Source organism: Felis catus, chromosome B1, assembly GCF_018350175.1.
Source record: "Felis catus isolate Fca126 chromosome B1, F.catus_Fca126_mat1.0, whole genome shotgun sequence".
NCBI lineage: Eukaryota > Metazoa > Chordata > Mammalia > Carnivora > Felidae > Felis > Felis catus.
In genome coordinates this window covers 36,559,758-36,631,846 of record NC_058371.1, presented here as the reverse complement: position 1 = coordinate 36,631,846, position 72,089 = coordinate 36,559,758, and the positions used below count along the sequence as shown (strand labels likewise).

The 72,089-nt window shown below is 42.6% G+C and overlaps 1 long non-coding RNA gene across 2 annotated transcripts; it reads left to right on the top strand.

Moving 5' to 3' along the window:
- Positions 1-48,309: 48,309 nt before the first annotated feature.
- On the top strand, positions 48,310-71,232 carry LOC109498817. Of its 2 annotated transcripts, none has more exons than XR_006596484.1 (6): positions 48,310-48,660; positions 48,736-48,950; positions 60,681-60,901; positions 64,799-64,975; positions 68,896-68,997; positions 69,878-71,232. It is a non-coding gene; the product is annotated as an uncharacterized LOC109498817 (long non-coding RNA). The 2 variants fall into 2 exon arrangements; XR_002741679.2 differs by having other exon boundaries at positions 69,457-71,232.
- The last annotated feature ends 857 nt before the right edge of the window (positions 71,233-72,089 follow it).

Below are 72,089 nucleotides of genomic sequence, written 5' to 3'. Positions count from 1 at the left end.
AGCTTAAACATTTTTAAATGAACTTAATATAACAAGATGGCCCTGGGTGACATGGATTCTAAGAGGTTTTTTTTTTCAAACCTTAAAACACACACACAAAAAAACTTTCCTGGACTTGGAGTAGAGGCACCTGGACAAGCCTGAAAAACCTGGGCTTTGGGAAATGTACTGTTGTAGAATTTGATGATGGATGGCTTTGGAGTTCAGAGCCTACAGGTGGAAATGGCCGCTTATGAAAAGAGAGAAAAAGTAATCCCCAAACTAGGGAGGATTTAAGCTGCCAGCCTTAGACAGCTGTGAGGAAAAGAACTTCATCTCCTCTCCAGGCTGGGATGGGAGGGCATGGTTTTGGGCCAGTCCCAAAACCCTGACAATCTCCAAAGTCTGCTCCTGGCCACAAGGAGGCAAGAAGTGAGCCCAGGGAGGTTCCCCAGTAGGAAAAAGAGGTTACCTCTGGGCCTGTGCATAGTTATAATTATTCTGTGGATGTTTCTTCCTTCTATTATCCCCAAACTTTTAGTAAAGACATATAAAGTTTAAAACCTTGTCTTGGATATCTGAGATAGTTTTCCTAGGGCTGCTAAAACAAACTGCCAGAGATTTGGTGGCAGAAAACCACAGGAATTTATTCTTTCATGGTTCAGGGGCCAGAACTCAGAAATCAAGCTGTTGGTGGGACTGTGCTTCTTCCAAATATTCCAGGAGAATTCTTTCTTACCTCTTCCAGCTTGGCTCCAGGTGTTCCTGGGATTCTGTGTGCATCCTGCCACTCTTTCTGCATCTTCACAGGCCTCCTCCTCTGTGTCTGGGTCTTCTCTTCTATTGCTTATAAGAACACTTGTCACTGGATATATGGCCCACCTGGGTAATGGCAGGATTATCTCTTCTTAAGATCCTTAACTTAATTACATTTGCAAAGATCGTTTTCCTAAATAAGGTCACATTCACAGGTTCCAGTTTATTTATTTTGGAGAGATGACATTCAACTGGCTAGAGTTGTGGCATGGAGAATTAAGACCCGGGACTGCACCACCGCTGGGGCAGAGTAGACAAGTGGAGAGCAGTACCTTCACTCCTGCAGCCAGAGTTATGGGACAGCTGCCCCAACAAGGAACAGCTGGGCACAGCGAAAGCCTCATGGGGCATTAAAGGTAAAAGGATCAGCAGAGGCAACATCGAACCATGGCAAAGAACCACATCTCAGTACCCAGGGGACTGGCGATTTCTCAGAAATACGTGCCTATCAATACCTGCCCAAAAAACCATTTTGAGGTTCTGGTAGTGATGTTCATTCCTTCCAAGATAGTCAAACACTAGAAAGGCTAGATCCACCACCCCCTCCCTTTCCCCTGTCATACACACACATAAATCACTGGTACTCTGGTCTAGCCTCTTCCCATACTCACTGCATGACAAAATAATCAGTATCTCTAGTGGAGAAAGACATACATGCCAAAACAAGAAGACATTTGAGGGACACCACCATTTCACAGGTAAGGGTTCTAGCACCAATGCTAATGTGTGTGTGTATGTGTTTATTTCCCACACCAACAAGCAATTCTCTGAACACCAGCAGGGTATATTATAATTCACTCAATTTTGACACCATCTACCTAGAGGTAGCATCAGATTCCACAGACTAAGGGCTCAGTCCTAAAAGACTGCTGTCCTACTTCAGATGTCAGTCACAAGTTCATGTTTGTCACCTGTGCTTCTAACCCAATGGCTACAAATCAGAGGTTCGCACAACACCTCCTTGGGTTGAATTAATTGGCTAGAGTGGCTCAAAGTACTCAGTGAAACATTTTACTATTAGATTACCAGTTTATTTTAAAAGGATGTAACTCAGAAACATCCAGATGGAAGAGATACATAGGGCAAGGTATGTGGGAAGGGACACATTGCTTCCTAACCCTCTCCAGAAACACCACTCTCTCAAAAACTCCATGTGTTCACCAACCCAGAAGCTCTCCCAACACTGTTCTTTTGGGTTTTTATGGAAGCTTCATTATATAAGCATACATGTTTAAATAATTAGCCATTGATAAGTGAACTCAATTTCCAGCCCCATTCCCCTCCCAAGAGGTCAAGTGTAGGATTGAAAGTTCTAACCTTCTAATAGCATTGTTGGCTTCACTCGCAACCAGCCCCCATCCTAGGTGCTTTCCAAAAATCATCTCATTTATGTAACACCAGACACATTTATTGCTCTCAACCCTTGGAAAATTCCAGGGGTTTAAGAGCTCTGTGATAGAAATAGGGACAGAGACCAAATATATATATTATATATTTTATTATAAATCACAATATCACAGCAAAACATATCGTGGAATATTGTGTGCATCAAAAGTAAAATAATGAGAAGAATCAAGCAACAAAAATTAATCTAAAAAACATTAAAAAGAGGTTGCAAAGAATAATTTTCAAAAAATTAATAATATTGCTCTCATACAAATTATAGTGAACACATACTTTAACTCAGATTTATTTAGCTCAGTAAAACCAGAAGAATGATAAAATTGGTTCAAATGAGAATTTCAGAGATTGGCTATATATAGTCTGGGAAAGAAAGGTTGCTAGAATGTGAATGCTAAATCAGACACAAAATTGGGCTGACAGAGAAAAGGGGGGAAAACTATAACCTTTCAGGTTATCCTTTTCTATTGGACATAACTAGCTTGTATTTATCAATCATCTCAAGTTAACCAGCAGCTCACACAGTGTGAGCCTTAGCAGTTATAAATGGTAAGTGAAAAAGCACAGTCCCCTAGAGAGTTAGATAGTCCCTGAATGGGATTAGACTGTGCACTAGTGCAATGCCAAACTATGTCTTAATTCCAAGTTTTGTACAATGTTATAAAAAGATAAGGGAAATAGCCTTATGAAATAGAAATTTTAAAATGCAAAAATAGAAGAATGGAGGCATTCAGCATAAAATATGTAAATGTTGTTAAATAAACTCAAAGATTGCATAGCAGAAGGAATTCAGCTAAGAAAGGAATTTGAGACTTGGAAGACCAGATTGAGGAACTCTCTCAAAGAATTACTAACAGAAAATATTAAAGAAAAGCTAAGAGAAATGGAGGATAGAAGTTAAAGTGCTGATATTTATATTAGAAAGAAATCCCCAAAAAAGGGATAAGCATAAAAAAACAGAATATTTTAATAGTGGGGATATATTTTCTGGAATTAAAAAAGAATGAATGTCTCAGATATAAAAGACCATAAACTGCCAAAGAGAGGACATAAAGAAAAACCACATCCAAACACACCACAGAGAAATATAAGTTATATATTTTTAAGGGAGAGAAAATTATAAAAACTTAAAAAGAGAAAGAGCAGGACATTCAAAGAAATAAATATCTGACTGATATCATATTTAAAAAAAAAAACACTGAATGCAAGAAGACAATGGAGTAGTGATGTCAAAGTATTACGTAAAAGAACATAAAATTTAGAATGTTATATTCAGCCAAACTGTATTTCAAAAATGAGGGCATGACCAATAGTATTCTAGATATACAGAGTCTCAGAAAATTGCCATAGAAGACCCACAATGAAAGCAGTTTGAAGTACCTAAATAAATGAGAGATAATCCAAGAGATATTGTAAGAGATTCATGAAGTAAGGTGAGCAAAATTTTATAAGCAGGGAATACTGGACAAGTTAAAATAGTATGTGAAAACATTATAAATTCGCCCAAATATATAAGTACAAATATATTTTAGACTATATATTATACAAAAATTACCATGCTGAATTTTTAAAATTCTGACTTATGTTTTATAAAAAAGAAAAAAAACTAAATCCTAAAGAAAAAGGTTGAAAATAAAAGGATGGAGAAAAAGGTATCACAACTCTAACCAAAGAGAGATGATATAGATGTTTTAATGTGATTTAAGCTAGACTACCAGAAAAAAAATATTAGAGATAAAGAGAGCCACTTCATAGTTTCAATTCACCAATAAATAATCTTAAATAAATAATAACCTTAAAATAAAATAACCTTAAAATCCATAAAGAAAAGTGATAGAACTTCTGAAAAAAATTCATAAACACCATTATAGTAGATTTCAAACACTTTTTTTACATTATTGACAGGTCAAGTTAAGAAAAACTATCAAGGGTAAAGATAACAAGCAGTACAATTAATCAACTTGACTTAATGCACGTATATAGATTTCTGTATCCAACAATGATTTAAAGATACATTTTCAAGCTTCTATGAAATACTCACAATGTTTTAACATGTATTAAACCCAACAAGTAAACTCTGAACAAATTTCAAACTGTATAGCATACAGACCATGATTTGAAACAAGAGCTGATTTAAGTTAAATATTAAGAAAAAAATAAAGATAAATTCCCATAATTTGAAAATAAAAAAATGCAGTTTGTTTAGTTTATAAACAGGGAATCATAATATAACTTTTAAATATTCAGAACTGAATGATAATGAAAAAACCTGATAATGGATTATTAGTTCATATCACCTAATACCATGATAGTGATAATGAAAACCTGTAAAGTACAGCCAAAGTAATTCTTCAAGGTAAATTTATTGCTGTAAACAACTATATTGGAAAATGTGGAAGCTTCAAATTACTGAGTTAATTTACTTTCATCTTAATAAACAAAAGACTAAACTAAAAAGTAATAAATGGAAGAAAAGAAATAAAAATATGGCAAGAAATTAACAAAATAGGAAATAAAGATATAATAGAGCATATCAACAAAGTTAAAAGTTGATTTGTTGAAAAAATAAAAACAGAAAACTTGAGGAACCCCTGAACACCAACAAAGAGAGAAAACATAAAATGAAAAAAGGGACAAACTACAAATAAATAAATAAATAAATACACTTCAAACAGAAAGATTAAATGATAAAATAATACTACCAACAATTATTTGCTAATAATTTTCAAAAATCAGTTTAGATAAAGTGGATAAATTCCTAGAAAAATAACTTAATAGAAAAACTCAAGAAACAAAAATATCAGATAGTCCTGTAACTGTTAAAGAAATTGAAGTTGTGTTTTAAGATCTTCCCACAAATAAAATATCTGACAGATTTACAGATGATATTTTTCCAAATAAGCCAAAATAGGCTTATTTTTGAGGCCCCAATACTAAGCCACAGCTCTTATACTAAAATCACACTAAGATGTTCCAGGAAAGGAAAAAATCATGATACCCCATTTTGAATATGTATGCAAATATACTTAAAACATTAACAAATCTAATCTAAGAACATTAAAAAATTAATACACCTTGACCAAATTAGTTTTATCCCAGGTATGCAAGGATGATTCAATACTTTGAAAATCAAGAAATTTAATTCACTACATTAAGAAATGAATAGGAAAAGCCATATAATTCTTCAATAAATGTAGGAAAAGAATTTGATAAAACTCAACAACATTCTTAATTCTCATAGTTACTAATAAACAGGACCTTCCTTAGCTCATAAAGAGTTTTTATTGTAAAATCTAAGAAATATAGGGGCGCCAGGGTGGCTCAGTCGGTTAGGCATCCAACTTTGGCTCAGGTCATGATTTCATGGTTCATGGAATCAAGCCCTTCATTGGGCTCTGTGCTAATAGGTCAGAGCCTTGAGCCTGCTTCAGATCCTGTATCTCCCTCTCTCTGCCCCTCCCCTGTCTCTCTCTGTCTCTCAAAAGTGAGTAAATGTTAATTTTTTTAAATAAATAAACAAAAATAATAAAAATAAAATCTAGGAAAAATATGATCATGTGTCATTTTTATAATTATAATACACTACCACTTATATCTTAGATTGCACTGGAAATCTACAAAGATAAAATAAACTACAAAGTAAAATAAACCAAGAAAAAGAAATCAGATTTAAAAGGATTTGTAAATAAGAGCCTAAAAGAATCTCCAGATAAATTACTAGAGAAGGAGAATTTAGCAAATTCACTGGAGATAATATCTCTGTCTATAATGCATTAGGAAACAAAAGGAAAATATAAAAAGAAGACATCATTTACAATAGTATCAGAGGATATTTAAGAATGTATCTAACAAAAGACATGCAAGACTCTTCAAGGAAAACTTTTAAACTTTATTAAGAGATATTTTAAAGAATTAAATAAATGAAGAGATTGATTGATTTGAATATGCTTAAAAAAGAGCTCTTATTTTTCACAATGTTCTTTAAGGAAAGTGAAAAGAGTTAAAATTGAGAGAAGATATTTGTAATGCTTAGCTGCAACAAATAATTAGCATATAAAAGATTCTTTTAAATCAATAGGGAAAGCTCAAACAATCTATTAGAAAAATAGATTTCTGCAAATAGAAGAAATCTTCTTCACAGAAGAAATACATGGCCAAGAACTATAAAAGATGCTTTTGATCATAGAAATAAAAACTAAGACCACATTTATAGTTATTTAACTAGCAAAAATACTTAAAGTCTGATAAAATCAAGTATAGGAAAAATACATAGATCCACAGGATCATATACCTGCTGGGACTGATGCAATAAATTGATGTAACCACTCTAGATAACAGTTTGGTCATATTTCCTAAAGTTGGCCAATTACACATTCTATGAACTAGCAACTCCACTAGTAACTGTATATTCAAAAGAAGTTTCTGAACATGTACAAAAGGAGATACATATAAGAATGTTTCTATTATTACTGCTTGTCATAGCAAAACAAACTTGAAACTACCCAAATGCTCATCAATGGGAGAATGGATGAGCCAAGAGTGGAATGATCACATGATAGATTATAAGAAATAGAAATGAATAAAGTATATTAACTTGCAATGGTATGCATAAATCTTAGCAATTCAATGTTAAGTGGAAAAGTAGCCCAATTTTTATAGAGTCTAAAATAACTAAAATCAAAATAGGTTTTTAAAGACTACACATGGGTTAAATAAAAACAATTTAAAAAACAAAGAAGAAAATGATTAATACAGGACTCAGGATGTATTTGCCTCCGATGGGAGGAGCCAGAGATGTATGAGATAGGGAACCATATGGTTGGATAGAGGTTATCGCCCATGGCCCAGCTTTCATTAGTATTGGTGGTTTTGTGAGTGCTCATTATACTCTTAAAAATAATTAAATAAAATTTCATGTTCCAGTGATGAGAGTTAGAGATGTACTAAAGATATGATTAATCCAGTTCTGTGCACCTAAACACCACAGAGAGATTAAAAATAGGAAAATGGGGCATGGGTATGTAATTTGGTAGAGATATTGTCAGATGGGAGGTCATTTGTGCAGAGTAAGAAAAAAGATGAAAAAGAAAAAGTAAAACAAAATTAAAGAAATGTGAACAAGAAAGTAAAGAAATAAATAATAGATGTGAGGTGGGTTGTCCATTGTCTTTTGAGTGACAAGATGTTTTGTTCAATCCATGACACTGATGAGCCATTCTTACCTTTCATGGGAAAGCCCATTAACATGGAAATTCTCTGTTCTAATACAAGTAAGTATTGCAAAGTTGAACTCTGTTTCTAGGACAGCTTCTACTAGAAGGCAGTTGCTAAATGTTTCTAGAGGGAACCAGCTGTGGGAAAACTATTAATTAGCCCCAGTCATTATATGCAGATTAAATTGGCTAACTTGATATAGAAAGCCAATAGAGGAGTTAGGTGATGTGCTCTTGATATCATAAGAAAAGCATACAATATTTTTATTGTTCCCAGTGGACTAGGAACGTTTTTAACCAAGAGAAAGCTCAAAGTAGCATTTGACTAGAGAAATGAGACAGGATATTCCTCGGTTTCAGGGAGAAACAGTAAGACTACTCCTGAAGAAAGAGGCAAGTTGTCAGCTGAGAAATGTTTGAAAGACTTTGAAGTCCCAGTCTCATAAAGCCAGGCTCCAGAAACTGGTAGAACATTAACAACCACAATAAAATTTGAAGCTAGTTGAAATCATAACATAGGTAGTTATTTAGAAGAATTACAGTAAACAGTCAGAAATTATGTTTAAATATACCACACAATTTTTATTAAAAAGAATTCTAAACCATATCAAACTTTTCCACCACTAAAAACTAAAAGGAGCAACTTTGAACCCCTAGGTGTCCAAGGGTACAGGAGTGGCCCATGACGAGTAAGTTTCTCTTTGAAGCCCCATTTTTAATCTTAAAAATTTATATAAATATATGTGTGTGTGTGTGTGCATCCAGATTTGTTTCCACAGAAAAATATTTTAAATGCCTTACAATTAAGCAAAAAGAAATGTTCCCAGTGTGCCAGGCTTATACTAAGGTCTTGTACTCCCTCACTCATTAACACATACTCCATTTTGAGAAGAATTACTATAATTATCCTTTTTTGGTTCAAGTTTTGTCCTAAATTTGATTTTTATAGTAAAATATGTATTTCTGATGTGTGCTTGGAACTTCAAAACATAATTTTCAGAAGGTTCAGAAATTTAGAAACTGACTTTCCTGTTTATTTTGTGTGCCCAATAATTTCCTCATACCTACCTGTGGCAGAAACGTTCCCCTTCTCTCTGAAGACATAGTTAGACTATCTTTCCCAGCTCTCCAGACAGGTGGGTGTGGCCACACAGCTGAGTTCTGGCCAAAGGAATTGTCCTGTGGAAAGCAGTGATACCTCTCCCCATCTGGCAAACACACACACACACACACACACACACACAAAAGGACAAAAAAAAAAAAACCCCAGTGACCTCTCTTCTCTTCCTTTTTTCCACACCCAGGCCACCTGGGAAGCCACATGTGGAGACTGAACAATCCTCGTCAGCCCATGTCCCTGAGCACAGAGACAGCCTTCAGACCCTGGGTTCTGCAAACTGGGCTTTTCCGTTGCAAGAAATAAAGGTATATTATATTAAGCCATGGAGATACGAGTTTATCTATTACAGAACATTAAGCATACATGAACTAATACATACCTCCTGAAAATGTGGTAAGGAGTGAGATAATTCATATTAAGTAATTAACACCTAGGGTCTCATGGAATGTGAGCTCCTGTCAATTTGAGGCTACAGGGCCCTGGGACTGTGCTGCCATTGCCTATCAATCTATTTCTTAAATTGCAGGGTAAAGTTAACCACAAATAACAAAGTCATGAAATCAAGCTGTCACAAATTGGCCTCCACATTCCTAAGGCATTTGAAGTGTGTGTATCGACAGGAAAAAACAGGAGGAAATAAAGAGCAGAAGGTAACCCAAGTCAGAAAATTATATTCAAATGTATTTGCAAACCTAGTCTGGGCCCAAAAAGGTAGTGAGAAAGAGAGGGGCTTTTGCTGAGATCTATTATATGTCAGTTGGAGAAATAAGCAATTCATGCTGGTTGTCTCATTTCTTGTCCAGAATAATCCTAAAGGTACATATTATTTTCTTCATTTACAATTAAGAATTGATGCTCCGAAAAACAAGATCTCACAGTTTATAGGCAGCAGACCTGAATTCAAACATGAATTGGTCTGGTTCAATGTCATTCCTCTTTCAACATAAGCATTTAACCTTTCAACACCTGTGATTCTATGCTGAAGGTGAGCCAGGCCCTCTGCTTGTGGGACAGGGAGCCTGTGATGAAATAAGTCATTAAGGGAAGTGTTATGTACAATGCAAACATGGAGGCCATTTAAAATGTGCTCCCTGAAATGAAAGCTGGGCTCAAACAGAGCCCACTTTCAAGGGGGCCTCATTTAAATGGCCAGCTGCTAGGGAAGAAAGGCTTTAAAGGAAGCACCTTTCTGCTGGGCTTGCAAAACTTCAGGTTCATGAATTCAAGAGCAGATTAAAGAGGAGAAAACAGGGTTTTAGACTGCAGCCTCAGGAGCTTCCTGGATGTCTCAGGCCAGGAGGTTGGCTTTTCCAATTGTGCAATTAAGCGATGCTATCCAGCCTCACTCCCGGTTTTCAATTAATCTGCAATAATGAATTTAACAACTAAAATGCATTTGCTAATTGAGGTGCTTGCTGGCCAGGTCACCTCCCCTTCCCTGTCTGACAGCAAACTCCCCCCACTGTGCCAAGGAAACATGGGGCAGGAGGAGCCTTGCCCCCACCACCCCCACTGCTATCCCTGGCTAAAAGGAATGCCCAGTGGACAGGAAAAGGAGCTGCCTGGGAGGGGACGCCTCAAAATACTGTCACAGACAGAAATTGCTACTTGGGGCACATCCTTTGATTTTTACTTCCAAGTGAAAACTCATGATGCATTCCAGCCAAATTATCTGCCTGGCCCTTGGCAGCTGTTATGTAACAGTAAGGGCATTAAACTTGGGCTAGGAAGCACTTAATAAAGAGTGCAGATTGTTGTTTAGAAGCAGGTTGACTTTGGAAAGTTAGTACGTCTCACTCAGTTTGCTCATCTGGAAAATGAAACTAATAGAACTGACCCTGGGGTCACAGTGAGAAGTAAATGAATGTGATAGGAACTCATCACAATGTCTTACTCTCCACTGAAGGGCATGGGGAGATGGCACCATGGGGAGAGCTTGAGTGGCCAATGTACAAAGTACACCAAAGGGGATGGTGAGAAAGGAGCCCACTGGCAAGAAGGGGTCAGGAAGCGAAGGAGATGGAAGACATGCCTGGCTGTGGAGCTGAGATACTCATTGAAGGAGAGGAATGAACAGGGTTGGAGAATAGATGTAAGAAAGTGTAGAAGGAAGTAGGCAGACAGAAGTAACATGGGGGTTTGCCCCATCCTATTCCCAGCTTCTCTGCCATCTGCAGATTCACACAGTGCCGGGACTGCAGGTGCTGCACATAGAGATGGGCCACAGAACTCACCAAAACTCATTTAGAGCCTCAAGAGTTTTCTCCTTTTCTCTTATTTTTTGGCAAAAGGACCTAACAGGTTCCACCTCCTGGCCAACCTCCCTTTGTCTCATGTGTGCAATGAAATGCAATCAGCTAGCTTTAGGAAGTAGCTGGGAGCTCTGGAGACCTGCAGCCCAGGCCATTCACCTTATCACAGCACTGTCCTTGGTACTAAGATTTATGGAAGAAAGAAAAAGGATTTGAAAGCATGTCCCCAAGGGAGCACAGGGGCCTGGAACACCTGGAAAGTATAGGGAGCATCAGATCACTGAGCCTCGGACTCCCAGATTTCCCCAACTCAGAACTGTGGGCTACAGAAGGGAAGGTTCTGGGGATTTGATTCTAAGAAGGATGAGGCAACAGTACAACACTGCAATTCAGTCAGGGGCTAGGCATCAGTGAGGGAGTCCCAGGTTTGGATGCCACTTTGGAGAATGGTGGTAGGTCAGGTCAGGAAAGTGCACAGTGACCATGGGATGGTGTTGCCTTGGCTGCCAGAGACACCATGCTGGGTTAAGGACCATTTTCCAGAGACAGCACATTTCAGCTGCCTCCTCCCTGCTGCTGGAAGAGGTTATAAGTTACATAGACTATCCTACTGAAGTCGGATTGCACTCTGTGGGCATCTAACTCAGGCTGTACATTATCCGCTTCTGGATTTACCATGCTTGAAATGGGGAATCAATTTCTTCAAAAATCATCTCCCTTAAGAAACATAGTTCAGATACCAGGAGCATCAGAGGAAGAGATATCATGGCAGGGAGGGGAGGGAGCTGACTCTTGAAGGCTTCGTGTCTCAAACCTACACATAGGTATCCAAGAATACTGGCCTCTCTTCATTCATTCAACAAATATGTATCGAGTGCCTCCTTCATGACAGTTTCTCTGCCATATATGCTATGAAATAAAGAGACAAATTTCCTGCGCTCAGAGATCCAGGAAACAAATTATTAAGCCAGGAGTTACACAAGACTGTGAGTGGCCTGCCCAAGTATATGAATGCCAGAAAGTGACCGCATGTCATAAGAGGTATGATGAGAGGCAGTCCTACAAGTTCTGTAGCACAAACTCTCATTTCTCAAATATGGAAAGCAAATCGCCGAAAGAGGAATGTAGTTAGTATAATTTCATGCTGATGTGAAATTATGAGGATGCTTCCAGGTATTATCACCTGGCTGGCCTCAATCCCTGATAGCTAAAAGAGATGGAAAATTTGAGTCCGAGTCATATCCTTTCCACGAAACCATTACGAATGACCTCAGCCTTAACCAATTCCTCCCTTCACTACATTCAAAGCCCTTGTTTGTCTGGGCTACTCAGATCTGATAAACCATATTCTGGGCAGAGTGTACTGCCTAGATGCGTCTCTTACATATGAACTGTTTGGCTCCCTACATCCTGCTAACCTTAGGAACTATAGTTACTCAAGCCCCAAATGTAGTCTCACTTTCTTATGTAGAAGAGAAAATTAATATTATCCTCAGAGATGCACACTGCAAGGACTACTCGATCATTGTCCCAGAAATCTTTGAGGTAATCTTGCTGCTGGAACCCCTCTCAAACCCTGGACCTCTACTCCTCAGAGACTAGGCTCCAGCTTTTCTCAGACCTCATTTCCCATAAACCAGGGACTTGGCTCTACTGATCCCCTTGGACTATGCCTGGCCTAGAACTGAGGGCTAGATTTCCCTTTCCCAAACTCCCACGTCTTAGAATACAGCTAGCTATTGTCTGCTGCTTGCCCCAACCTGAGCTGGCCATCACAGTCTATATATACACCTGTACCAAGGGTCAGCCCTCTGAGCCTTGTCAGCATAGATGCCCCACTTCAGTCCCCACTTGCATTTCTGGCTAAGTAACTCAGGTATCACTTGCCCTCTCTCCTCATCCTCTCATCTATCCATTTCAGATCACTTTCACATTTGTAATTCTCTCTAGTCACAGACCCATGGCTAACACTAGCCCTCCTTGGAGTCTCAGTTCTAGATGCTTAGCAACATGCCCCTCCAGGTCAAAGCTACATGGTGGTCTTTGTGTTCTCCAAGAGCCCCACATGTAGTTGATTCTCAGTGGGTCTTTGAGTGGTAGATAGGTCCTTCCCATGTGATTACTGAGACAAGGACACAGTGAATGACATCACTGTTGTGATGACAACGCAGGGGCCAGACCACTCTTATCTCCTGTGCCAGCTCAGCCTGGACCATCCTCAACTCCAATCTGGGCCAAGGCTCATGCTGTCAACCCTTAGCTGCTCTCATCTTGAGTGCTTGGGAATCACGGGGATACTGCCAATGCTCCAGAAGAATAAAAACTAAGTAACAATGTTCAGGTTTAGCATTTTTCACCCATGTTTACACCACACCCCACTCTCCCCTCCTATTTTTCTTATCTCTTCCCCTTCCACCCCACCACTTGCAAGGAAGAAAATAATAATGCAAAGGAAGGCTAATTCTAAGTTTGCACAGCCCCAGTATGCATCTGGGTCCACCTTCAGTCCTGTTATTTTCTCCTGTGTCTGGCTTTGACAAGACTGATGACATTTACATTTTCCAAAAGCTTCAATAAGAGCCACTTTAGCTGCAATCACCTCCACCTAATTTCCCCAGTCAATTTTTTTTGGCTTAAATCACACAACAGAACTAAGACCTGAGCTGTTCTGACAACTTGTCACTGAATAGGGCTCAGCCCAAATGGGCTGTCTTGAAAACCAAGGACAAAAGGGAAAAAATGGACTAAGTGGCCTGAAAATGAAGTGGAATGGCTGGAGGAAGAGAGGAGATTGGCATGACTCAATTTGGTGAAGTTCTAGAATAGGTGGTTCAGTCCTGTTTGGGGGCCAGAGCAAACATAAAATGTTCTTATTTCTCTAGACAGGAGGTAACAGCATCCAGGGCTGGAAGGGCCAGTTGCCCCACTGCCCATGGGAGCCCTTATCCCAGATAGGAAAGCTTTCTAGCTTATGGGATAGAGCCCTCAGGGGAAGGTATGACTCTCATTCTTTCACCTGATTCTGGATCGAAGGGTTAATGAAATGTTGAACCCAAAGCTGCCCAATGACTCAGAGCTGGAAGAAGGACATTAGATGAAACATTGCATCCATTTTTTAAATAAATATATTTATTGAATAATTATATACTACATAAAAGTATTCAAAATATAAGGGCTCATCTCAATGAATTTTCACAAGGTAAACTCATACAACCACGACCCAAACCAAGGTTAAAAAATAAAAGCAAAAACATCCAGTAAGCTCTGCTCAGTTCCCTCTCAGTCACTAATTCTCCAAAAGGTATCATCATCTGGATTTCTAAAACCACGGATTAGTTCTGCTTCTTTTTGTACTTTATATAAATGGAATAATATATTAAATGTGTACTTTTCTGCATGCAATCCATGTGTTTAGATACAGCAATAAGCCATTCATTTTCATTGCAGTGTAGCATTCCGTTGTCTACCCCAGTTTGCTTCCCCAGCACACTTGATAGATACCTGTGTTATTTCCAGTTTGAGGCTCTTGTAAGTAATGCTACTCTGAGGGTTTTGATGCCTCGGTGCACATAGGTATTGATTTCTATTTGGGTCTATACGTGGGGGAAGAACTGACAGTTCATGGGGTGCGTGTGCAGGTGGCTTCAGTAGATGCTGCCAAGCAATTTTCTAAAGTGTTTGTACCACTTTACCCTCAAGAGGAGTATGACAGTTTCAGTCGTTCCACATTCTCTCCAGCACTTGGCGTTTCATTGTAGCCCCTCTGGTGACTGTATATGGTTTTACTTTGCATTTCTCTGATTACTAAATGTGTGCACCTTTTCATGTGCTACTGACTAGATACCTTGTTAAGTCTTCTGCCTATTTTTTCTACTGGGTTCTCTGTCTTTTTCTCTTTGATTTGTAGGGATTCTTTACACATTCTGGAGACAAGTTCCTCATTGGTTATATGCATCCATATAGGAAGTGTGACATATCACTTACCAGTCTCAACTCCCTACTCTTTTCCTCATCCATTTCCCAACTTCACTTGATGCCTGATGTCACTCACCTCAATCTTTCCACCCTCAGCCTAGGCTCCCACAAACATTTCTCACTCTATCTCACTTCCGTGTGGCCCAGATGCAAGTCCCCGAGAATCCCCTCCCAGAGGGGGAGCTATCTTCAGAGGTGCATACCCACCCAGCTCTTGTGATCTGGTTTTGGGTTCCACACCAGCCTTAACACAGCCCCAAGGCTCACCCATGACTGTGAGCTCAGAAGGGACCAGGGTTTAGGTGTGGAGCTGAGCTCTGTAAAGGATATGGCAGAGTGCTCTCATCTTCTCTGAAGCATGATAATAGCACGGGGGACCAGTATCAGTATCAGTGGGTGAGCTTTTTCAAAATCCAAACAGTAAGCCTGATAAGAGACCCACCTGTATAGAACATTTGTTTTTATAAGTGAAAGGATGCTGGTCTAGCTGGAAGTCAGGAAGCCAGGATCTTACCTCATCACTGCCTAGGGTGACCAGTTTATTTTGGTTTGCCCAGGATGGTCCCCATTTTAGCTCTGAAAGTCCTGAAATCTAGGAAACCCCTCAGTGAGAGGGAAATTTTTCACACTTCTAAATAGCTGTGTGTCTTGGGGAAAACTACTTTCCTACTCTGAGCTACAAAACCTTCATTTATAAATTGAGTTGGGAGTAAGATAGTAGATCTTTACTTTACCTTCCATATCTGACTTGTTGTTTTTGTTGTTGTCCTAGGATCTTCAAATAATGTACAGTCAAGAGACAGATGCAAAAATTCCATGATGAAGGTGAATGCATGCCCATCTCTGTGTTAACGTTTCCCAAATAATAATGGCTACCAACTACTGTGTACCATAGTGTGCTAGGCATTGTGCTATATGCTCTATGTTCAGAATTCTCTTTAACCCTTGTGACATTCCCAGGATATAAGCATTGATGTCACCATTTCACTTATGTATGTGGAAACAGAGACTCAGAGAGTTTGAGCACTAGGCCCAATCTAATACAGCTAATCAACAAAAAGTAGTAGTATTTAACCCCCAATCTGCGTCTTTCCAACGTCCCTGGGCTTAACCTTAGCATGTCACACCAACTCATATCTAATTGCTCTGGGCTTTCAAGTCATCACTTATAAAATGATGCTCTTTCACTTCCTGCCTTGCACCTGTCCCAGGACAAGGTGATTTCATATGTACCATCTTATCTGATAACTACCTGACAGGGTTGTCATGCAATCAAGTAAGAGCCTTGAAAAATTAAAAACATTCTCTAAACAAAGGGATTGTTATTAATAATACCTGGAGAAAGCCAGAGTATATTCACACAGTTTGGACAACTAGGATGTGGCAGGTCTGAAAAAATGCTTCCTCTCTGAAATAAGCTTTCTAAATTTGATGTTCCATGTGCCTAAAGAGACCAGATATTCATCTAGAAGAAGAAAAGAACATATGAGAACCAAAGAGAAAGCAAGAGTCAGGGAACCCAACAACAAATTTCTAAGAGTTTACTCCTATCAGTATAAGAATTGACTGGAAATGTAAAGATCTGGACATTTATACTGTGTTTCCCAGGGTGTTATAACATCTCAAATGGTATGAAAATCTATGTGAGACCATGTCTAAATATGGAGAGTAGAGTCTAGTCATTGAAAAGCTAGACAAGATTTGGTCCAGACAGCAAGAAAAAGAAAACAACAAATATCAAAAACATAAAAATCAGGGTAATAATACAACGAGAAGAGGTGGGTGAAAACCCAGCACAGGGGGCTACAGATGGTCTGGGACAGGCCCATGCTTGAACTGTGGACACTAAAAGGACTCCAAAGACCTCCTCTTGAGGTCCTGATCAAAAACATAGACCTTTGTCCACAGAAAAATGTACAAATGTAAAATCATATACACGGAATGTTCCATATGACACAGGGTGTCCAGAGACCCAAAGCCTATCCCCGGAACCTCTAGCCATCACTGAACCTTCACTTTTAGAAGGAGGAAACTTAAGACCCATAAAGGTATGGTGATTTCTCCAAGATCAGCAAGATGGTAGACGGCAGACTCAAGAGGGCCTCTCAGGTTTCCTGTCTCTAGATCAGAGCTATTCCTAAGGAAGGGAACTGGAAGAAATCTCCATCTTCAAGGTCAGAGTCTGCATCTCTTATACCACTGTACACACTATATACCTGTCCTCAGTCTTACTGTCCATAGTGGAAGGTCTGCTAATGTCCCTGATGTTCCCACCAACCTGGGTGTGCATTTCTGGATGATTCTTCACCATGAAGACACATTAGGATTCAGGGAAGCCAATCTTCCTCCCCTGAAGCTAACAGAGGTTCGCAAGCCCATGGATGAAGATAAAAGTTAGGAACAAATGGCAAATCAAATTCCAGAAATGGCACTGCTCATAATTTAAAACCCACGTTTCCATCATTTGTCCTGGCTCCAAGCCTGGATGCCTTCCATACTCTCAGAACCTGTGGCAGGGGTGGGGGAAAGCTGGCCCCTTACCCAGAGGGTGTCTGCGAGTTCCTCCCCTTCAACCTCTGCCAGCATGGTGGGATGCATGCGAACTGCTGTGCCAGCACTCCCGGGGGGGGCATCTGTAGGGGGAATGCCAGCCGGCGCCATCATGAGAGTTCACACCCACAGCAGGCCCCGGTGGGGGTGAGCTCCATCTTCATTCTCGGTCCTCTGCCTGGCTTAGCAGGAGCTTCCAACTGCCCCTCAACAGCTGCTTGATGCCCACATGGCGATGAGCACAGATATGGCCAAGGCCTTGGGTGGCAATTACTTTTACTATTACTGTTAACCTTGATCATAATCCTTGGAAAGTTTCACACATTTTCCCGAATTCCTGCATAACCCCTGCAGTGGCTTCTTTCTCTTGACTGCCTAGCTCTCAGTTCCCCTCCTCCTTTCACTTCCTCTCTCTTCTCATCCCTTCACACGGGCTGTTCAATTAATTTACTCCCAGAAAACAAAATCCACTGTCGGGAGCTTTTGCTTTCGAAGGCTGGTTCCCTGCAGTCTTACAACTACTCCTAACAGCAGTGCATCAAGAGAAAGTCATTACAAAGGAGAGGCAATGCTCAGCACTCCCTCGTGGCTGTGTGCTTGTGTTCTCGCCTGGTGCTACAGAGCAGTTATAGGCAGAAACAGAGAGGCCAAGGAGAGAAGGAAGGATAGGCTCTGCCCTGGGGAATGGTGTGTGCCTGGGGAAACAGAAGCTCCAAGGTTGGGATTCCAGATTCCAGAGAATATAGCTGCGGCCCCTGGGAAAACATGCATATTCAAGTTGGACTCATCTCTCTTAATCCAAGCTTGCATCTTCATTTGCTTGTTGTTAAAACACAGCCAGACCTCACTGTGTTGCGCTTCACAGAAATTGTGTGTTTTACAAATTAAAGGTTTGTGGCAGCAACCCTGCATCAAGCAAATCTATCGGCACCATTTTTCCAGCATCATTTGCTCACTTTGCGTCTCTGTCACATTTTGGTAATTCTCACAGTATCTCAACCTTTTTCATTATTATTATATTTGCTTTGCTGCAATCTCATGATCAAACCTGAACGGATGAGGAGTTGCTCCTTCCAGATGAGCAAAGACCGTGGTTTCTTGAGATGGAAGCTACTCCTGGTGGAGATGCTGTGAAAATACTTGAAATGACAACAAAGGGGTCAGAACATGACATAAACTTAGTCTATAGAGCAGCTGCAAGGTTTGAGAGGCTTGACTCCAATTTTGAAAGAAGTTCTGCTGTAAGTAAAATGCTATCAAACAGCATCACGGGCTGCAGAGAAATCGGAAGACTCAATCAACATGGCAAACTCCACTGTCATCTTATTTTCAGAAACTGCCACAGCCACCTTGACCTTCAGCAACCACTGCCCTGATCAGTCAGCTGCCACCAGCATTGGGATAAGACCCTCCACCAGCAAAAAGATTACAACTCACTGGATGCACAGATGATTGTTACCAATACATTTTAAAATAAATAGATAGATAGATGATAGATAGATAGATAGCTTAGATAAATAAAGTTTTTAGCAATACAGGTTTTTTTTTAATAAAGGTATGTACATTTTAAAATACATAATGCAATTACATGCTTAAGAAACTACAGTGTAGTGTAAACATCACTTTTACACACACTGGGAAATCAAAGAATTCATTTGACTTTCTTCATTGTGATATTCACATTACTGTGATGGTCTGGATCCAAACCTGGAGTATCTATCTGCTAGGTGTGCCTGTAGATACTTGATTGGTTGCTTGGTTGGCTGGCTGGCTGGCTGGCTAGTTGGTTTGTGGGTGTGTGGGTTGGTTGGTCTCAGGCCAAGACTTACCTGTGAACCTATACAGTCACAGAGGGGCCACCACATCCCTTGCATCTATGGCCTCAACATTTCATTCTCTGCTTTCTGCTCAAAATTTGGCACAACGAAAAGAAAACACTTCAAAACATCACAGCTTCCCCACTAAATCAAGGACTTATTGTGACATCTGGTGGTTTTCCACAGTCCTGCCCCAGAAGCGGTAGCTTATATGACAGCTCTTTGGGGATGGCCCTAGTCCTCCTCCAGTTCACCGGGCCCTGCATCACATGCCTCATTGTCTCCATTTCCTCTGCACCATCTTGCAGCAGATGAGCTCTTATGTCTTCTTTTTCCTTTTTAAATATTATTATTATCTTTTACTCAACAAACATTTATGTAAGGCTTACTGTATACCAGACAATATCTGAAGCAATGTAAGAATTAATTGATTTAATTCTCATGCCAATGCTTATTTTACAGATAGGGAAACTGAGGCAAGAGTAGTTTAAGTAACTTGCATGAGATCACATAGCTACAGGTCGCAGGGCCAGGATTCTAACTCGAGCAAACCTGTTTCTCATGTCCATGCCCTCGGCCATGATGCTGTGATGCTTCTCTCCTGTTGTACACAGAGCCCTCCCCATCCCTGGGCTCAGTGGTCCCCCACTAGCTTTCCTGCCTCCCATTTACACCACACTTGCTGCTGTCATGCTCTGTCCTGAGATCGATTTCATCCTGCCGATTTTGCCTAGACTTCCTGGCTCTGAAATGAACAGCATAAACCATCAGCTTGTACACATCCCAGGCTTATCTTGTCATTGCTCTCCAGCTATTCCCCCTAGGGCAAACTACAACAGTGGTACCTGGATGTGCTCAAAGGCAAGGCCTTTAGTCCCACCGATGTGTTGCTGCCCCTGCCTAGAGTCTAGCCTTCAGTCAAGCCACCAGCAGAGTCTGCCCCTTCGAGCCTAACTAAACCCAATATGCACACACTTCTGCTTGTGTTCTCATAATGTTCTACAGCCCAGACTCCAGCTCTCCCCTCCCCAGCCCTCCCACCCATCTCTGCTTCCAGCAGCTCCTCAGATTTGGCAGCTATAGGCAGACAATATGAGTGACCTTGGGCTCTCTCCTTACACATGAGGCTTAGGGGACTTAGCTAGACCCCTTCACATCTGGGGCCTTGTTACTCAGGTGCCAGGGCTTAAATGGCCCCTCTGCTTCCCTAGACTCAGCTTGGGCGAGGCCTCTTCAATTTAAGCCTAATTAAAAAACACTCCATCTTCTAGCTTTCACTAGGAATAAGCTACTATCTGTTTCTCTTCCAAAATCTGCATCTCATTTGTTACTAGTACTTTTTCCCTTTGGGTCCCTTCAGTCTTCCAGAGCCTATTAAAACAGCCACGTCTGCCTTATTTATACAAGGTTAGGTTACAATGTATGCAATTCCTCTTCTTTCATGTCTTGGGTAATTTATTCTTCATCTTCTTCAGCATGTCACATGCCTTTTGTCCTTCTCCGGCATTCCTTTGTTTTCCCAGGCTGGGGTTTGATTTTGACATGGATACTGCTACCAGTCAGCTTCTGGTACTCAGGTTTGGTGGGCGGGCAAGAAAGGGGCCCTGTGTTTCTGACTTGGAAACTGGATGCATTATTGAATTTGGTCCTCCACAGAGGAAAAAAATGCAAGCCGTGGCACCAGCTAGCAAGGGATGGGGAATGGGGGGCTGGGGACGGGGGCTGAGTCTGAGACAGGGTTAGCAGCCACGCACTGCTTTTCCCATCCCCCTCCACAATGCCCATTTTAGGGACTAGCAGAGTAAATGAAGGAAGGGGAGGGAAGGGAAGGAAAAGAAAGGGAGGAAAAAATAAAAGTAAACTTTACAGGGTGTTGAAAATAAGCCTCTAGCACTTCCTTAGCTGTGCAGGGAATCAGCTAAGAAAAGTAGAGCCTGAGTTGAAGAGAGAGAGTGGCAATCCTGTCCTCAAATTATAAACCTTAGCAATCATAATCATAATCATAGCATAGTACATAGCATCTATATATATTTTTTCACAGTTACCAACCCCTTTTTTACTAGTACTTAAACAGTCACTAGTTAACTCTAATCTGATCCTCCCAAGTCTAAACAGCCAATATGGCCTAGGGTTCTTTGGGGCTCAGATGCCCCCTCCTCATTCCTTGCCATCACAAAGGCCCAACAGAGAAGCATACCCATGTTCTGTTCTGTGCTCTCAGGGTGGCCCAGATAGGCCCCAAGACAGGCCTGGTCAGGACTTCAGTACACTGGAAGGTCAAGTCAGCCTTGGCCTTGGCAGCATGTTTCAGGAGCAAGAAGAAGCCCCCATTCAACCCCCAAACTCCAACTCACTCAGGATCCCTTCAAATGGCCCTTGTGGGAGAAAACCCTTGTAATCCACTCCTAAAGTTCAGGGTTATAAAGTAAGCTCTTCCAAATGTGTCAAGATGCTACCTTGGAGTCATGTTAAATGACAGAATTGAGCCCACTTTTTTTGATCCCTGATAACGAAAAGAGAGAAGAGCATTAAACTCACAGTGTCTGCTGAGAATGAGGGCTCTAGAGCTAGACTGCCTAGGTTTGAATCCTTACACCACTTCTTAGCTCTGTGAATTCAAGCAAATTACTTAACCCCTTTGGGCCTCAGTTTCCTCATCTATAAAATGGGATTGATAACCCCTTACTCACTGGGTTTGTTGTAAGGATTAAATGGAACAATACGTGTAAGTACCTCTAACAGAACTTGGCACATTGCAAGTAAAAATCAGTGTTGTTTTAATCTAATTTTCATTATTATTACAGGAAAGATATGTTTTCACACATATAAGGGAATTTGGAAAAAAAATCTGCAACAATAAGAACAATACACTTTACCCATTTCAAAATCACAGTGAGACATTTTATCGGCTAGTTACTGCCTCATAACAAACCACTCCCAAACACATTGCAATAACCTTTTTTTTTCCTCAGACATCTATGAACTGGCTGAGATACACTGGGCATCTCTACTTTAGGGTGTGGATCTGGCTGAACTTGCTATGGTGTAGACTCAAGTCTGCTCTACTCCTGTATGTTCTAGGACTCTGACTGAGCCAGTGCAGCACATAAGGGAAGCACTTGCTGTGGTGAGAATAAGCCATCAGAAACATACTGTTCGAAGGGGTAGACTCAGAACTGGCACCCTGGCACTTCTACCCATATTCCTCTGGCCAAAGCAAATGATAAAATTAGCCAAAGGTCAAGAGGTGGTAAATCCACCACACAACTAGTGGGAATGGGATGGTGTCTGAGTTACGTGACAAAGAATGTGGATATAGAGAGGCGTGGAGAAGCAGGCCCAAAAATGCAGTTCACTGCAAACGGACCTACTTGTGTCCGTTCTCTGTATGTTCCTCCCAATATTTGTTCTTTATGTATTTATCTCATAGTTTTCCATCCTTCCCAGGCACACCAGCCACTTATAAACACAGCTGATCTGAAAGCTATCTAGGATGGAGGCTAGAAATTTGGACATCGTCAAGGGTCAGAGCTATACTCTGGCACTTGACAGAAGCCCAGACCCTGAAGGGCCTTGCAGCTCTACAGAGCTGGGAAAACTCCCACCCCAAGAAGGCCATGGCTTGGATGGGCCAGGACCGGGGCTGGGAGCATGTGCCTACTGCACCTTGTGCTTGGACAGGAGCCCTCCCAGAGCTGGCCTCTCCCCAAAAGCATTTGACCCCCAACTAAGGGCTCAGCCTCGTTTTGAGGACAAAGTACAGTTAATAGCTTTGAAAATGCACAGCTGGAATAAAAATTGTTACCAAAGTGGGTTCTTCAAATTTTAGATAAAAGCAATTGCCTGTGAAAGCTTTAGTCAATCGAGCCGAGCTGAAGACAGCGAGACGACTTAATGCAGCTATGATAGAAAGTCGGGAACAAGTGTAGGGGAAGGTCAAGGGGACTGCCTGTGTCCGGGAGCAAACACTATCCATCTATGTTTACCACCAGAAGACAAGAGAGGGCTGGAGGGAAGGAGATAATGGTTCACCTCCTTAAGTTTGATCCCATAGCACATCTGCCTAATGGTAAGCTCTGGGCATGCCATGGCAGAGATGTCCCCCTGCCCATCTTCTGATGCCACACTGCCCCACTCAACACCTGTCATGCTCCTCAGTATCAACAAAACAGAAGCCAGCCTGGTATCCAGCACAGTGGCTTCATTCATTCTAACCTTTATTTAGGGGCTTCAAGAATAAGGCAGGTTATTTTCCTTGGGGAAGCTCTGCGTCTTTTCTAGAAGACAGACAGGGAAATCAACACTTCAACCCAAGCTGGTAAGTGTTGTGATAAAGTCTTATTCCTGGTGCTATGGGAAACTGGAGGAGAAGCATTGGCCAGAGCAAGATGGGCAGACCAGGCAGGAAACACTAGAGCTGCCTGGGTGAGGGAGAGGCTGCTGACCAGTCCAGAAAAGAGAACAAAGCCAGCAAACTTGAGACATTTGAGAATTGTAGGTAAATCTCCACTGGTGGGATAAAAGCTGGATAGGATGTGAATAGAAATGACCCCGGAGGGACAAGCAGTGCCCAGTCCATAAAAACTCAACCTCTACCCTTACAAAAGAATCAAATGGGAGTCTTGTCCAAATCTAGGGTAGAGAGATTTCTATATTAGGGGAAAATAGGATTCAAATAGGATTGTTGCCCCAGCCTCCTCTGTCCCCTCTCTGGTTCCCACAGAAGTATCCCATATTTCCAATCACTTTTTGATTTCCCAACTGACAGGTTCCCCACACCTTCCTGGAAGAACGAGAATTTCAGCTAGGTGAGTGACAGTCCAGGGGTGGGGCCTCTGTCCACTTCCAGAAGCCATGTCCCCAGGACATTCTCTGCCTTGTGCCTTGAACAGAAGTCAGTTTGAACAAGTCCACAGGTCCCATGAGACCATGAGCTCCTTGCCAGCCTCCACCAAATGCAATACCTGGCTCATGGTGGGAGTCAGATGAATAAAAAGGAATAAGTCGCTAATGAAAGGACAAATCAGTAAAGGAAAACTTTCTCCAGGAATGTGAGACAATAGCAATGGAAATTTTACCCCAAATGTCATTGAATGAAAAACTACATTCTTGCAGATAAGGGTATAAAAACACTTCATTACAGAGATAGATCCTGAGTGGGTCAGGGCATGGAGGCCCATGGGAAACAGGCCCTTGAAGGATAGACTATCAAGAACAGGATTGTGTATTTACATTTTGTATCCCTGGGGTGGATGGACACATACATATTTAATGAGTGGTTATTTTACCTCAAGCATGATGCTAAGTATTTTGCATATACAAACATTCCTGTAGGAGATATGACATTTTTACCATTTTGCCCATGAGGAAACCAAGGCACAGAGAAGTTAGGAAATTAAAGAGGAAAACAGATGGAGGAAGAAGAGGGGCCCAGCACCAATTCAGCTGATGACTCCAGCATTTGCAATCCTAGTCTCGTAGCTACACTGCAATGCTGCACACACACACACACACACACACACACGCACACATATGCATGCAAACACAAAACTGAGAAATGGCATGACTTGTCCAAAATATAAGTCAACCCTAGGAGGGTAAATCAGACATAGGCAGAGGTACAAACAGAGGCATAGGTATATATGGAGATAAAAGGATAAAAATGGACATATTGATCATCTTCTGCAGATAGGTGTTAGAAGCCCAGGACCTGAGAAACTAATCATGCTCTATGAAGGTCACCCCTCACTGTGAAGTTCACAAAAGGAATCTCTAGGCAGAGAACAAGGTCAGCCAAGTTCTATGTTATAACTGTGAGGACTGAGCTTCCTTTATCTCTCTCTCCTGTATTTTGTCTCTCTAAGGCTGAAAAATATCTAGGAAGAGTAAGCCATCCAGGGAGAAGCAAGAACCAGAGAAGGCTCACTCGCCTGGAGGGTCTGCTCTACAGACCTTGAGCTCAGGCCTGGATGTTAGGCCTCTCCAACAGACCAGACTGCATTATGCAATGGTCTTCTTGACATCCTGTGATATAATAATTTTTCTGAATGCCAAAAATGTATTTCTTATATATATTTGGTCTTTATCCATATTTCCTGAAAATACTTCAGAGCCATAAAGGTGAAATGGGTGTCTTGTTATTACTGAAGGTGGCTTTTCAGCCCCATGTAGGGGTGGGGACTGGTTGCCAGGAGGACCAATCGTGTGATTAGAGGCTTGGAACTTTCAGCCCCACCTGGAGTTTAGGGTAAAGGAGCTGAAGGTTGAATCAATCACCACTGGCCAATGATCTAATCAATCATGGCCCCGTAATGAAGCCTCCATGAAAACCCAAAAGGACAGGGTTCCAGGTTGATGAACACACAAATATGTAGGGGAGTGGCCCACCTGGAGAAGGTACAGAAGCTCCTCACCCCTTCCCCATACCTATCCCTGTTCTCTTCATCTGGCTGTTGATTCATATCCTTTATCATTTCTTTTAATGAACTGGTAAATGCGTTTCCCTGAGTTCTGTGAACTGCTCTGGTAAATTAATCGAACCAAAAGATGAGGTCTTTGGAACCTCCAATCTGTAGCCAGCTGGTCAGAAGCATAGGTAACTGCCTGGGGCTTATGCCTGGCATCTCAGGTGGGGAGGAGGGGAGTACTGTGGAATTGAACCCTTAACCTGTAGCATCTGATGCTATCTCCAGGTAGATAGCAGTGTCAGAGTTGAGTTGAATTATCAGACACCCTTCTGGTGTCCAAAAATTTCTTGGTGTGGTGGGAGGGAGTGGTCTCCTCCTCCATGTTGAAATTGGGTCTGGGAACCTTAAAAGACATCCCCACCTGAGCAGTTGAGAGGCAGCTGACATTAAATAAGCCAAACTTGCATGTAAGACCTACTCTGCAAACTGGATCTTCTTCTTGTACCCCCTCTTTCAGGGAATGGCACCCCCACCCTGCAAATTTTACAAACCAAAACAGGAGAATCATTCTTGACATCCACATTTCCCCCATACCCCAGAACCTACTTGTCAGCAAGTTAGGTCAATGTCAGCAAGTTAGTGTCAAACAGTACTTTGCCCCATCTCCTAAGCTGTCACCTAAGCTGTGATTCTATCTCACCACCTTTGGAGGTCTCCCAAATCAGCACTGTGTGTCACCTTAGAATTCAAAATGTCCTGAGGGAACCAAGGGTATATGACTCTGCAGAAAGGGCAATGCCTTGTTCTCACCCTCCTGACATGCTGTGGACTTGGTGTGCTCAGTTCACCATGGTATTTTCTTAGTTGATACTAGAATCTTCTTGACCCTTTTTAACAGGATGGAAAGTGACCCTTTTTACCACCTGCCTAAGTGCATAGGATCATTTAACTTAGTAATGACTCATTTTTGTTGTTGTTACAAAAAGGTTTGTTCTTCCAATTTGCTGATCTTCTGTGATGGCATATGGCTATTAATAATATGCTTCCTGGCAGATAGTTTTAAAATATAAACACACTGAAGTAAACCTCATTCAAAGTTTAATGTTTTAGGAATGAGTGAGACAAATTATTTTCAAATAAATTTGTGCTATGGAGAGAGTGTCTTGAAATGGTATTTGAAAATGTTAATAATATTACATGATTTTATTGCCAAAAACATGTAGTTTATTTCTAAAAATTTTCATCTAGACACACTTTAAAAACCTGAAAATGAAGGGTGTCTGGGTGGTTCAGTCCATTGAGCATCTGACTCTTGATTTCAGCTCAGGTCATGATCTCAGGGTTGTGGGATTGAGCCCCACGTCTGGCTCTGCACTGAGAGCTAAGCATAGAGTCTCTTAAGATTCTTTATTTCCCTCTCCCTCTCTCCCTCTCTCTGTCTTTCTCTCCCTCTTTGCACTTCCCCACTTGCATTTTTTCTCTAAAATAAAAATTAATAAAAATAATAAAAAATTGAAAATGGACTATTCTAGCCTATCTAATCTTTAAAATTAAGTATTTGGTTTTTAAATCCACTTGTTAAATTACAAAAATGCAACACTTTTTTATTTATTTTAAAAAACAATTGACTTGACATCAAGAAAATTGAAATTTATTAGCCAAATCCCAACAAAAACCTTCATATATTTTGTGGATGGGACTAAAATAATGAATATCATATTTTAATAAAGCAGCCAGTGATGTCTTTTGCATTTGGATCCACATATTGTTACAAAATGAAAATTCCAGTAACAAACAGACAATAAAGTGAATATTGAAAGAAACTGTACTTAAAAATGGAATTTCTGTATTGCAAAATGATATACTAAGCATATAAACACTATGAAGCATATTCAATCATATGTTTGAACCATTTATAAATAAAAATATTTTAAGTATTATTTAATCTTTATAGAAATATTAGTTTCTATTATATATGCATATATTTATAAGCACATGATGTTTAGTTTACATTTTAGAAATGAATGAACAGATACCTATTTGGGGAGCATCTGCTCAATTTCTTCTTCTTGCTGGAGTGCAAAATCTAACAATGCAGAGATCATTGACCTGAGGCACCACGTAGCCCCTCCTTAATGTTCCCCCACACCCACCCTTACACCATTCCAATACACTGCCTGCCCCATAGCCTGACTGATCTGTTCAGACTCGGCTCTTATTAATGCCCTTAGGAAAGAGACCCACATCTAATGCCTTGTCCTCACTGACTATGGTCACTTCCCTCCAGTTCCCTTAAGGCAAGGCCTTTGCCCACACTGTTCCCTGGGCCTCTCCTTCCTCCCTAATGAAAGAGCACTGGAAAGGCTCCTTGATCCACTGCTGTTACCACCTCCAGCTGCCACAGGGTGCTGCTGTTGTAGACTAATGCAACACAAGGCCAAAGGTGCATGTTCACAGTGCAACCAAGATCCAGGCTCCACCACAATGGAGGGGAGAGTCTCCAGGCCAAGACCACAGCCTTGCTCTCACTCTCAACAGTGCTTCTGTGAACACAGGCATGTTTTAAACACTCCAAGAATAGTGACATACAGGCTTTACCCATCAACGTGGATCCATCAATGCCCAGCACAGTGCCTGGTGTATTCAGTAAATATTCAATCAGCATTTGTTGAATAAATCAATCACTTTGTGGAAAAGTAGGGTCTAGAGGGACTTCCACCATCAACCACACGCTGTGTCAAAACATCCTTCCTTCGATCTTTGGTCCCCAGTCTCTGCACATTTTTCCTTAATTTTGTTTCATTTCAAGCCATGTGTACCTTTCCTAGACCCTATAACACATCCAGCAGTGCTCTCTAGGTCCACTTCCCCTTAGGAGTTTCCATCCTTTTCCCTCCCCGTGGACCCTGGATCTCCTCATGCAACCCAAACCACCTTCTCCTTTGACAGCCAGGGAACTGATCAAATTACCAAAGGTTCTACAATCCCAAGGTGAGAAAGGCCTACTAGTCTTTGCAAATCCAGTAGAATCACTCAAGCAATGCTCAGCTGAATAAAGAAGGTAAGTTTTCCTTCAAGGAAACTTGACCCTGATACTTTAGAGCTCATCTCAGACCCAGGAGGTTGGGTGGAACTGCAAATTCTCACTGGGAACCATTGTCAGATCTGTGCAGCCTGCCAGCAGTGTGTAGACAGTGTCACACAGGCTGTTGTTGGGAATGGCCAGTCTACAAGAGCCCTCTTATTCGCTCACAGTGTCACAAGGAGTTTCCAGCTATGAGGTCCCTAGAGGATCCAAAGTAACTTTGAGAGTAACAGGAAGATACGTAGAAAGAAAGGAACAAAACAGCAGCCACAGAAAAATGAGTTGACTACTCCTTCACCAAAATAATAAGTACCATGATGCACCAGGTCCCAGCACAGACCCATGAACTAACCAGACTACAGACCCATGAACTGAATAATCCGTGGGTCAGGGTGGAAAGTGAAGACCGCATGGGAGGCCAGGTCAAGTTCTGCAGAGAGAAGAGAGGGTCCTTCCCAGAGGGTTCTCCTGACACCTCAGAGGTTGGGGTCTGGTAGGGATGCACCCAGAAGGAATCTAGAGACAGGATTAATGAAAATCAGTGGATGCATGGAATTCTGAAAAAGCTAGAAAGGTGAATAGCCTGGCTAGGGGAGCAAGCCTCTCCCGAGGTCTTAATGTAGTACCATCCTGGAGATAAGGAAAATATCCATGGCTGAGGGTAAGATGAATGGATTTATAAGCTTCAGGATGGCCTGAAATTTGTGTCTATGTAATGTTGAATATTCCTACTATGGGGCGTTTTCTGTTAACTTAACTTCTAAATATAGCTATGTGGTAAGATTTTTTTTTCCTCCATAGTTCAGATATCCCCAGGAGTGCTTGGAAAGGGGGAGGAGAGGTGCCAAATGGCAAAACTCCATAAAACCAATTACCTGGGAAATTTTGTGGGGAAAAATTCATCGTGATACAGGTGTTACATGTAGTTTATAAGTCAGGACAAGCCCTGCATTTATGAGCCATAAATGAAAATATTGAATATTCAATGTCCATTAGCCTTGTGGCTCTATAGTCTGAATCACTTGCTAAATGTGCCCTCAATGCATGAGTGCCACCATCCACAGTGATTAGACTGCCAGCCCCACCTCTGCTCAATTCTAAACCACTAGCCTCTTTTCAGTGTGTATTTTGCTTGGGGTTGCAATCGTCCTCTTGGTCCAGATCTGTGTGCACCATCTAGACCTCACCTGAAATGTTCCAGTCTAGCATCTGGCCACTCTAGGATCGAGCTCTCAGCTACCCGTTCATCCCCAACAATTCTCTGCACTGACTCTAATGGTCCTCTCTCCCTCTCCATAAAGATGAGAGTGCAGAACAAATTAAAGTGATGATATAAATATATTATAATAAATATATAAATATGCATTAGCCATATGACAAGAAATACGAGCATATGTTCAAATAAACCTCCAACACCACCGTCCGCATCCTCACACTCAGCTGATACGCTTGCTCTTTATCTCACTAAGAACCCTGAAGTAGCAAGAAGAGAGGCCTTCCAGAAACTCCACCATGTCACATACACAACTGCAGGCACCCAGTTACCTAGCTCCCTCCCTGCCCTCTGTGGGTGGACTGCTTAGCACTGAGTCCCATCCCTTCTCACTGACATGAGGACAATGCTCCAGTATCTGCCCCCTTTCTCTCCTACACCATCAAAGCTTTTCCTCTCTATGGCATTGTTCCCATAGATATATATGTTATACACACCCTAGGGTGACTCTCAGTGAGTTACTTTCTTGTGTAAACCTGCCCCTGGACTGTAGGCAGGATCTGTGACTTGATTCCAGCCAGTAGAATATGTCGAAGGTGATAGGATACATATCACTGTATTATATCATCTCATCTGGCAATGGTGAAAAGATCTTGCAGATGTGATTTAAGTTCTCTACTCCTGCTTTGAATCCATCAAAAGGAGGTTATTCTGAGCGGGTTTCACCTAAATAGAGGGAGCCATTTATAAAGGGCTTAGGCCTTCACTGAGCTGAGAGGTTCCCTTGCTGGCCTTGAAGTGAGCCATCACCTTGTGAGAGGGACCTGTGAGAGGGCCACGTGGCAAAAAACCACAAGTGGTACATGAGAGCTAGGGAGCCCCAGCTGACAGCTAGCAAGGAAACAGAGACCTCAATATGACAACTGCAAGGAACTCAATTTGGCCAACCACTATGTGATTTTGGAAGGGGATCGCAGCTCCCAAAAGGCACAGACCCATGATGGCAGCTGTGAGGAGCGCTGAGCTGGAGTCACTCTGCTGCATGTGGTTGCATGGCTGATCTGTGGAAACTGGAAACCTTCATGTGATGTATGCGTGTGTATAAGTAGCTAAGTTTGTGGTAATTTGTCACACAGCAATAGAAGTACACTGTCATTTCTTCCACTCTCCTCTCCTGACCTCACTTCTGCTGAAGGTACCACCCCTTTTGTCTTTTCCCTTTGAGAGTAAAAGCCCTTAAAAAAGGTGGGCTGACCTGCATCTGACATTTCCTCTAGTTCTCTCTGGAACCCATTCCAGTCAGGCTCTTGGTCCCATTACCCCTCAGTAACTGCACTTATCTAAAATACCAACGACCTCTCTGTTGCCAAATCCAGTGGTAAATTCTCAGTTCTCACTTACTGGACACATCAGCAGCACTTGGTGCAGCTGATCACTCTCTCCTGTCAGTTCTCTTTTTCTTCGTGTCTTTAACACCAGGAGTGCTTGGTTTTCCTCTTATCTTTCTGCCACTCTTTCTCAGACCCCTCCACTTTGTCACCCCCTGTCCTGTAAGCCCTGAAATGCCCTGTCCTCAGTCTCTACACTGATCTCATTCAGTATCATGGCTTTAAAAACCATCTGTAAATTGGTGCCTCCCAAATGTCCATCTCAGTCTAAGCCTTGCCCTCGACCTCTGGAAGCACCTACCTGCCTATCCATCACCCACCCCAGCCCCGGGGATAAAATTGGCATCTGAGATTCTAAAATGGAGCCCTAGTGGTGCCTGGGTGGCTCAGTCCACTAAGCATCCAATTCTTGGTTTCACTCAGGTCACAATCACACAATTCGTGGCTTGGAGTCCCGCATCAGGCTCTGCACTGTCAGTGTGGGGCCTGCTTGGGATTTTTCTCTCCCTTTCTCTGCCCCCCGACATTTGCTATAAATAAATAAATAAATAAATAAGCTCCAGACTCTTGCTCACCAACCCTGCTGTCCCCACTTCCATTCCTGGCCACTCCATCCTTTCAATGGCTCAGTCCAAAAAACCTGGAGTCAGTCTTAACCCTTTCTTTATCTCACACACCATATTCAACCTATCAACAAACACCTTCTGCCTTCACAACACTTCTGAAATCTGATCAATCCTCACAACTTCTCCTGCTATCCCTCTGCCCAAGCCACTGTAATGTTTCCCAGACTATTACAACAGGTCCTTATGTGGGTCCTCAACCTCTGCCCTTCTCCACCATACTCTATTCTTTTTTTATATATGAAATTTATTGTCAAATTTGTTTCCATACAACACCCAGTACTCATCCCAAAAGGTGCCCTCCTCAATGCCCTTCACCCACACTCCCCTCCCTCCTACCCCCCATCAACCCTCAGTTTATTCCCAGTTCTTAAGAGTCTCTTATGGTTTGGCTCTCTCCCTTTCTAACTTTTTTTCCCTTCCCCTCCCCCATGGTCTTCTGTTAAGTTTCTCAGGATCCACGTAAGAGTGAAAACATATGGTATCTGTCTTTCTCTGCATGACTTATTTCACTTAGCATAACACTCTCCAGTTCCATCCATGTTGCTACAAAAGGCCATATTTCATTCTTTCTCATTGCCATGTAGTATTCCATTGTGTATATAACCCACAATTTCTTTATCCATTCATCAGTTGATAGACATTTAGGCTCTTTCCATAATTTGGCTATTGTTGAAAGTGCTGCTATCAACATTGGGGTCCAAGCGCCCCTATGCATCAGCACTCCTGTATCCCTTGGGTAAATTCTTAGCAGTGTTATTGCTGGGTCATAGGGTAGGTCTATTTTTAATTTTTTGAGGAACCTCCATACTTTCCCAGAGTGGCTGCACCAGTTTGCATTCCCACCAACAGTGCAAGAGGGTTCCCATTTCTCCACATCCTCTTCAGCATCTATAGTCTCCTGATTTGTTCATTTTAGCAACTCTGACTGGCGTGAGGTGGTATCTCAGTGTGGTTTTGATTTGTACTTCCCTGATGAGGAGTGATATTGAGCATCTTTTCATATGCCTGTTGGCCATCTGGATGTCTTCTTTACAGAAGTGTCTATTCATGTTTTCTGCCCATTTCTTCACTGGATTATTTGTTTTTCGGGTGTGGAGTTTGGTGAGTTCTTTATATATTTTGGATACTAGCCCTTTGTCTGTTATGTCATTTGCAAATATCTTTTCCCATTCCATTGGTTGCCTTTTAGTTTTGTTGATTGTTTCCTTTGCAGTACAGAAGCTTTTTATCTTCATGAGGTCCCAATAGTTCATTTTTGCTTTTAATTTCCTTGCCTTTGGAGATGTGTCAAGTAAGAAATTGCTGCAGCTGAGGTCAGAGAGATTTTTCCTGCTGTCTCCTCTAGGGTTTTGATGGTTTCCTGTCTCACATTCAGGTCCTTTATCCATTTTGAGTTTATTTTTGTGAATGGTGTAAGAAAGTGGTCTAGTTTCATTCTTCTGCATGTTGCTCTCGAGTTCTCCCAACACCAGTTGTTAAAAAGACTGTCTTTTTTCCATTGAGTATTCTTTCCTGCTTTGTCAAAGATTAGTTGGCCATACATTTGTGGGTCCAATTCTATTCCATTGGTCTATGTGTCTGTTTTTGTGCCAATAGGATGCTATCTTGATTATTACAGCTTTGTAGTAGAGGCTATAGTCTGGCATTGTGATGCCTCCCGCTTTGGTCTTCTTCAATATTACTTTGGCTATTTGGGGTCTTTTGTGGTTCCATACAAATTTTAGGATTGCTTGTTCTAGCTTCAAGAAGAATGCTGGTGCAATTTTGATTGAGATTGCATTGAATGTGTAGATAGCTTTAGGTAGTATTGACATTTTAACAATATTTATTCTTCCAATCCATGAGCACAGAATGTTTTCCCATTTCTTTGTATCTTCTTAAATTTCCTTCATAAGCTTTCTATAGTTTTCAGCTATAATGTTTCCCAGACTATTGCAACACGTTCCTATGTGGTTCCACAGATTCTGCCCTTCTCCACCATGTTCTATTCTCAACACACCGGCCAGAAAAAACTATCAAAACATTAGGTAGTATCCCTACTCCAGTTCTTCAAGTCCTGGTCCATCATGCTCAGAGTTAGAGCAGAGATAAGACATGATATTTGTGTATACTTCTGTGAAATTCAAGCCCCTACATGATCTTCCCCTGCTATATCACTAACCTCAATTTCTACCACCCTCTCACTTATTGCCTCTGCTCCAACTTCATTGGCATCCTTGCTGATCTTAGTATTTGCCAGCAAGTTCCTGCCTCAGGGCTTTTGCATTAGATATCATGGCCTTTCTTTCAGTCCTCTTTCCCTGAATAGCCAATGATTCCTTCTGTCACTTCCTTCACATCTTTATTCAAATCTCACCTGCTTCTCTGGTCATTTTATCTAAAATTTCAACACCATCCCACACTCCCCATTGCTGTTTTCTGCTTTATTTTTTCCCTAACATACATCACTATTTAATGTACTCTATACTTTATTTAATTTTGTTTAATGTCAGTCTCCTGATACTAGAACATAAGCTCCATGAAGTCTTTGTCTTTGTCTGTTTTATTAGCTAATGTACCCCTAACATCTAGAACAGTGTCTGGCATGTAATGCTCAACATATACTTGCTAAGTGAATTACCGAGTGAATACGAAAACTTCAAAAACATTCTACAGCAAGGAGAACAAAATGTGAAGCTGCAGAGAAGAATCCTTCTTATGAAGTAGATTCACTGTATGGAACAGAAGAAAATTGTAGAAAATACCTTTTTCATGTTTGAAATGAAAATGTAGCAGGGTTTTGCCAATTTTATACAAAATAATTAGAAACTGCATGAAGAAACATAATAACTAAATTATATTCCATGCTTGATTCACTACTGTAGAAAATCATTTAGCGTTTAAAGGACAGACTTGGTAACAATCTCTAAGCAGAAAGAAACAAAATCTATAGGGGAAAAAGGATGTGATCCAATTACTTTACATACAAAGAGATCAGTCTTTAATATTCTAAGCTTAGAAAATACACTTGAATTCTCCTTACCCCTCCCAAAAAAAAAACATTTATTTAAAACCTTCTCCAGATCACTGGAATCAATAATAGCAGAGTTGCAAGGGTGGAGGGAATACTCAGAACTCGGCGATGGACATCAAAACTAAGTAGAAATTGGTCTAAATAATTTGCTTTCAGTGTGGTTATAAAATTGATGAGAAAATACAAATTGAGATTAAAATAACAAAGAGTCGGGGCATCTGGCTGGTTCAGTTGGTTGGGCGTCTGACTTCAGCTCGGGTCATGATCTCACAGTCCATGAGTTCCAGCCCCACGTCGGCCTTTGTGCTAACAGCTCAGAGCCTGGAGCCTGCTTCAGATTCTGTGTCTCCCCCTCTCTCTGCCCCTCCCTGCTCATGCTCTGTCTCTCTGTCTCAAAAATAAATAAAACCATTAATAAATAAATTAAATTAAATTAAATTAAATTAAATTAAATTAAATAACAAAGAGTAGAAAAAGAGAAAAGGCAAGGGAAACCAAGGCCCCACGTTGCTTGGGGAGGTCAGAGTTGTTATTTTGGCTTTGACTTTAAACAATTAGAAATGCAAAGGTTTTGTAAACTTTAAGGTATCCAATAGTTTAATTAAAAGCTGGATGTTAACTCTCTTAAATAATTGTAGATGATAAAAGCAAACAATACATAATCTATCTAACAAAGGCATGATTTTAAAAACCTTTGAATACAAAGTTTAATATGCTTATTAAAATAGTTATTTACTCATCATCCAAGCCTCCTAAATTCTTATCATTTAATCTACTTGATCAAACACTAAAAATGGTTTATTAAAATATCCTATTATGATTGTAGTCCTGTCATATGTAAGCATATCTGATGTTTATTGGAGAGCTTTTTTGAAAAAGTATTTCAATAAAGAAGAGAGGCTATCTGATCGACCGCTTCTTTTTCAAGAAAGGTGATCTATGGCCAAAGGAAGAAACGGGGCTCTCTGTGGCTCTGCAATGAGACAAAAAGTGTTCCTCTAAGAGTACAGGATGCCCAGAGGTCAGAGCATAACAGAAACGGCGGGGTTGGGGGGTGTGGGTACAGGTGGCCAAAGTCTGAGATCCCAAAAGCAAGTGAGAACAATCAGACGTGGTGGGAGGTCACAGATAGATGTCACGGTAAGGAGGCTGAAGGAACCGCTCTGGAGCAAGAGGCAAGAATAAGAAGCAGGTCTGAAGCAAATTTTGGGAGGAGGTGTACAAACAGGGGTGGCCTGAAAATGGTCTAGACCAATGAAATCCAAATGATTTTAGCAGTGAATCCTTTCTACCAAGTGAAGCTCCATAGCAACACAGTTAGAAGAATGCTATCAAGAGTGGGTGGGAGCCTGGAATGTGCCCATTTGGTCTTTCCCCTATCCAGGAGTAGCCTCAAAGTTACTTCCATTGACCACTTATGGCTCCAAGACCCAAGTCTGAAAACTGTAAGCCAGGCTACGCTGGACAAATTTTTTTTGTGGAGGCTTATGTGTGTATGTGTGTGTGTGTGTGTGTGTGTGTGTATAAACTTTGATTTTAAAATGTGCTATAAATCCACAGAGCCTATGTCAGTTTCCTGGTTTGATATTATACTACAGTTATATAAGTGGTTACCATGGGGAGTGCAATGGTTAATTTCATGTGTCAACTTGGAGAGTGCTTTTGGATGAGATTAAAATTTCAATGGATAAACCTTGAGTAAGCAGTTTGCCCTCCATAATGTGGGTGGGCCTCACAATCAGTTGAAGGCATGCTTACCAAGAAACCTCTGCCTCTTGGAGCAAGAGAGAATTCTCCAGCAAACTCCTTTAAGATGTCACCTACATTGTTGGCTCTTCTGAATCTCAAGTCTGCCAGCTCATACTGCAGTTTGTGGACTCACCATCTTTTGTAATCACATAAGCCAATTCCTTAAAATAAATTGCTATATATGTACATATGTACATACATACATACATACACACTATTGGTTCTGTTTCTCTGGAAAACCCTGACTAATAGAGGAGGAAACTGGGTAAAGGGTACATGGGCCCTCTCTGTACTGTTCTCAAAACTACCTGTAAATAAAAGCTTTAAAATAAAGTGAGAATCAGAAAAGTAAAGGAGGGACTGAGGAACTATGCCACAGGGAAGGAGACCAGCAAAATGTGGCAGCTAGGTACAACTTGTGACACTTTGCAACCATTGGAAAAACTTGAAAGGAGTTTCTGTGTGAAGAATATATGAGACTTAGTACAATCCATGTGTTTTTTGTCCTGTAAGTTTAAAACTGCTTTAAATAGAAAGTTAAAAATAATCCATGGATCCATGTGAGGTACAATGATTTATCAATGAAGATTTAGGACAGGGCCAGATAATAAGTATTTTTTCCAGCTTTGTTGATCATATAGTCTCAGTTGCTACCATTCAGCCCTGTAGTTTTAGCACAGAAAGCAACCAGCCAAAATACACAAACAAGAAAGAGTGGCTGGGTTTGTCCTGCGATGGACACAGGTTGCGATTTGCCAACTCCTGATTTTGTATAACAGGTATTTCTTTATCGCTCAAGTAGTGTGCATGAATATTCTTCATAAAAAACTACTCTGTGTGATGCTATAGTGGTGGATACATGTCATTATACACTTGTCCAAACCCAGAGAATAGATAGTGCCAAGAGTGAACCTTAATGCGAACTTTGAGTGATAATGATGTGTCATTACAGATTCATCAGTTGTAACAAATGCACCATTGGCAGGGAGGGGGCATGTTGATAATGCGGGAGGCTATGCGTGTGTGGGGCAGGGGACAAATGTGAAATCTTTGTATCTTTCTCTTAGTTTTACTGTAAACTAAAAACTGCTCTAGGTAAATTAAGCCTTAAAAAACAAAAATGTTTTTCAAGTCCAGGCAACATCTCTTCATTTTCTTTTCAGATCCTGAAACTGGTTCCTCATGTTCTTTATTATCAAATGTGCCATTCCTGGCTATTTTTCTATCTCCCACCTTAGAAAAAAGAGTAATGTTGTTTTCCAATCACAATACTATGGCTCTTTCAAACCCTTTTGCCTTGAAATAGTAAAGATTTTCTTACCTCTGTAGGTCCCTAAATTTGTGTATTTAATGCTAGTCATATAACCACATAGGACACTGCTTCATCCATATGCTTCCCTGGACACTGGCTTCCAGCACCTGCCGGCATCACAGGGCTTCAGCCATGATGTCACAGATGCCAGTCCACCCCAAGTGTACAGGAAAATGTAACTTCTAGCTCATTTTCTGGTCATGTGAGATTCACAATTTGGAGTTTTACAGCATAAATGCAAAACAACACATCTTCCAACTGTATCTGCTCTCGAACTTGTGAACCCTTAATTACTGAATTCCTCATATGTGATTTCTTGGTCTCATTGAGCACTTCTTGCACACTTGCCTTCCCATACTATCACCTGGAGCAAGGAGAGGCAAGGGGTCATGGGCAGGGTGAGAAAAGAGGTGTCCTTCGCACAAGACAGTTGATCATTAAGCATCGCTTAGAGCAATGTGACAGAGCACAGTGTCAGCACATCGATTGGAGCAAGAGAGAATATCATCAGAATGGCCACTAGCATTGTGAAGCACAGGTTTGAACAGCCGAGAAGAGAGGCACAGCCACCCTGGAGGACTGCCTGATTGACAGGTGGTAGAGGCTGGGTGGGGGACCATCAGCAGGAGCACACCTGCCACTGCCCCCATCACCCTGGAGAGCTGTACACCAGGGATAGCATCACATGCAGAACACCCTCAGGCAAGAGTCAGTGTGCAGGCCCACACATGTGACCCAAGCCGAAGGGTTGGTGGTGGACCCTGGGTAGCTCAGAGCCCAAAACTCATTCTCTGTCTGACATGAGAGAGAGTCACCTGAAGGCAGTGGCCTAAATCATGCCATCTCAAGAAAGAAACACCACACCAGTCAGTGGGAGAGATCCACCACCCACCAGGACAACTCCTCGAGCCCAGTCACACAGCTCTGGGTCAGCCCCACTGGTATGTGAGTCCTGAAGCCACTTGGGGTATTGCTGTAACCTCACAGAGAGGACAGAGGGCCAGAGACTGCACCAAAAGGATGGAGGCCAACATGGATCCTGGTCCAGGCCTGTGACACCCCACCTCGAGACACTGCCAGCTCCAGCTGATTCTCAAATTGAGGGGGACTTAAGTACCAGAAGGACAGATAAACAGATTAACACTTTTCCCACCCTCAGCCCCAACCTGTGTGATAAAGCTCCCAAGACTCCTTACCTGGCAAACAAGGGCCTTTTGCACATTCATGCCAACCTAACTCTCCAGCCTCTCCCCTCCTTGAGCCCCCCACTCCAGTCAGACTGTCCTCAGTCCTTAAAACCTTCTCCTCATCCACACCGTAGAGACTTGCACGTCCTGGAGGGCTTGCTCTCTCCACCGGGAAAACTCACCCCGTTCTTGGGAACAGATCAAATGCATCCTCCTCTTTGAAGCCTTATTTGAGTCCTTTGGGAAGTTAGTGATTCACTCTCCTCAGTGGTAAATCTACATTGATCTGTGTGATTCTTTCATTAATATCTGCCTTCTGTGTCTGCACTACAATCTCCATGAAATCCGAGACTGACTGAGTGTTTAAATTCTTTGGACTCACTCTCATAACCAGCATACTTCCAGCATGCTGCCTGGAACTTTAGAGAAGTATGTGTTGAATGAATGAATGAATGAATGAAGACCCCCATGAAGACCTTGGGACAACCTTCCTTACTACATGTGCTCTGATTATTTATGCTCACCTTCCCCTGTCTCCCCAGAAAGTACACACTGCATGCCCAGGCTAGTTGTCTTTGCAGAGAGACAGTGGAGAGTCATGGTTAGGGCATCGGCCCTGGGCTCAGGTTCTCTGACTCTGAGACCCATGTTTTCCTGCTTTCAGTGGGTATCCTTGGGCAGGGTAACCTAAGCCTCAATTTCTTTTCATGTACAAATGGATGAACAAGGATGCCTATGTCATAGAGTTGCTCTGAGCATTAATTGTAACAATCCCCATGAAGCACTCCACATCGCACCTGGTGAACACTCAGCAAATATCAGGCAGTATTAGCAATCTCACAGATCACATTAGTGCTGGAAGCAGGGGTTTCCCAGCATTTGGCAGGGCTCAGGCACAGTAAGCCATCAATGATACCCATGTGTGACTGAGTGAGAGAGACAGTCCTCGCCTTCCATGGCTCTCTGCTGGTGCAGCTCCAGGAACTGCCATTTGTGTTTCCAGCCACACTGAGTGTGGGGAGTGCCCATTCTGGCTTCCAGGTCAAGTGTTTGCACAGCACTTCCCCCCAGCCAGGCAACAGCAGCTCATGGCTGAAACTTAACTCTGTGTCCTCTCTGTTGACTTTCATTTCATAGATTTGTTGCCCTAAAAGGTTGAAATTACAGTGTTTATATTGTGATAAAAGTCCCTGCCTCAGTGCTCCTGTTATTTGTTAAAATGTATAATAGCCATCTCAAAGAACCCTGCCTTAGAGGACAGAGGCAACATACCTGTGCTGCTAGCAGTAACTGGGGCACCTCTGAGCTCAGGTAGGGATCTGGAGACAGGCAAGGCTGTGCTTGGCTCCAGGGCTCCCAATGGTGCTATTTATGAGCTTAGGATCCTGGAAATGGGAGTGGAAAGTCTGGGGTAAGGAGAGGAGGTATGAAGTTGAACTGAGAGCTAAACTTCCTAGTGGAGAAATGCAGGCAGGCCCTCCAGCCTTCAGCACAATGGGGATGTTGGCACAGGTCACTTATTTACAGGAATAGGGGTCTTGCCCTGAACCTCACCTAGGCTTTCCTGGCTCGCCAGCTCTCCAGACTTTCCCATCCTCCAGCTCCTTCAGAACGTGTCCACCTCATGTGCTGGTCATCAGCGTGTTGCCTCTTTGGAAAGCTGTATGATAAACGAAACTCTTCAAATTGCTAGTGCCAAAATTAATCTTAACTAGTAATTCCTGAATTCAGTAATGTCCCACTCAAAGGAATGACTTTCTAATGATGAAATTTTAAGCAGAAACATATCGGACCAAGAGAAATTTGGGAGGAGATTAGCCGTTAAGAATAGCTCAAATCACACTGGAATAAGACTACTCATCCCTGCTGTGTATTCACCCAGCTCTGCTTCCTGCAGGGATGGCACAGCAAGGAAATACTAGTGCTATTTGGGAGGATGCTTCTATTTTGAGAGTGCCTTGTAAGATGCCCTTCCACCCTCAACCTACATCAAAATTGCAGAGCTATCAGAGAACCAAAGGGCTTGAGGGACTTTTTCAGATGAAGAATCACAAATAAGTTGTGACTTATCCAAGATCACATTGTTCACAAACTGGTTCCCTGACTCTTGGTCAGGTGTTCTTTCCACTATGTGTAAAAGACAGGTAACACTTCCTCCACCACCACCACCAGGGATGGCACTAATGGAGAGATGCCAGGAACAACCTTGTCTGTTCTGCCCATTCCCTTCTAAAAGTCATTTATTATAAAATCAAATAGTAAACATTTCCTCTGCCACACTTTTCCTGTTAACTACCATAACTTAAAGCACTTAAGGCTAACAAGGAGGCTAAAAAAGAAAATTCCAAAAGAGTCCCAGGCACCAAGGCAGCTAAAAACGATGGCACTCGAAGCTCATCTTTTTCAGTCACAGGAAGAGTCACCCTGACCCACATAAACTGAAGAACCTGAATGTTACAACCCTGCTTTGAAGAAGATTTGCTGTAGTTGAGTTCAAAGGGAATGAAAAACTAGGTCAGTTGCCCAGGGTTTTTAAAGAAGAAAAAAGGAAAGGGGGAAAAAAAGTTATATTTCTAATGAAATTGATATCTTCCATACTCTATTGTCTTGGTTCCTAACCAAGTGAAATAAACGAACTGGTAAGTTTTAAGTTTGTGTCAAAGGTATAGCCTAAATACCCAAAAATCAACAGCTTGGGTAATTGAGGTCACTTCTGCCTTGGCCTACCCTCCTTCCCTGGAGTTCCGCACTGTGGGAGCAATCTATACTAAAGAATAGCCTGGTAGGTGTGAGACTTGTTCCCTTGCAGGCTGGAGTCAGACCCCCAGCCTCTCACCATGGAGCCAACTCCCATCCACACCAGTGGCTGCTACTGTCTTTTCTCCCTTCATTCAGTCATCCATTCATGGATTCATTCATCAGATACTAAAACATCAGCCTTGTTGTGCCAGGTCCTTCTACCCTGTTCACCCTGGGACTTAAATGACACATTTCCTGGTAATGGAAGAGCTAGGACTTTGTACATGGCATCTCACATAGGTCTTTTTTTTTTTTTTTTAATTTTTTTTTCAACGTTTTTTATTTATTTTTGGGACAGAGAGAGACAGAGCATGAACGGGGGAGGGGCAGAGAGAGAGGGAGACACAGAATCGGAAACAGGCTCCAGGCTCTGAGCCATCAGCCCAGAGCCTGACGCGGGGCTCGAACTCCCGGACCGCGAGATCGTGACCTGGCTGAAGTCGGACGCTTAACCGACTGCGCCACCCAGGCGCCCCTCACATAGGTCTTAAAGATAACCTGCAAGCAAGGTGTCATTTTTCCCAGCTCATCAACGAGGTTCAGAGAGTAATTAAGGACTCTAGGTCTTAAGCGCATCTTCTTCCTCCAAAGCCAGTATTTTTTCTGCATCAGGGTCCACTTCAGTCCAGTACATGGCTGGTAGCTTCCACATCCAGCCACACCTGACATGCTTGGTTCATCCCCTTCATCTACTTCCCAGTGGAATTTGTTTATATGTCTTTCCCAGAATGCTGTAAGCTCCTTGGAGAGTAGTGGCCTCTTACTTTTTGAATGAATGTGTTTTTAATGAAATAAAAGTCCCCTCAAAAGGTAGGTGACCACAATAGAGCCAGCTAAGAATGAAGAGGGTAGGGAGTTGCTCTTCTGCCCCATACTCTCCCTCATGCCCAATCCCAGGGGCAGGCTCAAAGACACTGTTTATGCCTTTGTATTCCTCAACATCTGGCATCATTGCCAAAAATACTTGGTCCTGCACTATCCTCCTCCCCAATAGTCTGGTTCTGTGAGTTTCCTTAAGACCTTAGGTCAGACCCAATCCCAGAAAAACAGACGGCACACTGGAAGGAAAATTTGGTCCAGGGCCTCTTAGATGGCATGGGGTGTCAACAAGGGGTGGAAGGCACCTTGGACCAGCAACAGCAGGAAGCCAGTATTGCCATGGCACCTGAGGGGGTATAGGGGAAAGATCTCTCACAGCCACCTGGCAGGAGCTATCTTTAGGAATTCAGCCATCCACAGAAGTGCAGGCAGGTATGGAGGGACAGAATCCAGGAATAAACACCCTGACCTCCTCCTACTCCTTCTCTATCCACTGGCTGAGTCTACATGAAGCCAGTCAGCAGAGGACTCTAGGTGATGCTCTCCAGGTGAAGTCAGCCTCCAAGACACAGAGCAGGCAGGGAAAGACAGAGAATGGGTCAGGAAGGAGGAGGGGTTTGACAAGGAGAGGAAAATCACCCCTTCCTTCCAAGGACTTTAAGACATTCCCAATGATGCTTTAGACTTGCCTCCTGGGAGACTTAAAAGCACACCGTCAACAAGAAGGCCCTCTGCTGTGGCTCTCACCTCATGCTTCTAAATCAACGGTCTGGTTCCCAGGCCACCACTGCCCTAATGAACAGAGCAGAAGCTAATGGAGAGCAAAGAAATATTTCTTGTCTGAAATGTTTCACATCAATGACCCTTCACAGAATAACTACTATGTGCCAGACATTTATACTCAGACAAATGAGATGCTCTGTAGTCTAGGTCTTTAAGGAGCTCCTGATTTTATTGGGAAAACTGGTCATGTGCTGAAAAGTTAAAGATAAGATACCTGTGCTCAAGAGCTTGGTTAGGGAGTGCCATGTAGGGGGAAAGCCATAAATGTGGTTGGGTCAGGCCACCTGGAGGGAGGCCCTGGTCTTGCTGCCCCCCAGATGTATGACCCTAACAATTCATTCCCCCTCAGTTTCCCCTCCTGTTAAAAAAGGAGGTCGGCCTGGCTCTGTGGTTCCACAAGTGCTAGTAGGGCAGAGAGTATGAGTACTTTGTGAATCTCACAGAGCAGACAGCCTGCAGTGGTCAGTGAGGCTCCACATGGGGAGCAGGCCTTAAAGCAGGCCAGGAAGGATGGGCAACACTGGAAAAGGCAGAGATGGGAGGAAGGGCTCTTGGGACAGAGGAAACAGCACAAGTAAACACATGGAGGCAGGAGAGCACTCAGTCCATGAGGCTAGAATGGCAGGGGCATGATTCTAAGTGTGTCTTACAACCAAATGGGTCCTGGGGAGGCTCTCAGGTTGAGTGGATGGGGGTAGAGGGAGATGACAAGCAGATGATGTGCCCCTATCAAATTATAAACCTGCCCACCACTGAAACCCAAAACTTGTTTGCCTTCGCTTTGCTTAATGAGAAGAGTGAGAATCTGGAAAATCAAATAAGAGCCAACTCTGGAGAGTTAACTTGGGAATCAATTGCACTAGACTTATATTTGGAAAACACAAATCAGATCAAGTCACTCTTTTGCTCATAAGCCTTTCATGGTTCCTTTTGCCTATGGAACAGAGTCCAAACTCCTTAGCTATTTTTTTTAGAGAGAGAGAATGCATGAGTGGGGGAGATGGGCAGAAAGAGAAAGAGAGAATGAGAATCTTAAGCATACTCCATGCTCAGTGCAGTCTGACACGAGGATCGATCCCACAACCGTGGAATCATGTCCCTGAGCCAAAATCAAGAGTCTGTTGCTCAATGGACCAGGCCACCCGGACGCCCCAAACTCCTTAGCTTAACAAGCAATCTTGCCCAGTCCCACCTCGTCAGGCTGCTCACCCTGCCCTAAGGAAGCTACTTCCTTCACCATTTCCCTAAAATAAGCCTTTTCAAACATAAATTGTTCAGTCATTCATTCAGCAAGGATTTATTGAGCATTTACTTTGGGCTAGGCCTGGACATTAACAAAGCAATCAGAACAAATACGATGCCTCTTTTCTTGGCACTTAAAGTCTGGAGAGGGATAGGAGTTTCAAACAGTAATTACAACCAAGATCATTGCTAGAAAGAGAAGCGCAGGCTGAGGTGGGCTCTAAGATGTAACTGAAGGGCCTAACCCATTTTAGGGAGGGGGGGAGGGGACAAGCAAGCTGCCCTCTAGACACCTGAAGGCTGAGTTGGACTCAGCCAATGGCAAAACAGGCATGGAGGGCAGAGGGGGAGGTATTCCAGTCAGAGGGAATAGCAGCTTTTGAGGCTGGACCGCGCTAAAGAAGTCACATCAACTTTCACTGGTGTGAGCATCAGGATGTGCCATCCTGGATGTGGCTGCAGAGGTCTCCCTGGTAAAGCAGGTTTATGCTCTTCTGAGGGCAATGAAATGCCACGGGGGTTGGGTAAGAATAGGAATGGCATGATCACTTTTCTGATTGTATGGAGAATGGAATGTGAGAGAGAATGAAATTTTTTCTTTTGGAATCTGCTTCCAAGCCCTCTCCCTTAGTAAATGCTTTGTCTTTCCAGAGTCTACCTCTTTTATGTGGTCTTTCCTGGCCCCATCAGGCCAAGTAATCACTCCATCTTCTCCACATCCTCATCCCAGAAACTGCAAAATTCCACTTTAATATCTATTACACTGAATTGTGAATTCTTATTCTACCAGTCTCCCCTCACTGGATTATCTGGGCAAAGACCTAATTGTTTGGAGGGCGAGGGGGGGGTGTTGTTGCTGTCATTGTTGGGTTGTGTTGTGTTGTTTTGTTTTGATCTCTGTGCCCTTGAGACCCAGCAGAAATCCTGAACCTGGCAGAGAGCCAATAAATATCTATTAGTTACTGATTAAATTAATTAAATACTGAAATCTCTAAGGAATTTCCTGTGGTTGACCTCTCTCTGGAGCTGCATCCTCATACGCATACAGCAGTGTCTGAATTTTATCTCAAAGACTGACAGAGACCCTTTCAAACCTTCATTGATAGATTCCCAGTACAAGCCAGAGCCCGCTGACCCAGAAAAAGAGCTTTATGTTAGCAGGAATGAAGGGCACAGTGGGGGGGGTGCAGCAGCACAAGGGCCAGTTGTTTTGGGGCAACTCAAGCCCAAATTTAAAAAAATCTTACAGTGAGACTGATACTCTACAGTGAATGTGTTTAGGTTAAAGAGGGATGGGAGTACAAAGTCTTTCTAGTGGCTGTGAGCAAGAAACAAAAAAGGGCAGATAGCTTCAGTGGCCCAGGTTCAAGGCCAATGACTACTGCCAGCCCCTTTGATTGCCAGGCTTTTCGCTCTCCGTGCACTGGACCAAAGAACAGGAGCCCCACGTGTTCACCTACGCAGGAAGGGAGACACACGCCCTGCCACATTTACATTCCTGTGTGCACATGGTGTTTTCAAGTCCTGGGATGTGATGTTGATGAAAGACAGTTAATTCAATTTCTATGGAGAAATTGATTAATGGACTGGATTAAAAGAAGTCCCTTGTGTCCGCAGCCTTTGCCCGGCATACCAATTCTGTGTTATCTCCCTGGCTTTCTCCTTCCCTCCTCACTTGCCACTTTGACAATACACACTGGGGCCCAGCAGGAGAAGGAGGGAGGAGAGGAAAGATGAGAAGCCACAGATTAGGGTCGTAGCACACCTCTATATTTAATTAGTTCTCTTAATATTTTTAAAAATAATAAAAGAGCCTTGTGGGGGATATACTGATCTGGGGATTGTTCTAGTGATTGGCAGATGTTCTGGAGCAGGGACTCTGCCAGAGAATCCTTCAAGGCCTTTAAACCTTCTCTTCAGTGGGAAGGAGAGAAGGCACATCCCTGCCCACCCGGAATACAGTAGAAGTCACAGCCTCCTTGAAAGGCCTACCGGTGTGAGGGCAAGACCCAGAGTCACACCAAGCCCTTTCCCAGGCTGCCCTCTCAGACCTCCAGGCCCCAGGCCAGCAGCCAGAGAACACTGGGCCTACAAATGCTTGGGCCAAGGAGGACCACGCAGCTCACTCCTGGGCGAGGAGTTGCCTGGGCTCACACTCACCTGGTGACGTTGGGAAAAGCACGGGAAGCAGGGGGCAGACAACGTGACCCCAGAGAGCCCTTCCTGACCTCAGCTTTGTGGGGGCAGTATTCATAGCACCTTTTACTCTCAGACCCTTGTGCTTTTCACCGGCCTCCCAAATCTGTGATCAGCTTTCACTCTACATTCTGAATCATAAAAGTGAGACCGGGTGCTATGGTCTGAATGTCTGTGTTGTCCCAAAACCCATATGTTGAAGCTCTGACCCACAATGTGCTGGTATCAGGAGGTAGGGCCTTTGGGTGGTGAGTAGGTCAGAGGGTGGAGTGCTCATAATGGGATTAGACCTTTGAAATCGGCTAGTGCCTTGATCTTGGACTTCCCACCTTCAGAATGTGAGCAATATATTGCCATCGTTTAAGCTATCCAGGCTATGGTATTTTACCCAAATGGACAAAAAGACACCCAGAGAAATTATTTCATCAATGTAAAGAAATCAATAAATATGCTATCCTTTCTGTATGTACTTGATGTGCCTACTTTCACAGTGTAACTGATTGCAAGGAAGTTCACCTTAGGATAATAACACAGGACAGGTACATTAGTGGGCACCACCTCCTGACTCCGCCCTTCCCATCCCCCATTAGAAATGGGATCCATCAAGTGTCTTTATTAATAACCTAGTCCTCTGGCTTTAGTTAAGAACAACCTGCTCTGGCTTTTGATTAATGTTCGTTGTGGCTGTGCTAAGGTTTCCTGTACCTCGGTGGCAAGAAGGGAGCCCACGGAGCTCCAGCAGACGTGTCTGGTAGGTCTCACACACACACACAAGCTGATGAATAATTTATTCAAATGGGTCTGTGAATGTTAGACAATATTGCATTATAAAATAAATCAATTATGATTTAAAAAAAGAAATCTCAGTTTGTTGAAAAACATTGCAAACACAGGCGATTTTCTCTTTATTAAAAAAAGTGAAATCTCATTTCAATAAGAATCTGTTACAACAGCAACAGAGCCATTTCAGTGACTCCTTAATAGAATGCCCCCCTAAACAAACTACATCTGCCAGATGCCTGCTTTACCTTTTTCAATTAAAATTCTGCTCCTATTGTTGGAAGGTTAACTTTGAACTTACAAGGCTATGTAGCTCACTAGGGTATGAAGTTAGTTGCCTGTAAATATGCATAAATTAGCATCATTTATCCCATATGGAGTTTCCAACAAGAACTATGAGTGCCTCTCTAAATATCTGGATGGATCACCTTTTTTCCAATACCAGAAGAAGGAAAATATCATTCAAGAATGCTAAGAATCTCAGGGGTTTACATTTTTGAGAGAAAAAAAATAACTCAATTTTGGCTACAGTTAAAATGCAGGAGGGAGTAGAGGATTCTGCATTCATTCATTAAATAATGGAGTCTCCATTAATTCACTCAAGAAACTTTATGGCTTGCCTTGTACATATCTAGCCTGTGCATAGCCCTGAGGCAGGTGCTGAGATATATCAATGCCTGCCGCCAGAGAGCTCACAGGTGTCCCTGCACGCCTGGCACCCACTGTCTGCCCTGACCAGCCTGCTGTGGGCAGGGGGACATGCTATGAGATGATCTCATAATCCTGGAGATCTATGACTCATAATTCACCCCCTTGTGTTAAGCAAGAACTTTTCCCATGTGAGTGTTTATAAATTACAGTGTCTGGAAAGATAACTTGACAAGTTATCTTGACACACCTTAAAGCCATACATAGAAGCCAGGATAGATGAAGGAAAGGTAAAGACCACCAAAATAGGGGTTTTGGGGCCATCGCTGAAGACAAACTTTATTCACTGTATAATCTTGCTTCAGGTGGACTGGGTTCTCTCTGCCCTTTCACAAAGGAAGTGACTCAAGATACCTGATATACTCTCAACCCTCAGAAAATGAACCTCTTTCCATTCACTTGATCCCACCAGTCACAAAGCACTGACTCTGTCATGCACCAGAGGGGCAACATGAATAAGAAGTGTTTACACTCTGAAGGAGTCGACCCAACCAAAGTGAGAGATTCAGACATGGAACAGGTGAGTGGTGTGGCAGCTGGGGCTGCTGGGAGGAAACCCCTGGCCCAGGTCCCTCGCCTCCCCCCCAGGAGGCACTGTCAGAGTGGAACCTGGAAGCAAGGGCAGGAGTGAGCCAGGGCCCAGCACAGGCAGAGGTGTGGGAGGAACAAAGCACTGGCAGAGGTATGCAGGTGGGCCAAGCTCCTTCTGGAAGCCAGGCAGGAAGAATGCAAATGCAGAGGCAAGGACTGGGGAAGGTCTTAGATGGAAGTCTAAGGGAAGGGAGTCATCTCTGTACCTAGCCACCACTCTCCCCCATCTCTAAATTCCTCCACCCTGTGGCTCTTGTTCACCTAATGGTTTGCAACAATCCTCATACCTTTGTTTTCTCTCGTTTGGCTTTACCCAGAGGTTCAGTGGTATGCTGGAAACCACCTAGCCTGGTGTGTGACAGATTATGTGCTGGAGAGAAGGGATGGCTCAAACAGGAAGTATGCTGGGCTCTAGAAAGCTCCCCAAGGGAGAAGGAGGCCATGATTTATCCTGGGGCATACAAAAAACAATGAGGACTGAATGTGACTTCTTAGGTGTCTCTGCACACCTGGGTTTGGGTAGTTTAGTCAATCATTTCTGGTTAACTGATATGTGGGTGCAATAGAAGCCAGGGGCCCTTCGGTTAGGGTGTGGGGAGGTGTCTGTCTTCACAGCAGACCTCTAACCAGTGACAAGGGATGGGGACCCAGGTCTATGCTCTGGGAAAGCACAGGACAAGTCCAGCAGGCATTATTGCCTCAGGTCCATGGGCTGGGGTTCATGGCTTGAGGAAACCTAGCCAAGATGCTCATATTGCAAATGAGTAGACAGACCCAGAGAGGAAATGGGAGAAGGGCATTGAGTGTACATGTTGTTTCAATCAAACCTTAAGCTCCATAAAATCACGAAACATCCCTATTATACCTCTTTGAATATCCACATTACTGGACACAAAATAATAATCAATAAAGAAATGTGACGTCATCACTTTCCTGCTTAAAATCTTCCAGCAGCTCCCCATTACTCACAGAACAAAGTTGAACTACCCTGTCATCATCTGGACTCTATTTCTCCAGCCTCAAATCCTACCCTCTCAGGCACTATGCTCCCAAACCAGCACCCCAGGCCTACATGTCCCCACCTAAATATGCACACATCCTTATACCCACACTGCTCTCATACATGCAGTCCCTTCTCTGGCTCTACCTTCCAGCCAGTCTGAACTAGTTCCAGTCCTTTGAACATGCCAGAATTTCTCATGCCTCCAAGCTTTGCACAAGATCATCTCTCTGTTTCAGGGACTCTCTCCTCACCCCAATGCAATCCTTTATTGTGTTGAGAAATTCCTGCTTGTCCTTAAAGACCCAGGTCAGAGGGCACCTTGTCTGAGAATCCTACTCTGTGCTCTGATAATTCCTGTCCAGCAAATGCCTCTATCACACAATTTACCACACTGAGCGCTTCTTTCTCCACAGTCTGAGTACCAGAACTGGAATCATGGTGTTCATCTCTGAATAAGCATAGGGATGGATGGATGGATGGATGGATAGCACAAATTCGAGTTGGATTGAATAGTCAATATTCAACAATCATGTGTCACAGGAGACAGAGAGAAGGCAAAACTTCCCACCCACAAGGTCTGAACCTGAATATCTCTCCTCTCCCCCTGCACCATTCCTTGGCCTCTCTAGGGGGCTCTTACATTTGTGAACAGAAGTAGAAGAGGAATTTCCAGAGTCGTAGTTATGCCTCAGCAGGAGTCTGGTCCTAGATGTTCAAGTACTAAACTACATCCTAAAAATGAGTTTGACTGCTCAGTCTATTCCCACTGGCCTTCATTGGCTGCAGGCTTAGCAGGGACCCCAGGCCTGCAATACTGCAGCCATTAGCTCAGATTCCATTATGGAGAAGGAAGCAAACATTTTCAGAATAAATGAAATAGAGAAATAAAAGAGAAATAAAAGAATTCTTAAGGGAATCCAGAGGAAAGGGCGGATTGCTTTATCTAGAGAGCTTTTCTCCAGATTTGGAAGGATAGGGAGGAAGGAAGATGATATTATGCAGCATTCCCCGTGTGGCAAGTGCCTTCACACATATTCCTCATTAAACAATCCTCACCACCAGCCTGTGAAGTCAGCACAATTCTTTTTCACAAATGAAGAAAATGAGGTTCGGTGACCCACAGGAGATGACCTCAGGGTACAACCATGCAGCAGGAGTTCCAAAATTCAAACCTAGGGGCAACTCCACCAAGTCTAAGGAAAAGGAGTGTTTCTTCCTGCCAGGAATATGGCTTTGACAAGTGACAGGCTATAAAAGACACTCTTTACTCGGATAAAACAGCACTTCTCAAGGTTTTGTCTCAGCTAGAACAGTCTCCAGGTGGGTAAAACAAGTTGGAGCAAATGGCTCTGGTATCGTCCTCCATAGTATCCCCCTCCTTGGGGATCTTGCATCCCCTGGTCTGCTGCTGCCCCGTCACTGGCCTCAAGGAGCTGTTACCTGTCTTTAAAGCACTAGTTCAAACATCGGTACCAATTATGACTTCGGTCCCTCCTTGAACAACTGAGACAATTGGAATATTTGAAAAGGTTTTACCAGCTAGTATAGAAAAACAGCCAAGAAAAACAGAGGAAGCATGAAAACATTGTGGAGACCAAGGCATGAAGGTTAGGGCTTCTAATTTCTGCCAGAGTGACTCCATACCATGGTTACAGGCCCATCTCCTTTAAGGGCTCTCCAGGGACTACCTACACCTAAGTAAGGCCAGGGCACCCCACAGAAGACAGGGATGGCCTGGACCACCCCAGGTGGCAGGAGGCAGCATTTCAGCCTCAGGGGTAAGGCAGGCCCAAAGCAGTAGTCCCTGGGACAGAGAAGAAGGCCTGGGGTTCAGAGCAGCTGATGAAGGTCCCTCCCCAGACCTCCTGCACTGGTTCCTGTGATGCAGAAGTATAGGTCTCATCATGTCCTCCCAAACTTAATACCCTCTGTGCTTCTGTATCACCTAATGTGCCTACAAGCCTTATGGGACATCCCCTTTGTACTAGTTAGGGTTCTCCAGAGAAACTGGGCCAGCAAGATGTGTGTGCCATTTGTGCATATGTGCATGAGTGTGTGGGGAGCAAGAGATTCATCACAAGGAATTGGCTCATGTGATTCTGGAGGCTGAGAAGTCCCAATATTTGCAGCCATTGAGTTGGAGACCAAGGAGAGCCAAAAGTGTAGTTCTAATCCAAGGTCAAAGTCCTGAGAACCAGGAGAGCTGAAGGTGTAAGTTCCAATCTAAAAGCCAGCAGCCTAGAGATTCAAGGAGAGCCAGTGTTTTAGTTCAAGTCCAAGGGCAGAAAAAGACTGGTGTCCCAGCTCAGAGCATTCAAGTAGGAGGAGTTCTCCATGCTCACTGGAGGCCAGCCCCTGTGTTCTATTCAGGCTTTCAACTAATTGTATGGGGCTCAGCCAAATTAGAGAGGGCCATCTACTTTCCCCAGGCTACCGATTCAAGCATTAATCTCATCCAGAAACACCCGGACACATCCAGAATGACCGAATAACAGCTGGGCACCCTGTGGCCCAGTCAAGTTGACACACAAAATGAATTACCACAGGTAATTCAGCTGTGGTAATTCAGCAGCTACCCCTCTTTCAGCTCCTACAACTCACATCCCCTGACCAAGGCACCTGGTCTCATACCCCTGGCCTTTGCATATGTTTTCCTATATGGGACATTCTTCTCTCCATTATTTCCCCCTTGAAATCCTACACATACATCAAGACCCAGTTCATGGGTGGCTTCTCTGACTCCTCACTCTGTCTTTCCCCTGTGGTGTCAGAGCGGCTAAGTTCAGTTCAATAAGCTTTCATTAAAGACTTCCTCTACTATATGTTAGAATATGTAGAGTACTATAGTACTATAGTATAGTAGAGTACTATATGTAAGCATGAGTTAAGATGGATCAATACCCCTGTTCCCTCTGCATCTATAGTAATGGAAGAAAAAGTCATGACAAAAGATAATTTCTGAATAAGATAACAGGCATCTAGCCTAGCCTGGTGAGGTGAGTGGGGAGGAGTCTCTCTGGAGGAGAAGATTAATGAACCAAGTCTGGAAGTCAGAATACGTACAACGAGTAGGAAGAAAATTGACGTTTCAGGTTTAGAAAACAACACAAACCACAGTGAAAGATATGAGCCCACCTATCTGTGTAGCAGGAACGTGGGGCCAAGTGAAAGAGGCTATTGGGGCAGATGCTGATGCTAGACCAGGTCATCAAACACTTATAAGCCATGCAGAGGACGCTGGCCTTTATCCCAGCATAGATAAGGGCAATGCCTTAGGCAATTATCCCGCTGAGCTTTAGGATCTGTCCATATATGTGGCTTACCATGAGAATGAGTTTCGAGGGAACAAGGACTCTGTCTTAGTCACCCTGTAGCCCTACCATTCAGCCCAGTGCCTGGTACAAATGAGTTTTCAATGAGGTTTCATGCAATAGATAAGTGGATGGATGGATGGATGGATGGATGGATGGATTGGATGGATGAAGACAAGGGTCTCATTTGGTCTTTGCAGAAATGTAAGGATATGTGTAAGGGAGTAGTTCTTATTTTACTGGTGGGGAAGCTGAGGCACAGGGAGATAAATGATTTGCCTAGTCTCTGAGTATATTTCTGTCCTGAGTCCCCACCCAGGATTTCTCCTCTGCAGGAGCTGCTCCTCTGCAGGAGAGACTCAGGAGGCATGCAGCTGCCACAGCCCCTGGCCTGAGACCTGCCTGCCAGCCCGAGGCTGCATCCACCATGACCAAACCAGTTTAGGAAAAAGAGGGTCTCTGGGCTTCCCACGACTGCTTTTTCTTTAGAGGTTAAATGTCAGAGCCATGAACATTACAGGATTTTTCTCTATCACACATTTAGGTTCCCTTTCCAAAACAGGTGGATTCTTGCCAAGTTTACTCCTGATTTCTTCCTTCTTCCCAGGTATCTTTGTCTTTCTCTGTTAGCTGCACTTGCTTGTGTCCCCTGATCTTTCTGCTCCTCTTTCTCTTTCCTTTTCATCCTCTTTTCCCTCCCCTTTTTTTTTCTTTCTGTCCCCCTCTGGTACAGTTATCGCATCCTGCTAAGTCTGCCTTTTTAAAACTCCTGGTTCTGCCCTAGTATTTGCTTGAACCTCAAGTAGCCGTCTGCTAGACCTTTGCTTCTCCAGAGCCCTGCCTATGACCTCACCATCCCGTGGCTGCCCCTGCCAGAACTGAGCATAGCCAGGGAGGGAGGGGCATTAGCAGTCAGTGTTGCCTGGGAGCAGTTTATGCAGCCTGGTCTCCTTGTTTCATCTAGTGGAACTGGCCATGTAATTAACTCCTCTCAATGGAGCCCACTGGTCCCCAAGCTCCCCTTACACTCACAATTTTACATTTCAAGGATGTTCCAGGGCTCACATCTGCTCCAGCAGCATGTTCAGGCTACATTCCTGCCACCCCTCAGAGGGACTAGGGTTTAGAATCAGTATCTGTTCTTTGCAGCCCAGAGTTTCCTGCCCCAGGGGCTAGAAATACTTCCCCATGAGTATTTTAGGGAGCAACCTCTCCCCAGTCTATATCCAGGGCCTCTACCCAGTTCTTATCCCACATGAAGACAGAGGAGGCAGCCAAATGCAGCATAGTGCAGTGGAGGGCAGGAAAACAAAGGACTTCAACTCACAGAGCTCCCTCCCTCAGCAGTGCAACCCCTTCACATCACAGAAATGGATTTCTTTGGAGGCTTATATTTTCCCTCTTGCAGAGCTCCTAAGAAGACCGATTCCCTCATTTTCGTCTCACTTTCTAGATAAGGAATATTTCTTGGTTCTTTTTAGCCTTAAAGGCCCAATATGAATTTGTAGGAACTAACAATGGGGAAAGACCCAAGCAAAGAAGTTTGGGGAAAGGGGAGAGCCATGAAGGGCTATGATTGCTTCTGGTTTAAATTATGTGGCTTTGTGGGGTGCCTGGGTGGCTCAGTTGGTTGTGTCTGACTTCAGGTCATGATCTCATGGTTCATGGGTTCAAGCCCTGCATCGGGGTCTGTGCTGACTGCTCAAAGCCTGGAGCCTGCTTCAGATTCTGTGTCACCCTCTCTGTCTGCCCCTTCCCCACTGACTCTCTCTCTTAAAACTAGATGAACATTAAAATTTTTTTAAAACTTACGTGGCTTTGTTCTCTGCATTATTTTTTTATTGGAATAATGCTTTGTTATCCTGCCCTTAGAGGGATGAAACAGGAGGGCATACTGTGCCCTATGCATAATAGCAGTGAGTTTAAAGATGTCAAACTTAACCCCTCAAAAGGACCCATTTTGTGGCAGAAAAACTGTGCTCTCCTAATCATGTAGGATGAGAGTAGGATTCTGACCTTGAATGTGAACATGGTGGGTCTTCTCATTTGTGTTGTTTTCCTCTTTGTTTTGACTGCTGAGACTCTCTCAGACAAGCCTGCAGTTCACCTCTAGCAATGTCCAAGATGCTGTGGCCCCCTCAGCCAGGCACTAAATTTACCCCTCCCTCATCTCACCACAGGATCCTTGCTTCCCCTCATTCCCACTGGCTTCTCTACAAACATAGATGGAGAATGTGGCAGAGTCGTAGCTGCTGTGCCTGCAGGAAATCCTGGGCTGGGGTCTCACAAGACCATTCTTGATATTCACTGGCTTTCTAGAAGGATCCCTTTCTCGTCCACCCCTGCTCACACATCCCCCAGGCAAAAGAGGGCAGTGGGCAAAGAGGTCACAGAAAGCCTGCTCAGCCCATCAACTTGCCTGCATGGGCTTCAGACCTCCTTCCTCATTTATTTTCCTCTTCCCTTCTCCAAACTTTTATGACATAGTAAATTCTTTAAGGGCCAAACAGTCCTTGAAAATACCCCAAAGGTGGATAACTAAGCCAGTCCCAGCCCTAGGGCCCTGCAGGCCACCTTTGGTCCACATTTGTCAAACTTCTGAACCCCTAGAAAATCTATGGCAGGGAGGCTTCCACGGCCAACCAGAGAAAACATTTCTCTATCTCAGTACAGTGACAGCAACATCCATCACCCTGTCATTCCAGGCCCATCTATGGAAATGACTGTGAGTCATGCTTCAGGACTGAGAAGGGCTTCTGGGTTCTGAGCCACAGCACTCAGGAGGAAACACTGAGGGCAGAGGAAGAAGGTAGAGATCAGGCCCCCTCCTACCTCTATTTTGGAGTATGTATTTTGAAAACCAATTGCAGCGGAGGAGGATACAAAGAATCTTTTTAGTTGTTATTTGCTTATTACACATTTACATATAATAACATCTTGCAACTCTATTTTTATATATATGTGTATGTGTTTAAATACATATATAAAATAAAAAATATATACATATATAATAAATTTACACACACATATATGCATACACATACAGGTAAAATATGCATGGTCTTTATTTGGCTGTGTATATTCTGAAGCTCTAGGATGAAGATAATATATATCTTTATCATTTTACAGAAGAAAAAGACAAAGATGGTAAGCATGGTTTACCAGAGTAACAGATTTACCTGGTGGACAAACTGAAACTATAACCCAGGTTTCCTGACCTCCACTTCAGATACACACATACCCTCAACACCTCCTCACCTGATAAAGCAACACGCACCTTCCAGTCTATAGCTCTTCTGGGCAGCCCATAGGAGAATATGAGAAGATTTGGTAATAGTTTCAGGATCTAGAAACCCAGAGGCAAGAGAAAATAGACAGGTAAAAGTCATAGAGAAATACAGAAGTACAGAAAAGAAAGTAGGAAGCCAGGACTTGGAGATCAGAGACAAATTTCTACGGAGTTATTAATAATGAATTATACTATCCCTCCCAGGGGTATTGGCTTCTAATCAGCAAGTCAATTTTCTATGTCATTGTTCATTGAACATCCATCATACACCAGGCACAGAGTTGATCAATATGGAGAAAACATGGATGAATGGGGTATATTTTCTAGTCTCAAAAGGTCATCCTAATGAAAAAGACAGATAGTACTTAAACACCACTAATTGACCCCTGATATTAATCATCTCCCTTTTTCTCAGAAGTGCAACTTAGGTTTTAGCTGGGATTAAAGACCATATTTCTCAGCTTCATCTCAAGCTTGAGCCAAAGGCATAAGCAGAAGAGATGTGTGCAAATTTTAAAGAATATGCTGAAAGGGAAAGAATATGCCCTTCCTCCTTCCAGCTGGCTGGAATATGGAAGTGAATGCTGGACCTTCAGTAGCTACCTTTGACCTTGAGGTAAACGTTGGGTGAAACATATCACACAGGAGAGCACAAAAACCAACAAGTCTAGGCCTTGATGGGGGAATGGGGAGGGATGGATAGCTACCAGCCCTGGGTCCCACTACCTCCAGGCTTCCTATATGAGTGGGGGAGCTCTATCTGCTTAATATACTTACTTTGGAGCTTTCTGTCATGCTCAGTTAAATGTAAGCCTAACTAGTCAAGCACCCAACAGATAAGTCAGACTACAGTAAGAGCTAATAGCATTGCACAGTGGGAGCAGAGCAAGGATCTATTGACTCTGCCCAGCCAGGTTAAAAAAAGCATCACAGAGAAGATGTGTGAGTGAGTCTTTAAAATGAAGTAGGATTCCCTCTGGTAGACAAGAGGGATGGAGCATTCCAGGTAGAGGAACCGCATCAGGCAAGCATGGAGACAGGAAAGCATGGGGTTTACTTAAGGAATGGGAAGTACCTAAATGCTGGTGAATTCCCTAAGTGGGGAGAGGCCTCCCCATGGCCACCTGTCCCTCCCAGGTACAGCTTGTGGGTGCAGCCCTGGCCCCCAACACCCCTGCTCACTTCTAAGTAATTACACCCCCAGTGCCTTTCTGTCTTGCAGCTGTTCCCACCAGCTGTTGTGACTGCTCTCACTACACCCCTCAAGTCCACGGGGAACAGGCTGCTGGGAAGGGAGGGCTGGGGGACTCCAGGGAGAGCTATTAAACACCTGCCGGGTCCCAGCAGAAAGGTTTAGGAAGATAATTTCTGGGCTTCCAGGTAATTTGGGTCTTGCAAAGAAAACTGCTACTTTCACAAGCACTGAGAGAGCAGAGACTCTGAAATCCAGAACACAAGGCCTCCACCCCTATGTCAGTGATCCAACACCGCATAACAAACTACTCCAAAACCCAAAGGATTGAAACAACAACAATCTGATATTTCTCATGATGCTGTAAGCTGTCTGGACTCAGCTGGGCATCCTGCTTCCTGAGCTGCTGGCTGGAGTTATTCACATGGCTACAGTCTTAGGGCAGCTCGATGAGGGCTGGACAACTTAAGGTGGCCTCATGCACCTGCTTGATGGTTAGTTCTGCTGGCAGGCAGGGCCTCTGTCTCTACACTATTTTCTCAGAAGGATAGTCAGACTTCTTTTCAAGGTAGTTTATGCCCCAAGAGGGGGTTTAGGCAGGACGTAGACTGCAAGTTCTCTTCCACCTTAGTCTATTGGTCCAAGCAAGATAAAGGGCCAGCTTAGATTCAAGGAGAGGGGAAAGAGATTCCACCTCTTTATGAAAGAAATGGCAAAGTCACATTGCAAGACAGTAAGAAACCATCCACAGTGGAAGGATTTTTGTGGCCATCTTTAGAAACAATCTACCCTTGACCACAATGATTCATATCCCTTGAACATACTCATAAAACTCTGACCCCCAAAAGGGCCTAATCCCATTACAGTACCTGCTTGAAGTTCAGAACCCTATCATCATCTGAATCAGATCCAGATATGGATGAGAATCCTTGCATGCAATTTCTTAGATGTGAACTAAAAGACCACTTACCTGCTTCTACACTGCCAACATACAACATGCCCAGGGATGGCAGCCTCCAGTGCTAACTTCCTTCCTCTCTTCCAGCCTCTACTAACAATCTCCTTGCTATCCTTCCAGCCTTTGCCAGTCACATGTTTTAACATTAGTTATGGTAACTATCCATTCCAGGTACCAATTTCTAGAGGCTGAAAAATGGGTGGTTCATGTTATGTACAAGTAGAATGCTTGGCAAAACTGTGTACTATGGTGCCGTGGAATGTAGAAATGATTCCTAACTGTATTAGTAAGTATTCCCAGAGAACATAAACAAAGGAAAGATACCCCTATATTTGAAGAGATTTATTAGAAGGAATTGGCTGATGCAACTATGGAGGCTGAGAACTCTGACAACTCACTGTCTGCAAGATGGAGACCCAGGAAAGCCCATGGTATAATTCTAGTCCAAGGCTGCAGGCTTGTGAACCAGGGAAGCCAATGGTATCAATCCCAGTCCAAGGGCAGAAGGTTGATGTAGCAGCTCATGCAGGCATACAGAAAACAAAAAGGGGTGAATTCTTCCTCCCTCCACCTTTTTGTTCTATTCAGACCCTCGATGGATTGGATGAGGTCTGCCCATACTGGGGAGGATCATATGCTTTACTGGATTCACCAATTAATTTTTAATCTCATCCAGAAACATCCTTACAAACGTATCCAGAAATAACGTTTAATCTGGGCACCACTTGGCCTACTCAAGTTGATACAAAATACTGACCATCACGTTAATGAACTTGTAGATCTAGCTGAAGAGATTTCCAGGCAGAGTGTAGAAAGTGCCATTTAACTTTAACTGCATGAAGTACATGAAGAGAGAAATGAGCTAAATAAGGAACCACTTTCAGTTTTCAAGGAGAATTTAGATAAAATGTAGAGAGCTTAAGGTAGTATCTCCAGCCAGCCAAAGACTTTTGAAGTAAGGAATGGCTGCAGAGAAAAGGTCAAATCAAGAGCATGGCCTTTAAACCCTTTGTTAAGAACTCAGGAAGATTTAAGACCATGCATCATAGGCCCTTTCAGCATGACTAAAGGCTTTCTAAGAATTCACAGTACCATGACTCACAGCTCAAGATGGAGACAGGCCTGCCTCAGAAGAAATGTCAACTCTGGCATTATCAAATGGACTGGACAATAATCGCATACATAGAAAACTCATGAAGCCTTTAGAGGAACTGTATCAGTTCTTCCAAAAATAAAGGACAGTTCAGAATGAAAAGAGACCTCTGCCCCCATTCTAACTTTCTATATGCAGGAAGCAGATTTAAAAAGCTTCTCAACTAAAAGTATGGGCCATTCTTTCCAGAAAAGGAAGGACATCTCAGAACACAGAGCCAATAGTCCAAAGGACAGAACCAAAATGCAAAGGACGGAGACAAGAGCTAAGAACTTTAAGGGATGAAGAGACCACTCCAAGGAAGCAAAACTGGGCTCAAGTTAAAGAAAATTATGGGCTCCTCGAACTGGGGGGACAGGCAACATATGTGTGACTGGATTTCAGAGTTTCTGGAAACCAGCATACACATCCTGCCCTCCACCTTTTGTCTGGGTATGCCTGCCTACTGGGACTGTCCTTTCTCTGCCTCTCTATTGTTTATTGGTACATTGTAAATGGGGTGTGTAAGTAGTAGATAACTTGCCTTTTTAATTTTCAGTTCTTAATCATTAGTCACCCGATGGATTCAGCAATACACAAGGGAACTCATCTATATCTGGACCTGATGCAAAACACAAGATCAAGGACATAACTCTTATACTATGGTGGACTAAGGCTTTAGAAGTTTTCTGAATGGAATGTGGTAGAAGTGACATTTGGGAACTTCTGAGTAGGCCTTAAAACATCTTAAAGCTTCTTATTTTATCCTCTTAGAACCCCAAGTCATCATGTAAAGAAGTTCAGGCTACCCTGATAGAGAAGCCAAGAAGAGAGAATGAAGATGCCCCAGCCAAAAACCAGCACCAACAGGTTAAAAGGAACCCTCCACTGTCTTAAAGGGTGAATGCAGCTACCTGAGTGAGTCTAGGCAAGACCATCAGACCTGCTGGCCAATCCACAGGATCACAAGGAATAATAAATAGTTATTGTTTCAGGTAAGCCACCAAGTTTTGGGAGGTGGTTTATCACACAGGATTCTGATACCTACATAATCTTCCTGCCCATTTTGTAGTGTAACTCTGCTGGATTAGATGGAAAATGGTAGATATAGAATGCCATTGGTGGAAAGGGACTCAGGGTTACTGAGAAAAAAAAGATTTCACAATTTATTTCTTCCTGCAGGACTAGGAAGACTCCATGTAATCTTAGCAAAGTCAGAAACGACACAACACTCTCATTTTACAGATAAGGACACAGATACAGAAAATGATTTGTTCATTTTCTGCAGGATGGTTGGATCTAAGAGCTTATGGGTCCAAGTTTATAGCAAATACAGGACTAAAATCCTGACTTCTAATCTAAGACCCCTCTTGGTAACTACAGGGTCTTAGCCAAGAAATTCTTTCATGGGAAAAGTGGAGTGTTGAAAATTTTTCCATATATCCTTCACCATTTCAAAATATATTTGACTGAGGCTCATATAAATCCAACAAACATTAGTTTAAAGAAGTAGGGTTCATTTCCTCAGGTAATAAGATATTCAGAGAAAGCAGTGCAGGGGAAGTTCAGCTTCTCAAAACTTTCACCAGGGAACTAGGATTCTCCTATCTTTTCACTCTGTCATCCTTAATGTGGAGCTTTCGTTCCCATTCTCTGAAAAAATGGCACACCTTCAAGCACTGTTTTCCCATCACAAAGCAAGAATTAGAGAGCTAGGCTAAAATATAAGACAAAATCTTTCTTCTTAAAGACCTGGTGTATCCAGGAATGGAAGCTCTCCCTGGGACTTCTGCAAATACCCAGTTGTCCAGAATGATGTCACATGGCAATCAGATGACAAGAGAGGTTAGAAATGTAGGGTTTTGCTTTCTAGAGTCTATCAGACAAGGAAGAAAGAAGCAAAATAGGTCTTAAGTGAATCAACCAGTAGTATTTGTCATATATCTTCCAAAAGAGGGAGCCCAAACAAACAAACCGGGGAGAAAAGCAGTTATGGCACTACCATCCTAGTCCTCTACATCTTCATTCCTCATTATCAAACCCACCTGTGGATGGCTAGGCTCTTTGGATGAGTAGCATGGTCAGCCTTCAAAAGGGAAGGGAGGGTGCACATAGAAACATCCAGAGGCACAGAGATCTTCTGAGAAAGGCCTCTAGGATGCACAATATTAATGCTCTTGTGGATTCATGGAATGCCATGCATTATGCATATGCCAATAAATCATCTTTATGTTGGGAGTAAGCAAAGAGAACACTAAATTTACAATAAATTTAAAATTAACCTAAATTATACATGCCTGGCAAATGGGACCCTTTTGTGAAGCAAGAAGCTGTATCTATCTGGAACATTCAGCCCAGGTCTCTGGGGCAGAATACAATTTAAAAGGAACACTCCATCGTCAGAGCTTTGTTTCTCACATCATTCTCTAACAATCTTCATTCAGCATCCAGTGGCCTAACTGGATCCAATCCCCCATCAGTGCCATTTAGGAGAAGCTCAGAAACTTCTGTTCCTTGGCATATGGTTAACATGTGTGAATATAGAGATGAAGTGTTACCGGAGGGACAGATAGAAGCTCAAGAAAGATCTACTATAAAAACAAAAAAGGAGGAAGACAGCCGGCTGGGGAGCCAGCCATCATCATTGTATAGTTAATGAGGCCAACAATGAAAAAGCACTGAGCTCTAGAGGAAGGCAAGAAATTATCCATGTTCCAGCCCAGGGAGCTCAGGCCTAACTTGGAGGCCAATTCTGGGGCAGAGACTCAGATTCAGGGAAAGAAAGAACCACAAATACCTTCTGATGACCCTTTCCTGGTCCTTAGAGTTGGCAAATAGCAGTCACCTGGAAACTCTCGCCGTGTGGAGAGTATTACTTCTGAATTATAAACTTGGAAGAATTGATGCATGCAGGTGTCCAGCCTCTGAATTCCCTCAGTATCTCAGCTCCCAGGAAGCTGCCACAACCTGCAATCAACTAAATGGTACTACTTCCCCAGCCACAAGCCAGGTAACAGACAGCAGGGGTACCAGAAAGGCTTCAGGCCTCCTCTCCCCTCCAGGAGCCAGCAGTCCAGCTGAGGCAGCCAGACATGTAGTGTGCAAAGATAATTAACAATGAGCCAGTGGAAGGAACACTGTCCAGGTCAGGAGACATGACTTCTCATCTCAGCTCTCTTGCTAATTGGCCATATGATCTTGGAAAGGTCAGAACCTCCACCTCCCTGGACCTCAGTTTCATTATTTATAAAGTGTAATGGCTGAACTAGAATCAGTGGTTTTGAGACTTTGTTTAAAAGTGGGAACCAATTTTTTTTCCAGAGGCATGTTTTCTAGGAAACCAATATCAAAACCAGAAAAAAAGTGAAGCTGATCTGTTTGAAGTAGCAGAAGGAATCCAGAGCTCCCCAGAATACGGTTTAGAAAACACTGAAATAGGGTACCTCTCAGCTCTGAATGGTCTGGAGGTCCACCAAGCTTGCTAATGCAAAATGCATGAGCTGAGTGCATGGAATAAACTGAGGGCACTGCATGAGGTCAGAAACCTAACCTGCAAATGAGCTGAGCAGAACAGTATTCTGCTCCAGGTCCAAAGGTTTAGAATGACACTAATCAATTACCAATAGATGCAGTGTCCAGCTTCACCCAGCTTAGTTCATAAGTCTGTGAGTGAAAGATTCCTCATTCTGGAAGACTTTCCAGCAATCCAGTCCTTGTCTGCTCCCGTGTCTGGTTCTGAGTACCCTAGAGCAGTGCCGTACAATATAACTTTCTGTGGTGAAGGAAATGTTCTGATTCTGTGCTGTGGAATATGACACATTAGCCATCCTTCACCACATACGGCTATTGAGCACTTAAAATATGGCTGTTTTGACTTAGTAATTTGATTTCTTATCTCATTTCATTTAAATTTAAATAGCCGTATGAAGCTAACAGCCACCATATTGGACACTGCATCCCTGCAGGATCTGTATTTCCTTTCCAATTCCACCTTTTCCCCACCTAATCTAAGGTGAACTATCACTGAGAACCCCACTTGGAAAGTAGTAGTTTGAGTGCTATCCCCCATTATTTACTCCCAGGACCAACAGAGTCTCCTAGGCCCTGGCTACACCAACTATGGTCCCCGGAACATAGCAGCATGGGCATCACCTGGAGCTTGTGAGAAACACAGAACTCAGACCCCACCCAATACCTACTGTACCATAATCTGTATTTTAACAAGAACTCCAAGTGACTTTTACATTAGGCAGGGCACATGAGGAAACTGAGGTCCAGAAAATGTTCACAACCCAGTCGAGAATGGGCTGAAATAGCGGCTTAACCCACATTGCCTGATTTAGATTCACAGGACAGCTTACAGCCTCTCTTTATTTATCTGTCCTTTGTGCCTGCCCAGGAAGAGCCATTATCAATTTTTTAACAGGAGTCATTTAGTCTTCCAAACTGCCTGCTTACCCATTACTACTAAACTGTTAACACTTCAGTCCAGCCATTAACGAAGCTATTTAGCATAAACAGAAGGCAGCATCCTGGCCTCCAACCTGGAGCTAGTATAGCTAGACCAGCGGTTTCCAACCTCAAAGGTACTTCAGAGCCTTTGCAAACATTTGATTCTTGTTATAAACATATATACATATATATTAATATGTTAGAAAGCATAATTCAAAATAGCAAGAGCATGAAAAACGTGCAACACAATAAATTATAGCACACAGTAAACCTCCACCAAAGTAAATTGGCGATGCCAGCTTAAATCATCTTTGTTTAGACCGCAGAATAATTTCTGCCATCTGTGGCAAATATTTAAACTTCTGGTGAATGTGTCATTGATTAGGAATGTGGTTTGCTCTGGGGTCTTTTCTCATGTTATTTTTTGTTTTTTAACTTAGATGTCCACATGTGTCATTGTGTGAGGTTGTTGGAGAAAACATGTCGCAGCTGGGTACATTCATGATGACCAGTTCAACATGGGGCAAGGCTCAGTGTCTGCTGCTGGAGGCATCCTCTGCTTTCATAGCATAATCTTCATGCAATCACCAGTGAAGAGGGACTCGCAGCATCATATGGTGATAGTTTAAGTGCTTAAGATAATTTATGTGTGATTCTTAATTGGTATTTTGGGTCGTTTTTATGGAGGTGAAATTTGCATATAATGAAATGCACAGATCTTAACAGTATAATTGATTATTTTGACAAATGTACACAGGCCTGTGGAAACAATCCCCAAATTAAGTAGAGAACATTTCTGTCACCCTAGAAATTTTGCTCATGCCCTCCAATCAAGCCATACCTCCACAGTCCTGATTTCTATTATGGTAAATTATGTGGGTTTTTTTTTCTTTTCTTGAGCTACATTTAGATGGAATCACACAATATATACTTGTTTGTGTCTGCCTTCTTTCATTCAACATGTTTTTGAGACCCACCTGTGTTCTTACATAGATCCATATACATCCTTTTTCATTGCTGAGTAGTATTCCATTACGTGAATATGTCATATTTTGTGTATCCATTCACTTGTAGATGGACGTAAGCCTCCAGTTTGGGGCTACTATGGAAAAAGCTATTACTCATTTACAAGTCATTGTATAGATATATGTTTTCATTTCTTTTGGGTTAAATGCCTAGGAATGGATTTTCTGGGTCATAGGTAAGATGAATGTTTAATCTTATAAGAAACTTCCAAACATTTTCCAAACCAGCCGGAACACTGCCACTGGCAAAGTATGAGAGTTCCAGCATTTGATATTGTCAAATGTCTCTTTTATCCCTTAACTTAGGTATAAAGAGGCTAGAAGGTGCATTTGGTAGTTTGGGTTTTGCTTGTGGAGTATCTTTTTTCCCTGCTTATTTGTCATTTGCATATCTTCTTTTGTAAAGTCTTGGTTAGAGTCTTTTATTCATTTCTTGGAGTCTTTCTTGTCTTTTTACTCCTGATCTACTAGAGTTCCTTTTTATATTCTGGATGTAAGTTCTTTGCCAGATATGAGTTTAATAAAAAATTTCTCACAGCCTGTGTCTTGCCTTTTAAATTTCTTAATGGAATGTTTAGTTTTTCTTTATGTTTTGAATATGCAAATAGTTTTATACAATGTTAATATTTCACTTTGATATAACAACTTCCTACTCTCCACTTTCTAAGTCTCAGAGCTTTTAAAAATAAATAAATAAATCAGGGGTTGGGGAGGGAGAGGGGGATGAATAGGCAGAGCACAGAGGAGTTTAAGGGAAGTGAAACTACTCTGTATGATGTGGATAATGGTGGATACATGTAATGAAACATGTCAAAACCCATAGAATGTACAACTCCAGGAGTGAATCCTACTGTAAACTATGGGCTATGGGCAGTAAAATGTGTCAGCTTAGGTTCATGGATTGTAACAAATTCACCCCTCTCGTGGGGTTATTGATAATGGGGTAGGTTTCAGGGAAGGGACCAGGAGATATATGGGAACTCCCTGTACCTTAACTCAGTTTTGTTGTGAACCTGATCCTATTGCTAAAAAATAATATCTATATTAATAAATTAAATAAAGGAAACTTACCATTTGCAACCACGTATTCATGTAAATCTAGATTTTTTAAACTATTCTCATTTACTGACTTTATAATAAGTAAATGTAAACATTCTTTAATAAAGCAATACTTAAACTTTTATATATCACAACTGCCTACTATACTTTATTTATATTAAAGTTTCCATTCAAACAAAACAATTTTTTAGAAATCCAAAAATTGTAGGTATGCAGAGGCCACTGTTACTCAGTCCACTCTGATTAACTGTAAAAAGGTATTCCTTCTCTTCATGCTTGCAATTCTCTGGTCAACCATCAACCAAATAAAAACATTTCTACACTTATGCACACTCTACCTCACCATGTAATTCAATTATAGAATACAAAGTGGCAAATGCTCCAGGAGGCCCATGGAATCCCAATCAGTTTGTATGGTTCTTGTATTCTTGGATCCATTATTAAGTTACTCAACACCAGTCATTTACAACCTCAGGAGTCTCTTTATGCCTCCACAAGAGCAACTACTGGGTCCCAGGGTTCAGAACTTCTTACCAGGATAGGCTGAGACTTCCTGGCTGAGAAAGCCAGTTTCAGCACTAATTCAGTGCTTTTGGAAGGCATTGATCAAAAAGGGGTAAAAGCATTCCTCAACTGCACTTTTGGGTTTCTTCTCTCAGAAATCTCCCATGACCTATCAAAACTTTAATTTTGCAGACAGGGGAGCTGTTGTTGCTGTTGTTTTTATGTCAGAGGTATATTCTAAAATCAAAGGATGGGACACCTGGGTGGTTCAGTCAGATAAGGCACCGACTCTTGATTTTGGCTCACAGTCGTGAGATTGAGCCCCACGTCAGGCTCCATGCTGTGTGAAGCCTGCTTGAGATTCTCTCTCTCTCCCTCTCTCTCTCTCTCTCTCTCTCTCCCCCCGCCTCCTTCTGTCCCTCTCTACAGATCACGCACACTCTGTCTGTAAAATAAATAAATAAATAAATAAATAAATAAATAAATAAAGCAGAAATTGAATATGGGCAATATTGTTATTGCAAATTCCTTAAATTTTCTACACTACACAATGTTTGAAGAATGCAGCTCTGTACGTTGTTATATAATTGCAAATGGATAATATATCTACACATTGTGTATGTATATGTATACATATACAATTATATTTGTATATAAATTACTTATATATGCAACACAAGGTGATGATGCAGAGGATGTGGACCAACAGAAATCCTCACACCTAGCTGATGACACTATAAATTGGTACCACCACTTTGACAGTGTGCTGTTACTTAGTAAAGTTGACCAGCACATATCCTACATCCCAGAAACACCACTCCTAAGTACAAACCCTAGATAAACTCTTGTACTCAGACATCAGGAGCCATGAAAGAATGCTCACACCAGCATTTACCAACATTTCTCATGGTGGTAAAAAACTGTAGAACACACAAACGTCTGTCAACAGTAAAGTCAGTAAGGAAATGGTGAAGTACTCATGTGATGAAATAGTAGGTGGCAATATAATGAACTAAAACTCACAAACCCATTTAGAAGAAAAGAAAAAAGTATAAAAAAATACACACAGTATGATTCCATTATATAAACTTCAAAAACACAAAACCTAATAATATAATGTTTAGCGATATGTGAATAGTTAGAAAGACTTATAAAGAAAAACAGGGGAATGCTATCACACAAGTCAGGATAGTGTTTGCCTTGGGGGAAAGGAAGGGAATGGAAAGGGAGGCACATGGGAGGCATTCAGATGCAGGCACTGATCTGCTCCTTAACCTGGGTGGAGGTTTCATGAGTTAGTTTTCTTTTTCTTTAAATTGTGTGTGTGTGTGTGTTTGTGTGTGTGTGTGTGTGTGTGTGTGTGTGTGTGTGTTAACCTCTAAACTCTGACCTATTTTACACTATAACTTATATATCAATACATAGTGATGCTTCCATAGAAGCTACAACTTTACGAGACTATATTCACTAGAATAACCTGCAACCAAGGTGTGGCTCACACTCTGGGATGCACAAGGAACGAAACTTGCAAACAGCCAAGAAAACAGCAGTTCATGTCTCCTGTCTCTGGTTCACTCTGGGACATATGCTCCCTGTGTGGGATAGCTCCTGGAATTACTAACATTATTTAAATGGTTTTCCCCTGAAAGCTCATGGCAAAATTTCTATAATTTCACTATGCATACAAGACCCTTCACAGTTACACCTTGGTCTGCACAGCCGCTTAGAGACCACCCGTGTGCTCAGGGGCCCAAGGTCTGCATGCATTGCTGGCTGGGCACAGACTCAGGACCTCTCAGTGACCTTTTCCCTCTAATTATAGGTACTGCTGGCTTAAGCCAGTCATATTATATGCATCATATTATGTATACATATATACATATTATATACATAATAAATTCAAATATTCATTTCTTCCCTTTCCCTTTCTCTATGTTTTCTCTTTGCAGTAAGATGCCTATAGCTGACCAGAAAGCTGTTCCTTGGAAAGTAAGCTCATTGAGGGCTGGCACCATTGTCTTTCTATTTGCAGCCCTGGTCTACCACAGAAGGTATTAGCTCCACACTATGGTGCTCATCACAGCCTGTCTCGACGTGCAGCTGTCTCTTAGGCCTATTTCTGGATAACATTACCATCCTCCACTCACTTTGAAGCCCTTCTCATTCCTGCCTATTTTTTCTCTCCCTTGTGTACCCCAGGTTTCATTTTCCCACTTCCTGTAGACCTCATCAGGAATCCTCTGACCCCAAGTGGAGTCTGCTCCTCTTTGGCCTGTACCCCATTCATTTATTGAGTACTTATTCTGTGCCCGTTCTCTATTAAATGCTTTCCATACCTTAAAATTCAATTCTCACCAACCTAGAGAGCAAGTGCTATTATCCACATCTTACAGAACAGGGTACTGAAATGCCAAGGGATCCAGTAATTTACCCACCCAGGGCATACTCCAACCCAGGACTGACTGACCCTAGAATTCACCTCATTCCCCTGCTTCTCACCACTTGTACAGGAAGTGGTGCTGTGCCACCAACACTCCTGCCCTCCGCCCCTGGCTGCCAACACACCACTCTCCCTTCTGCTAGCAAGATCTGCCTGGCTCACCATGAAAACATCAAGCAAGTGGCTAGCAACATGCACTCCTTCCATGGCTCCATCTTACACCGACATCTGCCAGTCCAAACCCCAAGTGACCTGCGTCTTTCCTCGGATCTGCCAGCACCATACAGTGTCTTCCTAATGCAGACACAGTGTCTCCTAGAGCCAATGTTTCATTTCTCGAAGAAAATGAACACAGCCTTTAGCCTTGGTGCAGTCTATTCAATCACCTCAATTTCTCCCAGTGGCTTGGTCCTTTTCCTCCTGATATGGTGTCCAAAATAAATCCAATTTCTCTGCTGATCTGAAGCTCACATCAAACTCTTTTCTTCCAGGCATGTGAATTACCGCAAATACGTCCCCTGGGTTCATCCCAATTGAGCTACCTGACGCTCGGCACTGACAGTTTCGTCTCTTAGAAAGAAAAGGATGTAAGAATGGAGCTGCTACTCTGGACTTAATTCTGACCAACAAGGAAGAACAAATTGGTAAAGTAGAAGTGACAGGAAACTTGGGAGAAAGGGACCGTGTCATGTTGGAGGTTATTATTTTGAATGAAAGAAGCATTAGATATAGTCAGACATGTCGTTTTTGAAATGTAGGTTTCAAAACATTCAGACTGGTGCCATAGACAGACTCTAAAAGAACAGTGACCATATTTACAAACCAAAAATCAAGATGTGTCACAGGCCAAGAGATTTCACGTTGCATCTGGTGCAATGGGAAGTTTGAGGAAAAGAAGTCTAGATAGAAAAACAATGATGCTAGCACGCATTTCAATAGCCTATGGGAATAACAGGACAGATTATCTAAAATACTGTATGCCTGAAATTTTATCACACTAGAACACTGAAAGATGTTGAGAGGCCATACTACCGGAAATTCTTGGGATGCAATTATAGTTAATACCGTTTTAAAAGACATGGAGACATCTACAGAAATCAATGCATCTGCACAGGGAGTTCTTTAACGAATATAGATTTCAAAAGGATGTCAGTAGTGGGGAGTGTCAAGGAAAGGTGTTAGAAAAAGGATGACTTTGAAAAACAGAGGAAACAGCAATTCAAATTAACTTAAAGGAAAGAAACATAAAAGTTCATTAGGAGGGTGGGCTCCAGGCATAGTCTGAGAGGGACACTTTCTAGGACTTCCTCCGTCCTACCCTCCCTGTGTGCTGGCTTTACGCTCAGGCTGGATGAAATTGGATAATACAGTCATCCCTAAACCGATCACTGAGGAGAATGGTTTCATAAAATTATAGTCAAATAATCACCTAGGATATACTGGGTATAAAGGATATAATGGATGTTGAGGAATCAGTCAGAATAATCACTACAGATGGGCACATAGCCAGGGAGAAATGCCAGAGTGGTATATACTGATAAGAACAGCATCTAGAGGTCACAGCTAATAATGAGCTGAGGTGACATTGGAAAGGACAACACCAATGTTCTCCCAGATATATTTGTATGAATAGGACAAAGAAGCAACCTGCTCGAGGCAAACAGGGCAATGTCAGACAAAGACACAAGACAGGCATTGCCACTCAGTCCCTGTGTTGCCTCTGTCTTCATCAGAAAGATGGAGAAATTATCGGTCAGAAGACACTGGCCAGAAGATAGTGTGAGATGAGAAAAACATCCCCAGACACTCTCAATGATCTCTGGGTTTTAGATTCAGACAAGTTTCATCACAGAGCACTGAAAGAACATGGAATTGGGAGGATATGGCCTCTAATTTTATATTTAAAGGCTCAAAGAATAGAGAAACACATTGTCTGTTTTCCTTAAAAACTTCTACAGGAACCCTCTTGCACTGTTGGTGGGAATGCAAACTGGTGCAGCCGCTCTGGAAAACACTGTGGAGGTTCCTCAAAAAATTAAAAATAGACCTACCCTATGACCCAGCAATAGCACTGCTAGGAATTTACCCAAGGGATGCAGGAGTGCTGATGCATAGGGGCACTTGGACCCCAATGTTGATAGCAGCACTTTCAACAATAGCCAAATTATGGAAAGAGCCTAAATGTCTATCAACTGATGAATGGATAAAGAAATTGTGGTTTATATACACAATGGAATACTAGATGGCAGTGAGAAAGAATGAAATATGGCCTTTTGTAGCAATGTGGATGGAACTGGAGAGTGTTATGCTAAGTGAAATAAGTCATACAGAGAAAGACAGATACCGTATGTGTTCACTCTTATGTGGATCCTGAGAAACTTAACAGAAGTCCATGGGGGAAGGGAAGAAAAAAAAGACGTTAGAGAGGGAGGGAGCCAAAACATAAGAGACTCTTAAAAACTGAGAACTGAGGGTTGTGGGGGGGTGGGAGGGAGAGGAGGGTGGGTGATGGGTATTGAGGAGGGTACCTTTTGGGATGAGCACTGGGTGTTGTATGGAAACCAATTTGACAATAAATTTCATATTTAAAAAAAAGTTAATATTCCTCAAAAAAAAAAAAAAACTTGAGGAAAAGACATGACCCATTAACATGGACCACCAACTTCACTCTTGCAATTAATTCTCTCTCTTTCACCAGCAAAC